Source organism: Cyprinus carpio, chromosome A4 (genome assembly GCF_018340385.1).
Source record: "Cyprinus carpio isolate SPL01 chromosome A4, ASM1834038v1, whole genome shotgun sequence".
NCBI lineage: Eukaryota > Metazoa > Chordata > Actinopteri > Cypriniformes > Cyprinidae > Cyprinus > Cyprinus carpio.
Window position 1 is genome coordinate 1,909,985 of NC_056575.1, and position 72,089 is coordinate 1,982,073.

Consider the following 72,089-nt stretch of genomic DNA (forward strand, 5'->3'; position numbering starts at 1 on the left):
GGGAAGCCCTCAGTCATTTCCGGTAATAGATGTTCTTAACCAGCCTTTCGATTCACCCTCGCAAATATACATTTGTACATTTTTGGTATGTATATCTTCTGAAAAGGAATATATTTAAATATCCAGAATATTTACAGACTGATGAAACTATCTTACGCCTGTCTACAGACAGTAATATCCTCATCTAACACTCGCAGAAAGAGTCTTGATGCTAGAATGTGTCTCTGCTGTACAAACAGAAAAATTAACAAACATAAATGGGTGACACGCATGTCATATTTCAAAGAAATGTGGAAAAAAAAATGTCATTTTATATTTTAATATTTTCTAAATTGAATTATTAATCAATAATATAAATTCAATAAAAAAAAGTTATATGTATTATTTTTATATATATATATATATATATATATATATATATATATATATATATATATATATATATATCATTTATTTAAAATAAATTACAATAATTATATATAATAATATTTAATATTAATTTTTAAATAAAAATTATTTAATATTTAAACTGTAATAATATAACAGTATTTATTTTTACAGTTATACTGTAAAGCACTGTATTACAGTAATGAGAATTGACATTTAGAATAATTCTAGATGCATTAAAAATGGATTAAATTTGGTGGTTAAAGTGCTTAATTGTCACGAAAATGTTACAGTAAACACTTTTAGGAACTATTTTAGTTCCTTAAAAATAGGCTGCATTTTCTTCATGAATAGACTTATTTATGATTTATGATTAAACTGGTGGATATACAGTTGAGCAAGCGACGACTTGGCAAAAAATTGTGTGTGATGTTATAAAAGCATCAGATCTGTTGCCGTTCACAGGCCTTTCCCTCCGAATGCCGCAAACTAAACAAGATTAAAAAAAAACACAAAACACCAACCGAAAGAGTTTTCCGGCTTGATTACATGGTATTAGAACAGACAGGACACAAACGGACCATTAAAAGACAAACACACACTCATAAATAGAGAGAAATAGCTGAGCAACAGCAAAGCTTTGAGTCTGAAGTCGAGAAGGCTAAAATCCTCAGAAGACACAAAGGCAGCGTCTCTGGATTTTGGATGGCGACGAGAATGTAAAAGAGAAACATTGTAAAATGCATTGCATATATAATCGGTATTAATGACAGTTGTTATAAAAGTGGACACCTTTAATAACATGATATCGAGGAATGGAGTGGGATGAGCGGCCGGTGAGGAAAGCTGAAGAAACACCTGTGTGTGTGTGTGTGTGTGTGAGAATGGCTGAAGACACCTCTGGAAGAGGAAGTGCTTGGAGGATGAGGACACACTCTTCCTGTTGCTCCGGTCATTGGGTCAGAGTGCTGGAAGCCCTGAAGTAGGACAGGAACTTGAAGCACAAACTCACGACGAAGTACCAGATGTTCCTGGCCATCTGAGAGCGAGCGATGAAGACGCGCCAGATGAAGACCAGCAGCACCGTGTTGAACGTGTATCGGATGTTTCTCAGCCTGTGAACAGGAGGAAGAGAGGATCAATAATTCAGTCAAACACCAAACACGGCTGCAGTGTTTATATTTTATTTAATATAATATATAACAGTAACTATAAAAATAGTTTTAATCAGCAAGAATGCATTTCATCTTTTTAAAATTGACAGTAACTACAGTCATAATACATTTATATTATATTATATTATATTATTATAACATTATAATTAATACTGATTTTCGGTTACACTTTATTTTAAGGTGTCCTTGTTACAGTGTAATTATACATTTAAGTACTGAGTAATATTAATTAACCACATGCACTTACTATATGATTAGGGTTAGGTGGCTAAGGGTTACTTGCATGTAATTATGCATAATTAATTGTTATTATAATAGTAAGTACATGTAACAAGTATAACAAGGACACCTTAAAATAAAATGTATTTCTGCATTTCCAAAACATGCATTCTCATATTCTATTTTTCTATTATATAATATATGACAGTAAGAATGATTTTAATCCGCAAAGATGTATTAAATATTTTAAAAAAATGTTTTTAATAATATACTTATATAGTGTATTATAATGAATAATAATTAAAAAAAAATGTTTTTTTCTAATTTCCATTTATTTCGATAGATATTTCATTTTGATATAATATACACTACCCTTCAAAAGTTTGGGGTGAAGAATGAATACATTTAAGTTAAACTTCAGCTGTAAAGCAGCTCTACAGAGTGTCATCAGGTGGACGTACTTCCTCAAGTGCTGTCTGGCGGCGGGAATGTCGGACATGTCCTCGTTCAGAACGTACTTCTTGGTGCCGATACAGTAGTTCTCGATGTACTCGGGCCAGTTCAGCTGGCGAACGTCGAAGTTGAAGGTCTGAAAGATCAGAAGGAAGAGTTCAGCTGAGTTTCATCCACACAGTGTGTGTGTGTGTGTGTGTGTGTGTGTGTGTGTGTGTGTGTGTGTGTGTGTGTGTGTGTGTGTGTGTGTGTGTGTGTGTCCGCACCCTCCTGTCGTCGGCGCTCAGCTGATTCATCAGCATGTTCATGTTGTCTGAGTTCCACTCCCAGTCCTGACTGCTGAAGTATGCCAGCAGACCGATGGCTTTGTGCAGACGGTTGAAAATACGCATCATTCTGAATGAACACAGATCACACTCAGTGACAATTACACTATCATAGATATTTGTTTTTATAGATTTCATTTCAGTTATATAATACATAATAAATTATATTTATGTGTATTATGATTAAATTATATGAATTATTCATTAATAATAAAATTACTGATATTTCTATTTCTATACATGCTTTTTTCCTAATTTCTATAGATATTTTAATTCTACAATATAACAACAAATATAATGTATTCAACAACATAAATACTAATTTTAATAATCATAAATGTATAAGTGTATATATATTTATATATTAACAATATTTTTTTTCTAATTTCCACAGATATTTGATTTCTATAATATGTTAATAATTATCAATATTAATAATATAACATGAAAGTATATATAAATTAATAATTTAATAAATACTAATAATTCTATTTATATATTAACAATACATTTTTTCCCAATTTCTATAGATATTTCTCTTATTTATATAATATAATATAATATAATATAATATTAAAATGTACCAAAGCATGCTATTTTTCTAATGATTTGTTTTCTATAGATATTTTATTTTTACTTCAATAATACAAAATATGTTATAATTCAAAAGTTTGGGGTCAGTAAGATATTAAATTTACTAACACTTTTATTCTGCAAGGATGCATTATCAAAAGTGACAGTAAAGGCATTCATAATAAAAGTTTTCCAATTCTATTTCAAATAAATGCTGTTTTTTCCCTGCTGTCTATTTATCAAAGCATCCTGAACAAAATCAAATGCATCACGGTTTCCACAAAAATATTATGCAGCACAATTGTTTTCAACATTGATGATAATCAGAAATGTTTCTTGAGCAGCAAATCAGCATATTAGAATGATTTCTGAAGATCATGTGACACTGAAGACTGGAGTAATGATGCTGAAAATACAGCTGCGCATCACAGAAATAAATGTCATTTTACAATATATTCTAATAAAACAACAGCTATTTTATAATGCAGCCTTGGTGAGCAGAAGAGACTTCTTTGAAAAACACTGATAAATCTTACAACCCCCAAACATTTGAGTGATTACATTATATTATATTACAGATCCGTGCTATTTTATCAGCACAGAGTATAATGTCACTCTTTAGTGGTTGTTTTGCTCTCACTGTGGTTTCTGTCCGGACAGTCGGAGGAACAGGTCGTAGATGAGCGCGGGGAACTTGTGGCTGACGAGGATCCAGTACTGGTTGATCAGGTAATTGGAGGTGATGTTGGCGTTTGGCCGACGGAAAGCCTGTTCCAGAGGATTCCTCTTGAAGGTGGACATCACGTGATGCTCTGAAAAGCAAACGATATTGTATATAATATGACAACTAAACCACTATTTACTGAAGCATGAATCTGAACGTAACACTACACGGCTGGGAAACGCTAACAGGAAGAGGAAGATCTGCTTCTGGCCGTTGGCATGGTAATGCTGCTCTGACCAGTGGTCTGCCCTCGGACACACACCGCACACATACAGTACAGTATGATCCCAGTGATGTACTGTGAGCTATTTTTGAAACAAAGCGGTACGCATCTGCTAAAATGTGCAGTATGCAAACCAGTGCATGCACTGTGAGGAATACTGCAACCCAAACTCTGTGCACTGCATTGTGTCCAGTGTGACGAATAAGTTATGCAATTATAATTTATTTTTGGGATCAGTCTGGAAACCTGAATTAATCGTAATATATAATATTAACCATACAACATACAGTAGTAACAATAATACTCTTACTCAAACATTTAGCATTGCATACCATACTGCATATTATTTCATTTGCTTTTTCAATTAAAAAAATATTACGTACTTTTTTTTTTTAATTTAGGTATTTTCAATGAACCTGAAGTTATGCAATCATGATTTATTATTAATTTTGAGAGGAGTCTTGACACCTGGAATCAAACATGCAACAGCGACAATAATACTGTATCAAACATTTATTGTATACTATTTTATATGCTTTTTTAATTGGATTGTACAAGTTGTAAATAAATAAAAATTACTGGAATTCATTTAGTTTTTCTACTTCAAAATTTCATGTTTAATTCAATGTGTAACTTGCCGTTTCTTTGAAATTAGTTGTGAAATTTACTAGCAATTTTTTCCAACACGCATACTGCACACTATTTCAAATGCTTTAAAAAATAAATACAAATAAATAGTATGAACACTGTAAAAAAAAAAACAAAGAAAATACTGTAAAATATTAGTGTACGTTTTACCAGACAATACCATTTCAGTCTTTCTACTTTTAAAATGTCAGCTTCTGTATTTATTTATGTATTTTCCTGTATTTATTCTCTCTCTCTACTATATTCTGTCTTCCAATTATTCTATTCTATCTGTATTCAATTTTTATTATGCACATGCATGTCCTAAACTTGTTGTTTATGTGTGTTGTTGCACTGTGAGATGAGGAACTAAGGAAAAACATTTCACTACATTACATCACATGTATGTAATATGTATGCAACAAAGAACCTTGAACCCATTTTTTTCAGTGTAGTATACAGTATATAGTATACAGCAGCCATATACTCGCTCACACAGATTAGAGAAGCATGTTACGCACCGATCTCGCCCCAGTGGAAAGGGTTAATGCCTCCGGTTGTGCAGTTGTACACGAGCGCAGTTTTCGGTCTGAAATAAAAATGCACATGTGAACAGCTGCACATTTCCCCCTTATGCAAATACATCAACAGAGGGATTTTTCATGCTAATATTCTCCGTTTAATCTCCCGCGGGTCTAACATAAGCAAATCAGACAGGTGAAGCTCACCTGTGCACCGCGGTGTACCAGCCGGCGGCCAGCGTCAGGTTTATAACCACATCTACAGGAATCAGATCGGCCACCGCGTCATTACTGGCTCTCATGGTGCGCAGGATGCCCTTCCCAGCCTGCATCGGGACACACAGAACACACGCTTCTTCAGAGAGGACGTCAGCAGAGCCGAACGCAACATATGCCTCTGTTTGGCTGTGAGCTTCATGGAGGCGTTTAGGAGGCTGAAACGGCTTAATGACTTCAGGAAATACAGACTAATTAAAAACGGGGGCAGACTGTTTTCATCGCTTTGAATCTTGCCAGGTCAGCGAGTGATGCGAGGAGGTGAAAAATCATTTTTTTGGGATGTTAAAACACCTTGTTGTATATTAATTTCAGTGCAACTTAAAAGCCATTATGATTCTGATTTCAGTTTCACATTAAAAATGCTATTTTAATGTTTAGGTCGGTTTAGTTCGTCCATCATAATTTAGCCTGACATACAAAATAACGGTCAGAAAAAAACTTTTTTTTTAGCGGAACAATTTACTGAAACCTTAATATAAAAATATAAAAGGGCAAATATAAAAGAAAATCTTAAAATAAAATAATATCAAATTCAAAAGAATAAAAAAAGAGAGAAAATATAAAAGAAAATATATATTTTTTTAAGTATCAATTCATCCATCAGGCTTTTATGGCTCATATATAGTCTGATATAGCGAGGATATGGAAGGAAAAATAGCTCAGATTTATTCAGAGTCAAACTGAGCAATAACATGCTGATGTTGATATTCATATGATGAAATTCTGATTCTTGTAAATTGATCTTTATAAAAGTGTAGCAGATAATTACATAAAATGATATTAAAATATCAGTCATACACAATTATACTAAAAGACCTTTTTACCTAATAAAAACACTAAACTATCAATCAGAGGACAGAATGCATGGAGTAGATAGTGTGCGACAGGTTTAACAGCAGAGTTTTGATCATTTAGAGGCCTTAGAAAGTTACTTCAAGTCAGTTTTACAGGTTTAGATCGCTCCGCTGTAGAACATCATGAAGCAATACTTACAGCAATGAAAATACCACTTGGTCCATTGAAGTTGTCTATCCAACCCTGTAAAACACAGAAAAAGACTCAATTGCTATGCGGTTGCTAGGGTGCTCTGAGTGGTTGCTAGGTGGTTGCTCGCAAGTCAAGAGTCAAAACCAAGCCAGTGTTATTTTAGTATCAATGATATTCTATTATAGTTTTTGTTAATAATTTGAATTAAATACAATTTTTATATTTTCTGTTTTTATTATAATTGTAATTTTTTTGTAATTGTTTTTTTTTATATATATGTCTATATAATTTTCATTTAGTATTAGTTATTTTAGTACTTCAAATTGAACTACACAAAAATGAGAAATGTTGCTTTGGCATCTAGCTCAAATAAAACAAGTTTAAGTTTTTTTATTGTTTGTCATTTTTTTTGTACATTTTTATTTCAGTTAATAATTATTTTATTTCAGTTTTTGTAACCCAAATATTTGTATTATAGTTTTTTATAATTATTTGGTTTTTCCATTTTATTTTATGTAGTTTTAGTTATTTTAGTATTTCAAATTAAACTAAATGAAAATATAGAAAAGAAAGCTGAAAGAAAATAAGATTTGGTTTTGTAATTTTTTATTTTACTCCAATTTAGTTTATTTCAAATTAAGAAAATGATTTTTTAAATATTGTCTAGTTTTTATTCTTTTATTTCAGTTTAAATTTTTAGTACACTGAGTTAACCTAAATTTATTTAATTTCTTTTAAATACATGTCTATATAGTTTTTATTTAGTTTTACAGTTTTAGTTATTCAAAATAAAAATGAGAAATGTTACCGTGGCAGCTAGCTGAAATAAAGTTTATATATACATAAATATCTATATATTATTTCAGTTATTGTTTATTTCAAGTAAAGATTTTTTTTAATGGTTTTAGTTAATGATAATAAACAACACCAAACGACTCTATGATATTCTGCAATGTAGAAATGTCTAAGTTTCTGCAAGTCCAGGTTTGAACCTAAATCCTCTGGGTTACCAGCCCAGATCTGTAACCATTAAGCTGCATCATTCAGCTATCACAGCTGTAAAAGCGAGGACTGTTGGAGCGCATGCGTCACTCACGGGGAAGGGCTCCTGCCAGCTGGCTCCCACGATGGACGGCCGTATGATGGCGATGTTGAGTTTGCCGCTCTCCTGCTGCACCACACACTCGGCCAGCGCTTTGGTGTAGGTGTAAGTGTTCGGCCGGTCACCGATCAGACGGGGTGTGATGTCACAGACGATACTGTCATCCATCCACCTACACACACACACACACACAGAGATAAATCCCAGCTCTGCTTCAGGGTCAGCACAGTGTGTCAGACAAAACATCCTGATGCTGTCTGGCTTGACAGAGTCAAATAATGTGGGAAATCAGACATGCAATGACCAGTGGCATAAATCAAGTGTTCATAAACTGGGGTTCATGGGAAAGGTTAAAGAAAAAAAACGTAAATTAAAATAAATAAATAAATAAAAATGTAATTAAAATTAACAAATGAATATATAATAACAGATATTCTAATTAATACATCTAAAAGTATAGTACTAGAAAATGTAAATAAATTAAGTGTTTGGTCTTTATACATGAAAATATAAACCTGCCTATATATTTTATGAATTAATATTTTATAAATATATAAATAAATAAAAAAATAAATAAAAATATATATATACACACACACACACACACACATACATTTTAATTTCAGCTAGTTGCTAAGAACATATTTCTTTTTTCTTTTTAATATTTCTAACATATTTCTTTTTTTTATTTAACTTGATATACTAAAATAACTAAGAATTACATAGACATATAATAAAAAATATATAAATATAAACTAATTCAAAATATTAACCGAAAATATCTTAAGTATCAGAGTGACACTAAAATAACACTGGTGTTTACATATTTATTTATTTTTTCCAATTCTCTACTTGTTTTATTTTTGTTTGATGTTTTTCAGCATACCATAATTCTGTTGAAAGACATGACCTTACGTCTGATATTGAACACACTCTTCCCTTACAGCTCTGGATTGTTTCAACTCCATAAGGTAACATAAGCTCATAGCTGTGGCTGCCGGCTAGATTCTGTAAGTGAGTTTGAGATGATGATGATATATTGCACTCACTCCAGAGAGTCGATGAGTTTCTTGGGCTCGACCGGAGGAGGGTAGATGACCTCGTCGATGTGTCTGCGGTTGCAGTTGGCGTAGGCGGTGGAGATGTGGATGAAGGCCTGCAGGTGCTGCATCTGCTGCGCCAGAGAGAGGAGCTGCTGCGTGGCGATGACGTTCAGCTGCAGCGCATGCCTGCGCAGACACATGAAACACTTCAGGATACTCACATCACACAGCACACTTCACATCATAATCGGCAACATACCGCCTGTGACAGAAACTAAAACCATAAATAAAAACATTTATGTGACTTGAAATCAAATAAAAGTCAAAAACAGAGAGATAAATCACTGCTCTGCTTCAGGGTCAGGACAGCGTGTCAGACAAAACATCAGCGCACTGATGCAATATGGCTCGTCAGAAAACCAAAAAACCAAAATAAAAAAATGCAAATAAACAAACAAACAATAAAATAAATAAATAACTGAAATAAGTAAATAAAATGAAATAAATTTATTAATATATAAAATTGATTTAAATAAAAAAAAATATATTAAAATAATTTAATAAAAAAAAGATAAAAAAAATACATTAATAATAGATCTCATACAGGTCTAATAGAGTGCTATAGTGAGTAGAAAAAAGTAATAAGGTAACGTAATAGAAACAAATGATTTATTATAATAATTTGGTGTAGACCCAAAATATATAAATAATAATATGAAATAAAAATGTGATTAAAATAAAGAAATTAATGAAAAAATGATTTAAAAAGATTAAAAGTACATTCTACATTTAACAGTACAGTACTGTTAAAGTATGCAAGATAATGTTATAGAAATTTGGCATAGAACCAAAATATATAAATTGCATTTAAAAATAAATAAACATTTGATTAAAATAGAGAACTAAAAAACATTATAAAAATACATAAATAATACACCTACTAGTACAGTATTATGGTGAGCAGGAAAAAAGCTATAACAATGTAATACACAGTCTATCACAGGGTTATTAAAATTAACTAAAACAACAACAAAAAAAGTGTTATGTAAAATAAATGTTAAATGAAATAAAATATAATATTTCTCATTTTTGTTTAGTTCATTTTAAAATACTGAAACAACTAAAAGCAAAACTAAAATAAAAATTCAACTTTACAGACATTTAAAAAAAATGACAAAAACACAAAACTACTTTAACTTTAAATTATTAAAAACATATATTAATTAAAAAACTATTTGTATTTACAAAATATTTATAACAACTATAATAGTATATTAATGAAACATATCCGTGATGCTGCTGGAGTGAGAGGACTGGTTCAAACGACTGCATTCTAATGCTCTTATTATCTTCCTTAGGAAAATGAAGCAAAAGGTCCCTGTCAACAGATGTGTGTGTGGAGGAGAGGAAAGCTTTCCCTTACTCGATCCTGCTCTGAAATCAGCAGTTCACTAATGAATCCCTCGTTCCTCCAGCAGTGTGAACATCTGCTCCTCAGCCGGAGACTCATCACAGCAGAAATACTGTGTGTGTGTGTGTGTGTGTGTGTGTGTGTGTTGTGTGTGTGCTTTCTCTCTCTTATTCTTGTTATTCTAACAGTTCCTCCCTTCTTTTACAAGTGTAGCTATGGTTTTCAAGTTCCATCATACACTTATGTTCAAAAACTTGGGTTTGGTAAGATTTATTATTGTATTTGAAGTCTCTTCTGCTCACTAAGGTTGTGTTTATTTGACCAAAAATACAATAAAAATTGTGAAATATTATTATAACTTAAAACAGCTGTTTTTTATTTAAATATTTTGTAAATTGTAATTTATTCCTGTGATCAAAGCTGAATTTTCAGCATCATTACTCCAGTCTTCAGTGTCACACGATTCTTCAGAAATCATTCTGATATGCTGATTTGCTTCTTAAGAAACATTTCTGATTATTTGTTTTGCAAACGTCGTTGTATGTTGAGTGTGACTCACTTCAGGGGCTCGTCGAAGCGGATGGTGGCGGCGCAGTGGAAGACGATGTTTATACAGGAAGTGAGCGTTTGCACGTCCTCTGCACTGATGGCCAGGCCGGGCTGCGTGAGCTCGCTGCTGATGGGGATGATCTTCTGATGAAAGTCAGGATTATCCTCACGCACACGGTCGAACAGCTGCAAAACACACACAGACACACACGTCACTGATGCAGAATAACTACATCTACACAAAACTTGACAATTATCATTCTTCATGTTTTCTAAAGTATTCATAAATGAAGGCAGTATGTTACTGTTACACTAATTTAAATGAAATAAACACTGTGTTATTCAGAAACCTAATGAGAATAAATAAACAAACAAAAAAACATTGCAAAAACAGAATTTGGGTAATATATAAATAAAGCTAATTTAAATAGAAAAGTGCATTAAATCTAATGAAAATCACCAATGAAAATAACAAACAAATAAACAAAACAAATAAACATTCCAAAAATGGTAATTTTAGTAAAGTAGTAAATGCAACTAAGCTAATAAAACAATGGTGCATTAAATCTAATGAAAATCACAACTGGAAATAACTACAATAAAAACAAACAAAAATCAATCAATCAGTCAATACAGAAGTGGGGATAAAATCTTGTATAACCAGGCCAGGAACAGACCAACAAAGGAGATCAGAGTGGATAAAAAAAAGCTACTCTGAAAAGCTGGAAAAATAGCGACAGTATGGACAGGTTTAAGGAGCATCACCAAGTTCAAGACACCACCCCACTGCAGTCTGTGGAGAATTAACAACTGGCTGACGATCTGAATGTGTTTTACTGCCGGTTTGAAAAACCCAGACTCACACCCCACACCAGCTCTGATCTGCACTTCACACATCCACCTACCCCTGCTGCAACCCCCATCCCTCTCTCAGCATTCAACCTGCGCTTAAGGTCTGTGTAGAGGATGTGAACCGGGGCTTCAGGAACCAGAAGACTAAAAAAGCTTCACGCCCAGATGGTGTTTCACCTGCCTGTCTACAAGTCTGTACTGAGCAACTGGATCCCATCAGATCCCTGGAGCTGTGTGAAGTTCCCCATGCTTCAAACGCTCCACTATCATCCCATTCCCACAAAAAAAAAATACAAAATAAAAAAATCACTGGACTGGCCTACCTGTATAACATCAACGGACCTCTTTGGATCCTCTTCAGTTTGCCTACAAAGCAAACAGGTCTGTGGATGATGCAGTCAACATCCTGCAACACCTCGACAGACCTGGGACTTATGCAAGGATCCTATTTGTGGAGTTCAGTTTCGGCCTTCAATACCATCGTGCCTGATCTTCTCTCAGACAAACTGACCCAGCTCTCCGAGCCCACCTCCATCTGTCAGTGGACCACCAGCTTCCTGACAGACAGGTAAACTCACATCCAGGTCCCTTACGATCAATACTGGTGCCCCCCAAGGATGTGTTCTCTCCCCACTGCTCTTCTCCCTCTACTCAAATGACAGCACCTTTAGAGAGCCCTCTGTCAAGCTCCTGAAGTTTGCGGACGACACTACAGTCATCGGCCTCATCAAGGACGGTGACAAGTTTGCTTATAGAAGCGAGGTTGAGAAGCTGGCTTTCTGGTGTCTTAACAAATACGAGCTTAACATGCTCAAAACAATGGAGATGATCGTGGACTTCAGGAGAAAACCCCCTGCGCTCCCCCGACTCACCATCATAGACAGCACTATGACTGCAGTGGAGTCATTCAGATTCCTGGAAACAACCATCTCTCAGGACCTGAAGTGAGACGTTCATATAGACTCCAATGCTAAAAAAAACCTAGCAGAGGTTGTACTTCCTTCGCCAGCTGAGAAAGTTCAACCTGCCACAGGAGCTGCTGAAACAGTTCTACTCAGCCGTCATTGAGTCTGTCTTGTGTCCCTCTGTAACTGTCTGGTTGGGTTCAGCTACACAATCAGACATTGAGAGACTACAGCGGACAGTCAGGACTGCTGAGGATTATTGGTTCCCCCTGCCTAACCTCAATGATCTTCACACCTCCAGAGTGAGGAGAAGGGCTGGTAAAATCACTCTGGACCCCTCACATCCAGCACACTCCCTCTTTGAACTGTTGCCCTCTGGTCGACGCTACAAAGCACTGAACACCAAAACTGCCAGAGAGAAGAACAGCTTTTTCCCCAAGGCCATATCCCACCTGAACACCACATAACACATCTCAGGTCTCTACATCTGTAAATAACACATTCACAATTCTGTCGATTGATATATTCTTTTTTCTCTGTATTTTATTACCATATTATATATTTCATTTATTGTCTATTCTTTTTATTATTAGTGTTTTATTTCACTTTATGACCTTAAATAATATGTATGTCTGCACTATGTCTGTACTTTCTGGAAGCTCCTGAGACCACGACAAATTCCTTGCATGTTTAAACACACTTGGTAATCTCCATTGAGAATAAATAAATGAATAAAAGCAAAAAAAAAAAAAAAAACTGTCATGATTATATTTTTACAATACGTGCAATACTGCCAGAACAAAAACATGAAAAAAAAACATGAATTTACCATTCATTACATTCTCTAAAGTATTCATACTTCATGTTAATTTAAATAAAATAAATACTGCATTATTAGAAAACCTAATGAGAGTCACCAATGAGAATAAAATAAATTAATGACAAATTACAATTACGGGAATTTGGGTAGTAAATGTACTTAATTTTTAATTGTCCATATAAATAACATTACAACGCACGGTCCTAAAAACAGGCATCATTTTCATACTTTTCTTGAGAAATGCAATTTCTCATCTCTTTTTTTGGATTTTGTGGAAAATGTGAAATATACGTTTACACGACAATCCACCCGAGACATTATGCATTTTCTGCAAATTCAAATGACAAATCTCATCATATTATGTCACAGACTTCAGTGTTTATGTAATGGAGAAAACTACAGACTGAAAAAATAAGATATATTCCCTGACCGTATCCAAACGCACAGGCTTCCAGCACGGCGTGTTCAACGCGGTACATAGATGATGCACTGTGATTTCTGTAATCTGACATCAAAAGAGGATTTGCAGAGACTGGTGTGCTCTCTGACACACGTGTGCTGACTTATGTTACCCACAATTCCAAGGGTCTGGCAGTGGCACGTTCCTGCAGCCACAGCCAATCAGAATCATTTCTGGATGTAACATCTGACCCCCTGTAACCCCAGCAGCAGAGGGACGCTGCGGACAGCTGTTGAGCCTCTCGGGCGAGTCACGCTTCTGAATGCATAGTTATCCAAAAGCAGATTAGCATTTCCAAAAGGAAACAGTGGTTGAAAGGCATCCAAATAATAAGTTAAAGTTTGAGAGCAGATGAAACGCTAGAGATGCTTCATAGTCACAGCGAAAATATTAATCAAAACAATTTCATTTACAAATTTAAAAACAAACAAATCAAAACTAAACAAAACAATGAAATATAATGAAACTGTAATTTATTACACTCTCATACATTATGGTAGTTATACATAAATAAACACTGTATTACTTGAAAACCTTTGAGAGTCACTACTGAGAAGAAAAATGACCAAAATAATATGTTTGAAGTGTAAATGAAATGCCAGAGCTGCTTTAAAGTTGACCCAAAAATATTAATTAAATCAATTTCCTTTACAAATTAAAATAAATTAATAAAAACATTAATAAAAAATGATTAAATATGTTTAAATGACAAAGAAAGAAAAAATCTGATAAATTTAATTTTACAAATTAAAAACAAATAAAACAAAAACTAACCAGTTAAATTTCATTTACAAATAAAAAACAAATAAAACAAAACAATAATTCAATTTAAATTATGAATAATATAAACTTCATTTAGAAATTAAAAACACAAATAAAACAAAAAATAATAATAAAAACAAATCTATCAAATAAACCTCAGTTTCAAATAAAAAAACAGAAAATAATAATAAAATACAAATTATAAATCAAATGTATATATATTTTTCATTTAGAAAAAAAAGAAAAAATATACAAATGAGTAAACAAAACTCATTTAGAAATAATAAACAAATAAAACATAGAAACAATAATAAAAATAATAAAAATAATTTAATTTACAAATGAAAAACAAAACAATATTTTAAAAAAAAATTGTTAATCATTTAGAGAGCACATAACCCCTATTTAGACATCATATGTCAGAACCAGGCTAATAGTTTGAGGTGTAAATAAAACAGAGCTGCTTTACAGTCGTCAGTGTAAACGAAGAGCACCAATCCACATTCAGTATGCAAATAATCCAAACCGTTTAAGACATAAAACAGTTTTAAAACCTTCATGTTGGACTTGATGTTGTAAGTGAGGTTGTAAATCCAGTTCTTTCTGACTTCTTTTCCCAGGAATTGATGTGAATTGTCTGGGAGATCTAGGCGTGTTGTAAAGTCTGTTTGCGTGTCGAGACACGGATGATTTTATTTGCTTTCTCAATGTGTTTGTTGAGACAAGATGTGGTCAAGGTGTGAGATGTACACATTCGCTCCTGTTTCAACAGAAACACACTTTCTTGCACAATTACCGAGAAATTTCTAAATGTCAGTTAGAACCGTTGCTAGAACGAGTTTTTTGTATATACTATAAATAAAAAAAAAAAAAGTAAATGTATAGTTTAATAAAAAAATAAAAAATAAAAGAAAAATCATTACATATAAACCATATCCTGATGGGTCACATCCCTCTTCAAATGAAAAAGTAACTAATATATATATATATATATATATATATATATATATAGATGGAACTTTAACATTACAAAACAAATCTGGATTTAGTAAAAAACTATTTTATATATATACTAATATATATATATATAATATTATATATATAATCATATATATATATATATATATATATAATATATATATTTATATATATAATAACAAATTATTTACAAATTAAAACAACAAATAAAAAACAATAATAATAATATTTTTGTTTGGAAAACTAAAACTGAACAAAGTAAAACTGAAAAAAAAAATCTTAATGCTAATACTAGAAAAGAATTTTTATGAAAATTTTAAAAACAAAATTACTAAAACTAAACTAAAATTAAAATAAAAACTGAAACTATACAATAAAAGCTAATTCATAATTGTAATAACTATAAAAGTATATAAATACTACAATACAATAATAATACAATTATTAATAATATAAGATTTCATTTGCAATTAAAGCACAAAATAAAAAACATAAATAAAAAAATAATAATAATTTACAAAGTACATAAACCCCATTCAGACACCATAACAAGACATAACTTATTTGGCTAATGTCAAGCACAGCAATAAGCAACTTGTCTTTTACAACCAGAGGATTTTCAAATGCAAATTCATTTGCATGATCTGAACACACTTCAACATGCAAATACTACAGGAATAAAGCTCTAATGATATCATCTGAACGCATGGTTCAGATGAGTCTGGTCATAACAGCCATTAACTCCGATTACTAGACAGAGCAGACAACATATGGGGCATGATCTAGCCAACACACACACACACACACAGATTTAGAGAGAGTTCAGATGATGCTGGATGGACAGAAAAGCATTTAAAAGGTCAAGAGACACAAAACTAGACAGGAGAAATGTTCTCCGGTCAGGAGGGCTGCGAGGCACAGGATCGCTCGCGAGGCCTGTGGACTTGTTTCAGAAATACAGTAAATGAAGGAAACAAGCGCAACCTCTTCAGCCAAACTTCCTGCTGTGGTCTGTGTCTCCAGGCAACAAAAACACAACACACACTCCGCATGCTGGCAAAAGATGAAGCTCCACATGCTGCCAGAGCAAACGCCCTCAAACACACACTAGACTAAATATAAAATAAAATAAAAAAAAACGTTAAGCAATAAAGCTGGAAAACTAAAACTGAATTAAAACTTTAAAAAAAAATGGCAAAAGCACACACCGAAATGACTAAAAATCTAACTAAAATTTACATAAAAACTGAAACTATAAAATAAAAACATTTCAAAAAATTTATAAAACTACATTAGTACATAAATAATACTAAAAAAAGTAATATTTAAAATATTATCCAAAACAAAAATCCAAAAAATAAAAAGAAATGTTGTTTATCATTGAAATAAAACATCATTAAGTGAAAAACATAAATGGTAATTTTAAAGTATTTTTTAAGGCACTAAAAATAGGAAAAACTAAGACTAAAATTTAAAAAAAATAAATTAAACCTAAATAGTAATATTAAAATAAATAAATACATCTATTAATTAGCTTAAAAAATGTAAATGTAAAAATTTAACTAAAATAAAAAAATGAAATATCATTAAAAAATATAATAATAATAATAATAATACTATTTAACAGTATCTAGTTTAAACAGTATCTGGGTTATTGTAAAACTAAAACAATAATAAAAAATTGTTAATAGAAATAAAGCTGAATTAAATTAAATAAAACATAAATATAAGGTGAAAAACAGCTAATTAGAAACTGAAATTTGAAAGTTTAAGTCGACGCAATAAAAGTTCTAACCAGAAAAATTAAACCTAAATAATAATAAAAATAATGATTTGAAATTTATTTTAATTATCAAAAATAATTAAGTAATTAATTATAATAAAGTAATTAATAATGAAGTTAATATAAGTTTGTATGAAAGAAGAACTGAAAATATAAAAATTATTTTAATTATTAAAAATAATTAAGTACTTAATTATAATAAAGTAATTAACAATAAAGTTAATATAAGTTTGTATGAAATAAGAACTGAAAATATAAAAATAAAAAGTTTAAATTATTCATTTAAACTATAGTAGTATTTCTAATAGTAAGTAAAATAACACTGAAAAGAAGTTAACACCAGGACATTGGGAAACATCGTCAGACAGTTCAAACTCGTATTGTTTATTGATTGAAGTTTAAGTGTAAGGGAGTGGAGGTGATGAGGGTTGGGGATGGTTCAGGTTTATTTGTGTTGGGGTTTGGGTTTGGATGAGGTCTAGAAATATTTGCTTTTTCTGTGTCTGTGGTGGAAAGAGCAAACAGTGCATTGTGGGTCGGCGGTCTGTCTGTGCCAGTCTCCACCAGGCCTTCTGGCACAAATCATCTGATTGTGTGTAAGCAGGAGCGAGAGAGACAATACTCCTTCAGTTCCTTCAGTGCTGTGGCCTTGGGTGAATGAGAAACACACAAACACGGCCTCAAACTACACACAGGCTCTTACTCACGCGTTTGAAGAAACGGAAAGCAGAAGTTGTGGCCTTGGGTGAATGAGAAACACACAAACAAGGAGGGAAAATGAGGAACAGGACTGTCTGTATGCTTCATGTTATCCCTGGTCTGAAACCGTGGTCTCTGAAGTTAGATCACCCGTCGGGACGCATCCTACACTCACCAAACACGGCCTGCCAACATCAGAGCTGTGCACAAACCAGACTGAATTCAGAAACTCAGCAAATCTCAGTCAGGATGACAGCTGGAGTTGTACCACAAATTTACACCAAACGCAAAAAAATTATAGTATACTTATAACATCTGTACTTTTAGATCACTAAAGAAAGTAGTAAAAAGTGCAATATAATAATAATTATAATATATATACACACACACACATAGTTAATAATAATTCATAATATAAACTGATAAAAATAATAATAAAATTAATAATGTTTAGTAACTACTATAATATTGATATGATTAATGAGGATTATTTACATTTACATTTAGTCATTTAGCAGACGCTTTTATCCAAATCGACTTACAAATGATGACAATGGAAGCAATCAAAACAACAAAAGAGCAATGATATATAAGTGCTATAACAAGTTTCAGTTAGCTTAAACGCAGTACACGTAGAAGGGCTTTTAAATAATACAATAAATAAAAAGAAAACAGACTGTGGAGAGAGAATAGAAAAAGAGCTAGAGCAAGCTAGTGTTAGAGGTCTTTTTTATAATTGTATAATAAATGAAAAGAAAATAGATAGTTTTATAATTGTATAATAAATGAAAAGAAAATAGATAGACATATATATTATTATATTTATTATAATAATATTATTATTAATTTATTTTAATTATATTTTAATACCTTAAATTTTATATAATATATATATAAAAAAAAAATATATATAATATATACTTTATAAATATCATTAATAATAATAAGATTTAATAATAAGATTTCTATATATATATATATATATATATATTATATATATAATATATTCTATATATATATATATCTATATATATATATATATACACACACACGTGTGTGTTTGTGTGTATATATATCTTTAATTATCTCTTATGACAAAACAATAGACACATTTGTTTAAGATTGAATGGCTTCCCACATTTGATTTTCTTTCCACAAACACAATCTGCATGTTTGAGTGTCTGAGCATTCCTCACATCTGCAACCTACACTCTCTCACACACACACACACACACACATCAGCACACCACATGCTCTCTCTCATCTTCTCACCCCACGTGAATTTAATGAGATGTTCTCAATCAGAGAGTTTTGCGCAGCGCTGCACTAAGCATCTGTCCAGTCTGACCCATGGAACCCATAATGCTGTTCTCAGCTGTGTCTCATGGAAGAGTTGAGATCTGCCCCGGATCTCTGGCTCGAGTCCAGATCTCCACATTCTACCACATCAAAAGAGCTGCCAAAACACCCCAACCAATACAACTTTCACTCTGGATTACATGCATTTTTACTTGAATGAGTTTACAAACTAAACCCAAACCATTAAAGCCTCATTAACTTAACATCCTCTAAATAAAAGTGAACTGAAATAAAACAAACTATAAATACGTTCCCAAAGCAACATTTTTCATTTTTATTTAGGTCGACTAAATGTACTAAATTGACTAAAACTGGAGAGAAAGAAAAATTTAATATTAAAAAATCTTTTTACTAAATAGACAAAACAAACAAACAAACAAATACATATTAGAAAAACACAACAAAATTACTATTAAAAACTAAAAAAATAAAAAATAAACTAATGTTTTAAAAAACTAAAACACTCAAAATATAACAGGAAAAAAGCAAATACGCATTTGCTTAAGTTTTGCTATGATACTGCTGTTGAATACCAACTTGCATAACATATGATATTTGATAATGATGCCGATGATAATAATAATATGATGCCGATGATAATAATAATAATACTTTTTATTATAATGATCATATATTTAATTTAGTTTTTAAACACACAAATAATATTTAACTGCTAAAAAATAATAATAATTATAATACATTTATTTATGATAATTATTATATCTAATATATGTTATTTAAAATTTATTCAATTATCTATCCATCCATCCATCCATCCATCTATATATATATAATTGATGATTATTATTATTAATGATCATAATCCTTATGATAAATACACTAACCGGCCCAAAGTAAAAAATAAATAAATAAATAATAAACTTCTGCAATAAATCACCTTAAATAAATAAGTACGTATGTATGCATGTACAGTATGTACACACACACGTTTCTTTGCTGGAAAGTTCTGCTCATACTAAACTGATGTGAGAGCAACTGCAGCAAACTACAGTAAACTGGCAGAAACACACTCCCGTCCTCTCGCTCTCCGTGGTTTCAGATGTGACTCATCATCACACAAAGAAAACAGAAGTGGCAAAGTCTTCCTCCATCCCTGCTTCATCAGCCTGGAGGAATGAACCACACCTACAACACAGCACATGGAAATACAGCTCGACTTCTGAACCATAACTCACACGGATGGCGCTTGTGGTGCGGTTGCCATTGCAACAATCAAAGAGCGTTTTTACCAATGATCCGGCCGAGGGAAACGCTATGCACACATGAACTCAGCTCCCAGCGTTCACAAAGGATGCCAGATGCGTGGGAAGGGTGAAAGTTGAATTTTAACTTCTTTTAGAGTTTATAAAGTGCTGGGGTGCAGGGATAGCTATAAACCCTGCTGACCACATATGAACACCTTCACACTTAAGGGCCGCAGCTTAACTGAAAGTCAGCTAGGACGCTTCGGTGAGGTTTAATGAGATTTAGGAGAGTGATCATATTTCATGAGATCACAAAGACTGAGATATCCAATGACAAATATGAAATGAGAATACATGGAATGGGGATTTTGTCTGTGTTTTAGGAAGCTCACAGAGCTGCACGATTAATAGAAATGAAACCTGAAATCACGATATGACTTATCAAATCATAAAGGCAGAAATTTAATTAAATGAATGTTATTTATTAACTATCTTTTCAAAGTCCTTATGAACTGGCTGTCCTCAACAAGACAGAAGCTTTAAGGCTCCCTGAGGTTTTCTGCCAAATTAAAAGTTTGATGGTCTAATATTTGAGAATGAAGAAAATAAAGACATTATAAAGAAAAATATTAGTACAGTAATTTCACAGTTGGACTGCAAAATACTACTTCTATTATTATTATTATTATTTATAATACAATAGTATTATTTCTCATTTTGTTTAACATTTTACTAAATAATAAAAATCATAATGAAAACAACAACATTATTATTACTATTATTATAGCTATATTATTTAATATACATCAATGGCTAAAATAATAATTATTATTATTATTACTACCACTATTACTATTATTTTAGCCACTAAGATGTATAGTTTCTTATTTTGTTTGATATTTGTATTTAGTAATAATAATCATAATGAAAACAACAACAACATTATTATTACTGTTATTATTGTTGTATTATTTAATATTTTTTCATTTTATTATAATTTAACATTATTTAACAATGTTTCATTTTATAATATAATTGTTTTTATTATCATCATTACTACTATTATTATAGTCACTGATATAAATTCTTAATACAACAGTAACTTCTTATTTTGTTAGAATTTTTAATAATATAATAATATTAGTAAAATAATCTAACAAAACAATTATCATTACTATTATTAATAATAATAAATTATTTAACAAAAATAGTAATTAGTCATTTTATTTTTTATTCTTATTGTGTTTAATATTTCTATTAGGTATTTTTAAAATGCAACTGAAATAACAATAACAACAATAATATATTATGTAACAATAATAATCAAAATAATGAAATTTTTATATATATAATATAGTTTATAATACAAAATCATAGATCTTATTTTGTTTAACCTTATCATTTAGTCATAATAATCATCATCATTTTAAAATGATAATAATAATTGTGATAATAGCATGTAATTTTATTGAGAACTACTACTTATATCAAAGTCATATTGATAGTATTTTTTGATTTATTTTTTTATTTTGTATTTTTTTTCTTTGAAATTTTTTTATTTTGTTTGTTTTTTTTTTTGTTTTTTTATTTGTTATAATTTTAGCAAAACAATTATCATTACTATTATTAATACTAATAAATTATATATCAAAAATAGTAATTAGTCATTTTATTATTTATTATTATTGTTTAATATTTTTATTCAGTATTTTTTAATAATGCTACTGAAATAATTACATCAACAATATATTATGCAACAATAATAAACATAATAATTGTGTTTATATATTAATATATTAGAATACAAAATCATAGATCTTATTTTGTTGAACATTATTATTTAGTCATAATCATCATCATTTTAAAATGATGATAATAATAATCGTGATAATAGCATGTAATTTTTTTAGAGAACTACTACTTTTTAAAGTCATTTTGATATGTAAATACCTTAGTTAATGAATTAATTAAAATGTTTTTTTTTTTTTTTTTTTTTTTTTAGCAGAAAAAAGGCTTTTTGACACCCCCCCAACCACACACACACACACACACACACAAAGTTATAATGAGAAGGATGGTGAATAAATGTCAAACGGATTCTCACCTTACACATCATCATGTCCTGGACGCGCTCGGACATGGACTGACCCGCCTTGGGCCGGACGAGGATGTAGAGGGCTTTGACGTCCGGACAGGAGCGCAGCAGTTTCTCCATCAGCACCTTCCCCATGAAGCCCGTGGCTCCCGTGATCAGCACGTTCTTCCCTGCGTACCACTCCGAGATCGAGGCCATGATGACAGCGAGAGATGAGCGCCGCTCCTCCTGAACACTGACACACACACAGAGAGACGAGCAGCTGATTCACCTGATTTACTAGTCAAAACACGCTCAGCTTCCTCTCGGATATATATAAGTATGGCTCGGCTAGTCAAAACACGCTCAGCTTCCTCTCAAAGGACGCTTTGTCAGCTGGGAAAATACAGTCGACCGGCTCTAGTGTTTCCTCATGACACACTTACACACTAATAAAGACTTACTAGAAAGAGATCTGATCCTTTTCTAAGCTCCGCCCTTCATAGTTACTGTTTTGCGTTTGCAAAGGTGCTCAGACTGAATTGTAATGTGTTGCTAAGTGATTCTGTACAAGCCCTCGTGTCTCTATGAGTTTTTCTAATCATCCAGCTGGAGAAATTCCTGCTTCTGATCACTTAGTGAAGTAACTGCACACACACGGAGCGTTAACACTTAGTGCTGGTGTTTGTTTAACACTTGCATGAGAGATAGCAAGAGTGATCAGTGATGCTTGACTTGGCAAACACAGCTATTAAAGCACGAGTAGGTGCGTCTGAACTCATGTAGACTCATTTATCACTTCATTAATGACATGAGCTTGAAAAGACATAAAAAATACAGCTTACATTCTCTCAGAGTATCTTCTGCCGCTATTACAACAACCAACAAGACAAGACAACATTACACAAGAATAATTAAGTAATTAACTAAAAAACATTTATTTTATTTATTTGAAACAATAAATAATATAGTAATACTACCATCTGCATATTAAAATAATAATTTGATATATATTACATTTTTATTCCTCCATAACTAACAAAAATAAATATTTTATTATTCTTTTAGCTTCAGTTATGGATATATATTAAAATTATATAGGCTATGTGTATATATATATATATATATATATATATATATATATATAATATATATATAATATATATATATATATAATAGATATATATATATATATATATATATATATTATAATATATATAATATATTTGTTTTAATAATTACATTGTAAATAATAAACCACATAATAACAATTATATGATTATTATTGATTATATAAATAATCATAAATTGTTTCCTCCGTAAACTAATGAATTTAATTATTTTTAGCTAGTTATGGATATATGCAGATAAATACATAAATACTTAAGCCACCATCATCAGCAAATGTGTTAAATAAAAAAAAAAAAAAAAAAAAATATATATATATATATATATATATATATATATATATATATATATATATATTATATATATATATATATATATATATATAACTGAAATGTTTCTATATGATGTTATCTGTGATGTCAAAACTGGAATGACAAATTGAAAAAGTAAACTATACTGAAGCAACAGTATCTACTCTCTTGAACGCAGTCTGTTGTACTTTATTCCTCCTGTGACTGTCTCTCTGTTTTCAGAGGGTGAAGTAAATCAGCGATATATGACTCATTACATTCTCTGCCAGCGGTTACATCACTGATACAAGTCCCACATATTATCATCTGTCCTCTGTGACCTCCTCCTTCCCAAACGCAATCACACGGATAACACGAGGAGAGGACGAACGGCTGCAGGTCAGAGAGGATTAACACCTGAAAACGACGCTGCTCACACACACACACACACACACACACACACACACACATCTCCAGTCAGAGGTGATCTACATACTCACAGACTGACGTCTGATTGATAGAAAAAAAAACTTATTTTTTTTGGTTTATTGAAACTGGATGATATTATATATAAATTCTTTCCATTGGATGATATTATGTAAATATGTAAAGTATACAAAATAAAATATATAAACAAATATATATAAATAAATAAACTATTTAAATAAATAAACATACAAATATATAAATATATGTAAATAAATATAAATATATATAAAAATAAGCATGCATATATATATAGTTGATATTGTGTCTTAAATGCCAGTTACTCAATTTTCACTTTAATATGACAAGAATTTAGTATAGAGTTACTGATATTTTAAACAGGTAACTGCCATGGAAAGACACTTTTTATTTCGTTTTCAAATATTTTTTGTGAACTGAGTAAACATGAACAAAAAATACTGTGTGCATCAAATTTGAAATTGTAATCCTTCAATGTTAATATATATATATAATATATATATATATATAATATATATATATATATATATATATATATATATATACACACTACAGTTCAAAAGTCTGGGAATAAGGGAGTCTCTTCAGCTTAACAAGGATGCATTTATTTGATCCCAAAATACAATAAAAAATGCAAAATATTATTACAATTTAAAATAACTGTTTTCTGTGTGATTATTTTGTAAAATGTAATTTATTCTTGTGATCAAAGCTGAATTTTCAGCATCATTGCTCCAGTCTTCAGTGTCACATGATCTTCAGAAATCATTCTAATATACTGATTTGCTGCTCAAGAAACAGTTCTGATTATCATCAATGTTGAAAACAGTTGTGCTGCTTAATATTTTTGTGGAAACCATGATACAATTTGTTTTTCAGGACTCTTTGATGAATAGGAAAAACAGAAATCTTTCATGTTTTGAATAACAACTAAATCACATTTGATTTTTGGATCATAGTTTTGGAAGTGCATCAGTTCCTCCTAACCGTTTCTAAAGGTTTTCAGGAATAAACCATGCGAGACTCGCTTCCTCCACTGACCATAAGAGCCTGAAGCCGCTTTGAACAGCAGCAAAAACAACATCCTCATTCCTGCACGGATACAGAAGCTGCTGTCTGAGGAGGAGCGGCTCCAGATGCCTCCAGGTCACCCTGGTTTTGCATAAGGCTCTATTTTGAAGAGCTTTAGGCAAATGCGCATTGGCTGAAAAGGAAAGTATTTACCACACAAACTGAAGTGTGTGATGCTCGCAGCGTTTTTACATCAACTTCATCTCCAGAGCTGCTCTGAGAGTCACATGACCAGCATTTCATTTGAGAAAAAAAAACTATAGTCATATCATATACACACAGAAACAAATGTTTTCACAGCAACCCATCAAAATAAAAATCTGGCTTAACTTGAAGAAATTGTGACAAATATATTTCAGTATAATGTACTGCAGTGTCTTAATGTACTACTACTATTACAACTTCATTTTAAAGGGATAATCACTCAAATTTTGGTCCATTTTGTTTTTATTTAAACAGTAAACCTCTGCTGTGCAAACAAAAAACTAAAAAAATTTAATTATGATATTAAATAATGTTGTGTGCATTCATTTGAGTACCAGGTAAAATAAAATACACACAGAATTTCTGAAAAATAAATAAATAATAATACAAATAAATAGATAGATAAAAATCATAGGGCCCTTTTATTGTTTAAAAAATTATAAATTAAGTTGTTTTTATGAAATCAATTAATTTCTTGAATTAAATTCAATTAAGCTTTGAAATTTGAAATAAAATCTGATCAATTAATTGAACCATTAAAATGGAATAAAAATAACTGAAAACATAGAATTCGGAAAATAAATAAATAAATTAAAAAAAAAAATCAAACAATTTATTTTAAGCAGAAAATACATTTCATAAGTCCCTAACAATGTTATATATTGTTGTTAAATTTAATTAATCTCATGATTTTAATTAATTAGACAGGCTTTTGATTAATACAACTGAATTTAACCATTAAAACAGAGTCCATTTAAATGGAAATAAACGGGATCTAGAAAAATAAAAATTCAGAAAATAAATGAAATAATTGCATAGGGCACAAAAAGTGGCTTCTGATTCACACACATTCACACAATTACAAAGAAATTTATTTATTAACATTCTGCAAAGAAATGATCCCATCTGAATTAATAATTCATTTTTGTTTTGCTACTAAACTTTGTGCAATTTTGCTCAAATACCTTGAATTGCAATGCACTAAATTCATCTTACTGTCATTCCAATTCAACTTCCTGTAGATTCCATTCAAATTCCAGCTTGTGCATTTAAAGGAAGTCAATTCTCCAAACCTGACACACTCCGACACACAGTTCTCTGTAGTGTACCACCACGCAGAAAACAAACAGGTGACTCCTGGACCCTCAACACGAACACGCGTCAGCTACACCAGTGATTTATTATGCAGTGTCAGATACAAGCTATATTCCAGCTGCGATCTGATCCAGTCCTGATACAATACACCACAACACAACAAAGTCAGGTTTCAGATGGCCTTGAATTACAGGAAGTTCCAACGAGAGCAACATTATCTGCTGAGAAGCAGAATGAACCCACAGGATACAATCTACCCAAACAGGAAGGGGTTTCAGATCTATTGAGATACTTTACCACATAGAAATATGCTTTTTCTGAAAGAAACCAATGCTTTTATTCAGAAAGGATGCATTAAATTGATTAAAAGTGAGAATAAAGACATTTATAATATTATAAAAGATAATAAATGTTGTTCTTTCAAACTTTTATTCATCAAAGAATCCTGAAAATATTCAGCAGCACAACTGTTTTAACATTGATAATAATCAGAAATGTTTCTTGAGCGGTAAATCAGCATATTAGAATGATTTCTGAAGATCATGTGACACTGAAGACTGGAGTAATGATGCTGAAAATACAGCGATGCATCACAGGAATAAATTACAGTTTAACAGATATTCACATAGAAAACAGTTATTTTAAATTGTAATAATATTTCATAATTTTACTGTATTTTTGATCAAATAAATGCAGCTTTGGTACTCTTTCAAAAATATTTTAACATCTTACTGACCCCGAACTGAAAATGGAGAGGAAGATAATGCAAAATGCAAAAAAAGGAGAAAACAAAGACTAGAAAAATGTGAAAAATTCTGCACATCTTGCACGACAGGTCTGAACTTGTGAAGGGGAAACATGTAAATGTCCCTGTGACTGACCTGAGATCACTTTCATGGCATTATCATATGTATCTAAATATACTTTATGAAACGTCACTTGCCATTTTTAAACATGGAAATCATATTCATTTGTTTTATAACAATGTGACAACTCCGTGAATGATGAGAAATCATTTTCTGTTTGGGCAGATGCCATTTTTGTCATGCAATTAAATGTTTCATTGTAAATCAATATTTAGGGAGTCTCCAAATTCACTTTCCATCCTGTTAGAGTTTTTTTGTATTTCATTTCAATTAAGTACAACAGACAGAAAGTCAAAGTATGTTCAGAACTACAGTGATATAAAAAAAATATATAAATATTTGTAAAGTATAAAAATATTTCAGGGGCTAAAAATTGTAGGCTAAAATAACAGAAATACATTAAGAGATGCATATAGAATTGCATACAGTTTTACTGGTTTTCTTCATGTCTGAATCATAGTTATTATATTTAACTAAAACTGAAACTAAAATTAGAATAAAATTGTTACGTAAAATTAAAATAAATGTTAAAACATAAAAACATTAAAACATAAAAAACCTATTTCAGCTAGTTGCCAAGGCAACATTTCTCATTTTAATTTAGTTTTACTGTATAAAAAGAACACTTAAAGTAACTATATAGACATATAAATAAGAAACAAACACCCAAAACACAAAAGAAACTACAAAATAACAACAGATTAAAAATATTAATAAAACTTCAATATAGTGAAAATATATAGTCTTATATATATAGTCTTTAACAATCAAAAACTAGGGTTCACACATATATTCACATTTATGTATGTGATATTTTGTGAGAATTAGTATTTACTGAATAAAATAATATTCTTTTGTTTTTCTAAATACAGGAAAAAAGTGGGCTAAATATTCTAAAAATCTAGTCAAATCCTTTCAAAGTTTTACATGAGATCAAAGTCAAAATAAATGAAAACGTTTCAGCAAATGTATCACAAAAGGAACAAATCAATACCCTTTTTAAACTTAAGAACAAAATGATTGACCGTTAGAACTTTTACACGCACCAGGATGTGACATCATTTTGGAGGGAAAATGCAAGTAGGCAAAAAGCAGCAATGGATTTGATTTACTATACACTTTATACGGCAATAAATTTAAACAAACATATTCATTTTTCATAAGTTCAAGAGTTCAGAGGTTCTGAGCAAATACTACTCATAGTAGGCATGTTGATTCACTGCCAATAGACACATTACAGCACTGTGTGTGTGTGTGTGTGTGTGTGTGTGTTCATTGATTTGCCCTACATCAGCTGAACATCCTCTGGGAGCCCTGAGAGCAGATTGCTATCAACATCATTAGCTAATGCATCACTCCAACACTCACTGTCAATGTACATGAAGAGACGGCCAATAATGGCATCTCATTAGAAACTCAAGCACAATAAAGCCACCTTTATCGGTGGGATTTGCTATTAAAATGTTTGTGCACTAATCTTAAAATGTTCAAATGTTTTTGTGCATTATTCTTAATGTATGCACTAATCAGTGTTAAAATGTTGTTTTCGTGAACTGATCTTAATGCATGTAAAATGATGTTTTCTTGCACTAATTATATTATATAACATGATGTTTCTGTGCATTCATCTTAAAGTATGTAAAATGCTGTTTTGTCCATTAATTAGTATATTAAATATTGTTTACGTGCACTAATAAGCATGTAAAATGTTATTTTCGTGCACTAATCTTAAAAGTATGTAAACTGTTTTCATGCACTATTCTTAAAATACGTAAACATGTTTTAGTGCACCAAGTAAAAATGGTGTTTTCCTGCACTAATCTTACAGTATGTAAAAAATTTTGTTTTTGTTCACTAATCAGTAAGTACAAACTTAGTTTTCATGGACTAATCATAAAGTACAGCTAGGGATAGTCCTTAATCCTTTCTAAAAAGAAACCAACTACACGTCATGCCAAAGGAAATTGCACAACATCCTGGATTCACACCGCAGCCTCACCCATCCACCGTAAACAGATTGACATCAGAGACTGCAGCGCTTCAAGATGCCTCCAGACATGAGTGTCAAACAAACAAAGAAACACAGTCACCTGAGGCTACAGACAAACGTTTCACTTAAAACGACTGCCATGTCCTGAGGTTACTGTAAATCATACACATTCTTATAAATCAGCCGAGTCAAAACAATTCAGTCCTGAAGCATTTTAGCACTATCAGACACTAGAGATGAAACTGGGCCACATCCAGAAGAGTGAGCACGACTGTTTGAGTTTATGGATTTATTGTGTTACATAAAAACATGCACATTCATCACTTTCAAGTAACATTTTTCTACAAGAAACTGAGGCATATGTGGTATATGGGACACTCACAAAAAAAAAAACAACCTTGCTTTGCTAAGCATAATCAGTAAAAATATTATAAAAAGTAATAACAAAAAAATTAATTAATAAAAATTATACATATATGTGCGTGTATACACACACACACACACACACACACACACACATATATATTATAAAGACATCAAAAAATGGGGAGGAAGTGACAATTAGTTGTGGTGTCACAATATTGCTCATAATTATGGTTAAACTTTTTAACCATATATAACCATTTAACCATTTTCTATAAATAAAAAAATCATTAATTCACCTGTTTAACAATGCAGGAGTGGATTGTTAGTGTAGGGTTTCCGTCAGACGTGGTTCTGGCTAATTAGGCCTGTAGTATAAATAGCAGTTTCACGTCACATTAATTATAGCCCAGTCCAGAGGGAAATACACAGTTAAATCACTACAGACTCTATTATGAGTAAAAAGAGAACAGGAGAACTGTGGAGTGTAAATATAGAAGCTCCTGCATGAGTGCAATGATGAAACTAGGGCTGGATTCACATCCTCAGCTCATAACTACAGGCCAGCCAGATTTACACTTACTGAAGGAACAAAACTCTTTAATATCATGTAAATATTATTGTAGTTTTTATTAATATTTTTAATAATTTTTCTTTCATTTTTATATATCTTCATTATAGTTTTAAATTTAGATTTTTAGTTATTTTAGTATGATATATATAAAATTAGTTTATCTTATATTTTAGTTTTTATTTTAGTTCAACTTTCAGTAATATTTTGTTTTTTTTTTGTTTTTTTTACAGTTTTCATCTAGCAAATTTCTAATTATTTATTTTAGTTATGGTTTTAGTTTTAATTAACTATATATAACCCTGGTTTAAATATCATTTAAATATTTTGTATTTATATTTGGAATGTTTTTTTTTTTAAGTTTGGTTTTATTTAATTTCTTTATATTTTCTTTCAGTTGCTATTTTTATTTATTTATTTTTTTCTGGTTTTAGTTTTAATTGGTTAACTATAATAACTCTGGTTCAAGTGTAGGTTTTAGTTTTTGATTCTGTGTAAATTAATGCTGAATCTGTCCTGCTTTGTTCCTGTCAGCTATGCATACACAACAACACACACTGCAACACCTTCACAGTGTAGATGCGAGATTTATGTCTGCTTTGTTTATTACTGTGTGTGTTTTAACAGTGAATAGCGCTGATTCATGTGTGTAAATACACCACTCCTCTGTTCGCCCCCTCATTCGCTCTCAGTGTGACCCAAGAAGGCCTGCTGATCATCAAACCAGCGCTAATCTCAACATCCTGGCCTTCAGCTCTCGTACTGATCTCACGCTGCTGGAGTGTGATCGGATGGAGCGCACGGATCAAACTAAAGGTTACACATAGATCTATTCACCAACAAATAAGTGCATTAGTACCTGGCCTGTTCAGAAACTCCCTCCATGCAACACTATTGTAAGAAACTGGCTCCAAATGACACGAGCAACAGGCGGGTAGCATAAACACGGCTCACTATCTGTTTGCAGATGGCCCTGTCTGTCTGTCTGTCCTTCTGTCTCTGGCAGTATCAGTATCAAGGTTGGGTCCAGGCGTCATATTTAGCTCTGTAAGGTTGCAAAGTGTTATGCACATGCTGTGACTGTATGAACCCGCTGGCACGTCTCTACTCTCTACTGTACTTCAGCTCTCTATATAGTGGTATGTGAGAGAGTATGTTGTTGAATATTGAACAGTCTCCATCTGATGTTGTTACTGCTGCAAATCTACCTTCAGGCATCAACTAATGAATGATAATTTAGTAGTTTAATTTACTGTACATTAACCCTCCTACAAAACCTTTCAAAAACATGTCCACCCCGAAGCCCTAGATAACAGGGAACATTCTCTGAACATGTTGATAGTACACATAGTGTTAATAGAAGATTTGTTTAAGTTAATATCATTTTCTAAATATTAGCACAAAAAAAATCATTTATACATTTATTCAAGAAACTTTTTTTTTTTTCTGAAACGTATGCTGGATGTTCGTCTAACTTTAGAACTTTACGTTCAGAGAAGTAACGTTCCCGTAACATTCTTAGAAAATTCTGGAAATTTGATGAACAAATGTTTTTCTAGTAAAATTAATAGAAGATTTGTTCAAAGTTAACAATCTTTTCAGAATGTTAACACAAAAACATTAAGTATACAACGCTCGAGGAACATTTTTCCCTGAAATTTTGGCTGGACGTTCGTCTAACATTTTTACAGTGTTATTATATTCGGAGAACATTCAAAAGTAACATTCTTAGAACATATTTTGTTAGCTGGAACTATTCAGCAAAACATTTATTAAACTAATTGTTTGGCACTGAAACCGTTAATGAATCTTAAGCACATTAGAGATCAACGGGTTTTCATTTGATTCTAAAATGAAATACAACCCGGAAAAGATTCACGCTCAAGTGCAACAATGTAGCAAGAACGATTCGATCGCGCCAAACCTCAACAGTTCAAGAATCATTTGTGCTACACTGTAACTTTTGAACTGAAGCTTCGGGGTCGCGCACTCACGCGATCTTTCGGCTTCACGCGCCACGGCAGCTCACATTTAAACGCTGCTGTGACCAGAAAAGACAGTTAGAAATAACGCCACTGGGATTATTTAGTGACAGCAGCGTGGCCGCTGATGACGCGTCTGTTTCGTCAGCGTTCCGCCGACAGTCCCGCGTCTCAAGCCGCTCACACAGAACGCGTTCGGCTGTTCAAAATCAGCCAGAACGAAACGCTTTGATGTTCAAAGTTGTACTTCATCATCTTAAAACGCAGCGGTAAAAGACGCCAGTATGACGCACCGCAAATGGAACGCAACAAAAACGCGTCCTCCAGTGTAATTACAAGAGGTTTGAGAGCTTCACCGGGACGATAGGTAGATTTTCCATCCTTCACTCTTCCCAGAATCCAGATCCGAAACACCCTTAATCGGTTTTCAAAGCACACGTGAACGCATCCAGAGCGTCTTGATTAAACACATTCTCTTCATCAAGGATGCGTTAATAAACCGCCACGCGTTTTCTCTCATAACGGTACATCCGGGATTGAAAAGTAAAGCTACATTTGGCTCATAACCAGAAGAAAGCAGAATATCTCGCCTTACCTTGATCATGAATCACGCCGGGTTAAGATGTTCGAGCCGCAGAAGCGGGTCCCTCTCTCTCTCTCTCTCGCGTGCGCGCGCTCCACAGAACTGAGTGAACGGGAACGCGCCTCCGGAGACACAAGCATGTGTGTGAACTGGGTGTGACTCCGCAGAAAACTTCTCGATACACTTTTTACACGAAAACTAAACGCCTTTGGCTTTGCACTTCCTCATTCAGGACTAGTCAGTTTTAATGTTTTTTTCCTTATTAGCACTTCTTGAGAAAAATCTATACATTTTTGAGAAAACCAAAGTGGCTTTCATTACTGACAGAAAATATATATAGTGAAGTGTTAAACAGACCCTAAATGTGTTGCTGGATGGCTAGATTAAATAATTCATATGCATCAAGTACTCAACAGCGCACTTATTATTATTCCTCACATCACTCAGCTTGTCCATTAATAACTTGTTCAAACTGTTTGAGGATTTGCGTTTTACCTCTCTAGGAAATATCGTGTCTGCCTTTAAGATGATGAATTTGCACTTGAAAACCCAGCTAACAAAAATAAGTTCTAAGAATGTTTATGAAAATGTTGTTTTTAAATGTTCTCTGAATATCCAGTGTTTAAAACTCTTCTAATACGAACGATAAGGGAACATTCTATTTTATATTTTGCAGATGTTATGTGAACATTACTTTTGAATGTTCTCTGAATGTTCTAAATCAAACAGTGACATGTAAAAACCGTCAAGTGAAGATCCAACTAAAACGTTTCAGGAAAAATATTTCTGACATATAAATATATATATATATATATATATATATATATATATATATATATATATATATATATATAAATAAATGGTGCTAACATTATTCAAGACCAGTTAACATTCTATTAATGTTCCTTTAAAATTTCTTCATGACTTTGAGAGAAACTTGCCATAAAGTTCTGAGAACACTCCCTGTTAGCAGTGAAGCTACTGAATATGTTAATGTATCATAAAAGTCATTCATAAAGCACAATGATTAACAGATTTAATGGTGGAATGTATTTTGCGTTGTTTAAAAACGTGTTCTCATCTTATCTGAAAACTGTCTGCTCCCTGAATGTTTTTGTTCTTTTCTTTCCATTGCGTTGTCTGCATGCCAAACAATCTGAGATAAAGTGAGAACTGGAATACCACATAACGCAAAAGACCTGTATGATAATCATAATGGCATTCCAAACAGTATGACGAAAATCAAGTTGGGTGGGTGAGAACAGATACTTTGAAGGGGTCATATGACGTGGCTAAAAAGAATATTGTTTTGTGTATTTGGTGTAATGCAATGTGTTTATGTTGACTTAAGGTTTAAAAAACACATTATTTTCTACATAGGCCTATTGTACATTATTGTTTCTCCACTATGCCCCACCTTTCAGAAACGTATCGATTTTTACAAAGCTTATTGGTCTGAAAAGTGAGGTGTGCTCTGATTGGCCAGCTATCCAGTGCGTTGTGATTGGCTGAATGCCTCAAGTGTGTGACGGAAATGTTACGCCCCTTAAAATAATTACTGATTATAATGACTTATACTGTCTTTTTATATGCTGCGTTGTGTAAACATAAAACCATGTCTGCATTTGTGATCGCAGAAACGACAAACAAGCGCTACTCTACATTGCTTAAACTCACGTTTGAATCATCATTGCCAATTTCATTAAATATGAAAACGTACTTACAGGCTGTGAGCCAGAAGCGCCAGACTGTCCTTGCAAAGTTGGAATTGCTCCACTTTATAGAAACGGACACCGACATTGTAGGCTACTGGTTCAGGAAACAGTCCTCGTCTTCTATAAAAAGCACTGCACACATCTGAATATTTGGGTTGAACTGTTCCGGAACAATGTTGAAATACAACTTAACCACTGATTTCTAGTTTTGGGTCCTCTTTTGGAAGGGCAAACAAAATAGTTTCACTTTCACAATGAAACACAGCATCTCCACGACACGGTGCCGGCGGCAACAGAGAGAAAAGTTACACCTTCTTTCTTTGCATGAACATTTGGGTGGCGTTATACAAATCTTCCCACATCATGATGTAGACATGTGGGGGCGTGTTAAAACGAGTCTCAACTTTTATAAAGAATATCTTTTGTTTTTATTTTTGACTTTAGTCTTTGCAACTTTACAGATCTTCTTTATGCACCAAGAGCTTGTAACACTCCAAAGAGAAAGAAAAAAATTTTAATCACATCATATGACCCCTTTAAAAAAAAAAAAAAAAAAAAAAAAAAAAAACGTTATTGAGCTACTGACAATAAAAACAGTGTACAAATTTGACTGAATTGTTTCTGTGGGGGCACAAGACAATAGACACTGACCATTCAGTTAAAATAACATACTCTGAATAATAAGGGCACTACCTTGCCACTATATCATGTTGTCATCTTAGTTATTAGTATACTTCTCATTATCAAGTTTAGAAAATGAAGCTGACCAAATGGCCTCCTCGAGTCGGTTCCTCTTGAGGACTTTATTTACATGGCCAGGAAACATTATGTAATAACATTTTCAAAATGTTAACACAAAAGCATAATTAAACTTTTTTTTCAATGTTCCAGTAATAATAATAAAACTTTATTCAAAGTTGTCTGGTCTTTATGTTCTCAAAACTTTAACACAAAAACATTCTTTCTACATCATTTATGGAAGATTTTTCTGAAACGTTTTAGTTGGAATGTTAGTTTTTCGAACACTCTAAAGTAACATTTCCAAGTTTGCAAAATTAAATAGAATGTTCCTTTAACATTGATACATTGATACACGTATAACAACAACATGTAGTTTCTATATATTTAAAAATCTAACATTCAGAAGTAATGCTTTCAATAACAATCGGATCATTAGCAAAACGTTCTTAGCACTTATTTTTGTCAGCTGGGAAGGTTCTTCAGTGCACAAGTGAGGTCAACTGTGTGCTTCATAATGAGGGCGATTAATTCAAGATGATCTCCTAGAGAGGAACACACCTGCACTCTTACTTTAAGGAAGCACACTTTCTGTGATCACAATACACAAAATTACCAGAATACATGAAGATATCTGACCTCCATACTAATACAGACCGGTTACTGCAGGCCCAGCTTCATGTTGGTCAAGTGACTTTAGGCCTTCACATCAGCGCATAATGAACCAAAAGTGCATTAACCACAAGGATGGACACCTATTTATGTGCATTTACTCAATGTAATTATAGAAGAGAAACATTATCTCAGCAACAATGTATTTTCATCACACCCTCAAGACTACTTCCCTAAACCATCCCACTCACGATTTGAAAGAATTCAACGTTAAAACCTGTTTGAACAGAGCAGCAAAAAAAAAAAAAAAAAAAATTGTAGTGGCTTTAGTATGAAAAATTGCTCACGTCTAAAGTGTTTTGAAAAGAAATGATGAAAAAATGCAATGTTTGTGTAGTCGTGAACCTGTCCCATATCCAAATATCAGGTTTCATCAAATACAAGGCGCTCAGTTCACAAGAAAACACGACCTCTGCTGGTCAAATCATGTCACTGAAAGTGTTGAAGCCTTTTTATAAGGGTTTCAGTGGCGAGTTATACATGACAAGCACAGTTCTTTATTCACTTCACTCATCTATATACTGATATTACATAGCCTAGTAAATTAAAATCTTCCTGACTGCAAACTACTTTCAGAATTACTGGAAGCAATCATTACAAACATTTAAAATTCAAAACAATTTACGATTGTAAGCATTAGAATACTAATTTCTGCATCTATGGGACTTCATATTTAGAAAACGTGTATGGGGACAACAAAACAAAAGACAAATCTAGTGTGAAATAATTTATTGATTGGCAAAAATATTCTGTAATAGTAAATATGAATATATTTACATCAGGTAGCCCACATCAGTCATGAATCTAGTGCAAATAATTATATATGTGGACCGAACCGCTTCAAATGTCAATAAACAATGGAGGAAAATGCAACTAACAGCAAGACCTGAATAAACTTTAGCTGTAAACAAGCTGCAATGCTCTGGTATACAAAAACTAAACAAGACTACAAGATGCACAAGCGTACCAATATTTTTTTTAAGGCAAAATGGACTTACCTCTCAGTCCAGATGGTTATGATGAAAGAAACGCACAACGTAGATGCTTGTCCACCTCACTACCAGAGGATGCAGTTGCAAGAACCACTAGAATTACTCCAACATTGAACCTACTCTAGTTGACAGTGATTAACCATCAAAAACACACCAATAAAAGCCCACAGGCCTCAAGTGAGCAACTGAGTTTACATTAACCTTAATCTTTCATCCAATCAGATGCAGAGACCAATGCACAGGTCATGTCACGTGTCAAATACCCAAAAGTACATTTCTCAAATGTCTTTATGCATTCAAAGTTTCAAAATAAAAGTACCTGAATATTTACATTAAGCAGTGATACCCTTGCATATTGAAATGCTGCTTATTACATCACTAACAAACAGCTGCTGAAAGCAGTCTACATATAGAAAACTGACCTTTTTACAATTTGTGAACAGAAATTGGAAACTCTTTACAATGAACCAAATTTGCATAAAGCTATAAAAGCTCACTGAAACAGTCAACCCAAAAAAACGAATATTTGCTGAAAATGTACCCACCCTCAGGACTTCCAAGATATAGAAGATATTGTTTCTTCATGGGAACAGATTTGGAGAAATCTAGCATTTCATTACAGTGAATGGGTGCCGTCAGAGTGAGAGTCTAAGCAGCGGAAGAAAACACTCCAGTCCATCAACTAACATCTTGTGAAGTGAAACACTACAGTTTTGTAAGAAACAAATCCATCGAGACATTTTTAACTTCAAATGATTCCTCAATCAATAATATTCTGAAAGTGTTGTGATGTTAAATTTCTCCAAGTCTGTTTTGATGAAGAAAACTCATCTACATCTTGGATGGACTAAGGGCGAGTAAAAACCGCATTATTTCCATTTCTGGGTGAACTTTTCCTTCGATATCTAGCAGAATCAAACATAAGAGGAGACTTATTGAGGAACAAATTATAATATGTCCTATATACACACACACACACGAAGATTAGTTATATACACAAAGCAATGCACACATGGGAGTCAGGGATGTCAGATAGACATTACAAATGCAGAAAATTTTGAACTGGATCATATTTACGAAACATACCTGATTTAAACACAAAAATAGGACTATAGAAATTTAGCATATTTTAGATTTGAATTGTAGAGCTCCAATTACAATCAAGAAAACCACTGAAAATTTAAACCCTGTATGAACTGACAAATAATTTAAAATGTGAACAGGAATTACAACAGATACTTCACAAATTAACCCATAATCTCATAAAATTGGGTAAAATTGGAAAAGGCACAATGGCACAGTGTTTATAGAAAGTTAAGATGTCAAACAACCTGAAATGTGGTTCTTTAATCAAACCAATTAATCTGATATTCAAGTAGGACAAGTTTTGGAAATGTGCAATTCTGAACAATAAATAAAGAGTTGGCTGGCTTAAAGTTCCCAGACTAGCAGATCAAATATAAACAAGCAACAACCTCAGTACACACTTTATTACAACACAGATTCTATTTAATAATCAAGGCAAAAGACACTTACAAACATTATATGGAAGAAGGGAAAAGGGATGAAACATGAAACCAAAAAGAGGATGCTATAAAAACAAATCTAGCTAACTGACAATTTACAACATTATAGCAGTTGGAAAGTTGTTTTGTGTTTCGAACAAGCAGGCAAAAAATTATCTTTTGCTGAACTGACTTTAGCACACAGCTACTTCCAAATAAAAGTAAAAAATAAAAAAAGAGCTGTCAGGAATTAAGAATGAGTGTATCATATTTTACAGAACTCTAGCGCTGCAGAGTGTGTCCGGAGTCCGGCGCTCTCCGTGACGCTGTCGGATGAATCCACGTTGCTCCTGACGTCTCTCCTCCTCCTCTTGCGTTCAGCTGAAAGGTGTCAAAACGAAGGTGGCAGTTTGTTTTGGGGCACAGAACCCAGAAACACACACAAGCTGCTTTTCCCCTCTACATCTACACACGCTCAGACCGTCCCAGACATACACAGGCATGCAAACAACTTTCAGTTTTCAACAGCATCAAATTAAGGGGCATAATGTTGCATTACGATTACTGTAATAGTCAAAAGTATTGTTAAAATGTAACTGTTTCACAAAAGCACAGAATTTGGTAAAAGTACAACATTAAATGCATTCATTAAAAATCACTGTATTTGAGACAAGCCCCTGGAATAAGCGTATAAATACAGTGTGAAGAGACAACACAATCAAAGACATTGGCATGCACAACTATTAAACACTGTACTCAACAGCACAACTCAGCAAATACTTCATTTTCACTCTGATGGACTTTACTTGCAGGACTAAACCAAAAATGAAAATTTACTGAATTTGACCTCCAAGGTGAAGAGGAGTTTGTTTCTTCATCAGATTTGGAGAAATGTAGCATTGCATCACTTGCTCAGTAATGGATGCTCTGCAGTGAATGGGTGCCGTCAGAATGAGAGTCCAAACAGCTGATAAAAACATCACAACTAATCCACACCACAAATATGCACAGATCAAGAACTGCTTACCATTGAAAACAGTCCAAAACAGATCTAAAACGTGGGTTGATTTTGATGTGAGAGACAACAGGAGACTGACTTTTTCACTGGAGGAAGCGTTTTTATGGATCATGGACTCATATTTTAGCCAGAAGCGATGGTCTGAAGTTAAAAATTGATTAATAACAGATTTATTTCTTATGAACACGCAGCTTGTGTCTTCTCCAGATGTTAACTGATGGACTGGAGTGCTGTGGATTACTTATTGTGGTGTTTTATCAGCTGTTTGGACTCTCATTCTGACGGCACCCATTCACTCCAGTGCATCCATTGCTGAGACACTGATGCAATGCTACATTCCTCCAAACCTGATGAAGAAATAAACTCCTCTACATCTTAGATGGCTTGAGAAGGAGTTATTCATCAAATTTTCATTTTTGGGTGAACTATTCTTATAAAAATTGTCATTGGCAATTAATCATGTCTAATGTCTTTTATTCTTCCATGACAATGATAAACTGTATAGTAACCAAACGCACAATATCTCACATCAAAACTGTAATTCATACGAGTTAACCAACTGGAAAAATATCCATCAGTAGAGTCATAGGAAAATGTATGGCTTTTAGTCCCATTGAGAAATCAATCAACCAAAACAAATCCATACAAATCAGCATCTGTACTGTCAACACAAACTTTGAATGAGTGAGATCTGAAATACATTTGGTAGTGTTACAGTACATTTTAGCAAAACAGCTCCTCCGGTGTGTTTGGAACAAGATGATTTTTTTTTATATATTTAACATGAAAAACTGCAATGACACTGCACTAAAATAAAATCCCTGTATTATGATACTGATTTGACATTATTTTGGTTGATTGGTTTGTCTCAGTAAGTTTAAAAAACACGTATGATCTCTTATGAGTTCAAACAAGGTTAACTCATAGTAATTGAGTTTTCTGCTTGTTGCACAAAATCAATTTCACAGGTAAATCAATTATATGAACTACTTCAAATCCCTCATTAGTGCTCATTTTGCAGACTTCATATCTATATCTAAAGAAACACCACATCTAAAAGGTGTAAAAACAACATATAAATTTGACATCGTCAAAATCTGTCAATCATGGTCAATAACTCATGACTTGATCATCTACACATGGTAATCTGCCAAGATACATACATATTTAAAAACACTATTTTTTATCTCCTTTTACTGAATTTTACTCTCAATTAAGCAATCAACCATTCAAGATTCTTTAGAGCATTTAACTCATTTAATTACAATTAAACTAAACTCACACTATTAGCCTGTATTTTCTGTATTGTTTCTACAATAGGAAAAATACTGAATTTTAATATTCCACTCAGACATAAATTTTGTAAAGCACATAAAAGAATGTACACCGTCCACTGTACCTCTGAGAACAAGCAATAAATTCATATTTCAAATCCAATTCCCGTCCCAAAGAAAACCTTTTTTTTTTTTTTTTTAAGATGCAATTGTCTACAATTGCTCACCATCAGTTAATACACAATTTCTACTGAACTAAAAATTACGTTTGTAGGAGTTGATCAAACAATAATAATACTAATAAAAGGATTTAATAAATTAAATCAAATAAGCTTGATTCTAGTGGTTCAGTGGACACTGGAGTTACAGTACACAGGGTTGGACAAATAATTAAGCAACTAATTGTTCTGCTTTTGCCCTTCTGTTAGTCACAAGAGAAATGGACATGAAATATAAAATGCACTGATTAAAATATTAGCTGGTGTCTTACTATAGCCATATTCACCGGTATCTCAGCCCATTTTGGTACAAGAAATATTAGCAATTTTACTTTAAATAGACATTAACATATGGAAATTCTTGCACTGAATTCATCAAAGATATTACAGTTTGTGTTGGGAATTATTAGTGTCTGTAACTATTACAAAAACACAAGTTTGTCCAATCCTGTGACAGCATCTTATAAAGCACAATACTGAACAGAGGAAAAGGGGTGTGATTAATACCACGTCAGGACCATTACTTCAGAAAAACCTACACAAATAACCTGGGAAAACAGTCAGAGAACTCCTGACAGATGGGCACTACATCCAAAAATCCCAATAAATCCCATGGAACAGGGCTCTACGCATGGAGCAAATGCTTTCAAATCTTTAAGTGTGCATAAAAATCTCGATTCAAAATCTCTAGCCTGATCTAAAAAAACAAAAGCATACTTTAGGAGAAAAATCATGTATTAAACGTGCAACATAACAGTGGAACAAATCAATAAAATGCAAATAATGCATTGCTGTCTTTCCCTGATTGGTGTTGCTACAATTATAGGTTGTACAGTTGGGAATACAGAGAAAAATTAAAATAAAAAACAAACAACCAACCACCTGAATAATTGGCAATTTTTGTGCTATGAGGCCGCAGCCAGAGTTACATTAAACAAAATTGATAATGCAGTTGTGCATTTACAATCCATTTGCTAAACCCGAGTTGCAGTTGCAGTTTAATTGGTTTGTATTTGGCACAATGCCTATAAATCTAGTGTATGTGAGGTCACATCACAATGCATCACACATGATATTACAGTGTCCTCAGCATTTACATTTACGTACAAATTTAGCCTGTACTGAAGAAACCGTCACACAGCAGAGCCATGAAGCAACAGGTTAGACAATCTTTAAAATCAGACCAACAGGGTTTGAACTGAGGACATGTGCTGCATTCATTCAAATACTGATTTTGAAAATGTTTATTAAATATTTATTGCATACTAAATCAAACTTAAATCATTACAAACACGAGTGTTTAGAGAGAATTAAAAAAACAAAACAGTATAGAAATGCTAAAAACGTTCAATATAGCAATATAGCAGTTCTTCTCCATTCATAAAGCACTGAAGGAGATATAATAATAATAATAATACGAAAGGCATACTTTGTTTTTTTTTTGCCCAGTAGATCTACATTCTGACATTGCAGAGCTGTGTATATTTTAAATTTAAAATGGTGAAGAACTGCTACATCTGAAGCATCTAAAAGGGCGTAACATTAACAAACAGAAAATAAATGAATAACAAATTGATGTGAACCGATAAAAAAAGAACTTTAAAGATGGAAATGTTTGACTAGCTACTAAAAACCTGGAAATGTGACTCTGAAATACTAGCAGGATGCACAAAATGACCCTTCACAGTAAAAATACATTTAACTTGCTCTGACAGAGGACATTCAGAATGTGTTTTCTTAAATTATACTGTACAGATGTGCTCAAGACTTAACCATAACACACAAAACAATCTGAATTTGCCTACACCATGACAACTCAACCGGGACATAAGACTACAACTTCATGTTTTTAAATGCCAAAGCAGATCAATTTGACTCCATTCATTTGCTTTTCATAAATCAATGAGGAACTAAACACTAGAACAACCATTATTATGTCAACAACAAATCTGTCTACAGGAATGTCAATACACAATCTGAGAAACATGATTTTGCTCATTTCAGTGTGGGATAAAAACATTCATTTTCTCTCATCCAACTACAACCAATTTTCAAGACATTTATGGTCCCAGGTTGAATTTATATTTCAAAACCACAACTCGAAAGACATGATATGCATCCCAGTTTCAATTTTTTGGCACACATTTAGTCAAATAGGCAAAATATGATAAGGGAACTTTGTTTGACCTCACATGAAGACAAAATTGGCATGGTCTAAAAACTAGCAGCAAATCTCAGTTAAACGGACAAATAAGTGCAGTAACTTGCATTTTAAAATGCAAATCGATTTTTTAAATAAAACGTTGCAATTCACATATAATCCTATTAAAGACAACCTGGAAATCATCGACAATTACGGAACAGTTTGTGTTTGCTGGAGCTGATATTGCACATTGAACGGCTTCAAGACCAGGTACACACGTTTTAAATATCAGAGTACTCAGATCACGCTACATTCGTAAAATAAAAAGAAAAAAAAAATAGATTAGCTGTAAGGAAAATAAAAATGACAGTACTTGTATAAGTTCCGGGACTCACCTTTTCTGATCACATACCTGTGATCCCGACCTCTGCAATAGAATGTACATCTGAATCCTGAATGAAAAGGGGAGAAAGACAGACAAACAGGATACACACCTTCCTCTCCAACTAACGGCGATATTCCCGCTCACGTTCTCTGTCTCTCTCGCGGTCACGGTCACGATGGCGGTCTCTCTCGCGGCTGCGCTCCCTGTAATAGTCCTCGCGTCGATCTCGGCTGCGAGACTTGCGGTGACGCTTCTCATTAGAGCGACTGTGGTCCCTCTCCCTGGACCGCTCCCGCCTGCTTAAGGTTGAAAAGCATTGAAGAGAATATGAAACCACAATGCACCAAATATGAATTCATGAAAATGTCTGCAATACATCAAATATTTTAAATGAATGAAGTTTTGCAATACATTAAATCATTTCACATGCATGAAACAATGTTTTAATTTAATTTTTTTTTTTTTGCTAAATTATTTCATACACAGCCAAACTGATGCATTGCAAAATTATTTGGTGCAATGGAAAATTGATGCAAAAAAAAAAATGCATTCAAAATGAACATTTAAAGCATTGCAAAATGTCATGAACTACAAAATTATTTCATGCATTCACAACGTCAATATCAGATTTTGCAATGCATGAAAGAATTTAAATACATTAATATTTTTGTAATGCATCAGACTTTGCAATGCATGAAACAATTTTGCATGCATTGTTTCAAATTGAAAGATTCAACAGAAAACACAAGGTGGAAGTGTATATCTTATCAATCTGGAATTAATAGGATCATGAAAAGGAACATGTTAGGCTCTGATACTAGTGGTTAATATTTTACCAGGGTGCTGCAATGCCTATAAAATTCTTATTTGGATCCTATGCCTGATTTTTACCTGCCAGCATGCCTTTGGTCACATCAGCAGAAGAGTGATCTCTAAAGACATTTAACTTTGATGAAAGCTCATGCAAACATTATGATGCATCCTCTAAAGCAGGGGTCAGCAACCTATGGCACGTGTGCCAACATTGGCACCCGGGGGATAATCACTGACACGCGAACAACAGGAAAAACTGCATACCGACGTACATTTTGAGGTAATCATTCCTCATAGTCACACAGCCTGTTAGGAGCTATAAATATCATATAAAAGTCTGAGAATTAACCTGCGCTAGTGGCTCCACCATTTGTGTGACCACTGCTCATGCAAGGGTGCTTCAGAGCAACGCTGAGCTGTGCTTTCGAAGAGTTTAAGTCGGTTTAGCTTTAGGTAGACCACAGTTTATTCTGCCTTTGTTGCTCTTGGCAATAAATGAATTAGCGCAATAAACGCTGGTTATATTTGAGTTGGTTTACAAAGTTCTTAACGTTCCACACACGAATCACAATGACGGCGTTGTGTGATCAATATGTGTTCAGCAGGAACACACTGTAAATCTGTTATTCAAAGTCTAATTTGACCTTTAAAATAAACAAACTTTTTGGATTTTGAAAAGTTTAAAAACAGGGTTTCTGCAGGATTTTTAATTTCAGATTGGCACAGTCAGTGGTTATCAAGGAAAAAAAAAAGAAACAAAAAAAAGGCACTTCATGCCCAAAGACCCCCGCTAAAACAAAAATAGTGTAGACCCATAAGATCTTTACCTTGATGCAGAGCCATAGGATTTGGACTCGATTCCATGCAAGCAGTCCTGCAGTGAGCTGATGAGAACTTTACAGCGGTCATCAGCAGAAACCTTCGACTGCTTGATCAGAGAGATGGCCGTCACCAGAGTCTCTATAGCACTGCCGTAATCAGCTACAAAAACAGAGCATTTAATTACCACCTGACAAACCAAACTAAACATTCATGCTGTGTGTATGTGTGTATGTGTATATATATATATATATGTGTTTTCGCACCTGCACTTGCATCTGACACAGCCCTCGAGATAGCACTGCTGGAGATTGCTCGGTTACGATTCATGATCTCCTCAAACTCAGCTTCGCTCAGAGGAGCGCGAGACGAATCCAAGTCCCTACAAGAGAAAAAGCAGACGCATTGAAATTAAAAGCATAAATCAGAACACACCAACACATCAGGGTCCAATTTCACACAGAGAGCAGCAGTGCCGTTAGTGCTGAATCACAAAGCATGTTAAAACTAGTGATAAACTGAAATTTCGGTAACCAAAAACATTTGTAGTATGAAACCACGGTTATTATAGTTAACTAAGATTGATCCTAAACCCTCTAAAAACATTGTTTCTTTACATAAGATAAATTTTAACTGATTTTAGTTTACCTTGGAAGTACTAAACCTCAAAATAAATGATAGACAATTAAAAAAAGTAACTGAAAAATATAAAAGTTTCTCAATGATACGAAAAACTAAACTAATTTATAAAAAAAAGACAAAAACTACAACTAGATTTAAAAAAATTAAAATGAACAGAAAATAAAAATATTTAAAATTATAATAGTATCCTAATTTTACTAAAAAAAAAAATATATATATATATATATATATATTGTCTAAAATATATATATAAAATAAAATGATATAGAAACTGAAATTAAAACTACAGTATATCTACTGAAGAACTTTACAAGACACCCTGAACAGCAAAAATAATTAAATTACACAAACTTAATTATACTTTATTTTGGCTTAATTGTTCAGCTAAATGAAAACCTCAATTTCTATTTCAATAAAAAATTTATTTCAGAGAATCACTAGAAAAAAAAAAGGTCAAATCACTGCAGAGACGGCACACATTCGATGCATTCAGAACACACTCAAGCCTGAGAGAAGGTCCGTTTCAGGATCCTGGTGTCAGCAGACGGTTACTTCACTAACCCTTGATCACTTGTACTGTGCAAGTGCTGGCCAGAGTTTTTCACATCAACCAACCCCTCGTTTATCCAGGGCTCAAAGCCACATACTACAGGGGGTCTGAAGTTACTGAAGAAAGGCCAGAGAGGAGATTCAGGGTCAGTTTGAGGCCACACACGTCACCAATAACCTCCAATCCTGGAGTTAATAATAAATACCAAATCGTAAAGGCTGAGATTTAATTAAATATGTGCTTTGTGTTTCACAAAAAAAAAGTATAGTTAATATGTGCTGAATGCTTCAGAGTAAGAATAGCAAAAAATAAAAAAATTGTACCTATATGAAATGTTTCCAAAAACATAATAAATCTCTCAAAAGAAAACCGTATTTCTAAGTTTCTGCTTGTTCTAATGAGTGATATTGTTTCAAATCATGAAACAGGTTTGTGTTGCCTGACTGTGATGACACGTATCTTCAGCACAGTTCGCAGTGCAGGCTTAATATTATTACATTATTTTGTCTGGCAGTGTTGCATTTAACCGTCCACCAACGCTGTCTCTCATCGTATCGCTGATTGGCTTCTGGTCTGCCTGTGCGTGTTCATGTGTTTTGGAGGCGGCGTGGCTTTGCAGAGTGATTAAGCAGGGAAGGTGGGATCTTTCAAAAGATCGCTATTGCTAGCCTTTCCGAAATCTCCTACCTAACCTTTAAGCGCAGGAAGGGAAAGAACCTCCACACTGTTTTGTGCCGCACACACATCTAAAGCGTGAGCTCAGAGAAACACGGTCCCAGTGCATTTCCTGGCTATTCTCGAACCGTTCCGTGCATTTCCGCTGCAGACAAGCTAGTTCCAGGCTGGAACAGATTCGTTTATGTAAAGAAAACTATGCAGTGTGTTTAAACTTTTGATTTCAATTTCTGTACCTGAAATTTGTTCAGTTGTATTTTAACAATTTAACAATTTAATGTTTGAAATTTATATTAGTCTAGTTGTTTTCACTTCGGTATTTTTGTTAAAACCACAGGCAGAAGTTCCTCTTGTAGGCCAAAGTCTAAATGTTTAACTTTTTTTTTTTTATTGGAATCAAAAATAGGAATCGATAAGAATCGAAATCGATAAAACTCAAACAATACCCAACCCTACTTATTTACTTAAAATAAAAAAAATATATATATATATTTTTTTAAATAATTTACTTTTGTAATAATTACTACAATAGTATGACTTTTATTTTTACAGTTATAATGAAACCTGAAGCTTGTACTTGATAAAAATAAAAAATAAAATCATTTTAAATGCGCTACTGCAATTTTTAATAGGAAAAGAAAAAAAAACGCAATTAGTTTTGAAATCGTGCAGCCGTAAATAATCCAAACATTTCGTTTTCACTGGTGCGGCCTGAGAACTCGTTACGGGTGAGATTTACTGTACAGTGAAGGTGAGGTGTTTCTTACCTGCCGCCAGGGCCATAGTCTCTGTCATATGGAGGCGGGCGGCCGTACATGTCACCCGGGGGTGGGCCCCTGCTGTCCGACGATGGCATGTTGTTGTTTCCAGGCGGTGGGAAGAAGGCCGGGTTGACATGAGGGGCCGGCGGTGGACCTCCAGGCGGGGGTCCTTGCATGTGTGGTGGAGGCACGAGGCCAAGCGGGGGTCCTAATGGCCCAGGTGGACGGGGAGGGAAGGGTCCCGGAGGGGGCAGACCCTGCTGCAGTGGAGGGGGGCCTGGGGGAGGCCCATATCCAGGTGGGGGCGGGCCAGGAGGCATCGGTCCCATAGGAGGCTGACCAAACTGACCAGGAAACATGACGGGTGGAAGAGGACGGTCTCCTCTGTTAGGAGGACCTCCGAGGGGCAGCGGCAGTCCTTGTCCAGGTGGAGGGGGGCCAGGGGGTCCTGGAGGCCCAGGTGGGCCTGTGGGAGGACGCGGCGGGCCTTGCATACCTGCAAAGGGAGGGTTTGAAAAATTAACTATATTTACATTGATCAAAGACAGCAGTAGAAAAGTAGTAAGTATTCCAAACTTCCCCATGAGAAGTTAATATTTCAATGGTTTAAAAACAATCATTTGCATGCTCACAATTATCTGATATTGAATGTTTACATAATAAGGTAACATAGCCGCTCTTTGGTGTAGATTTTGATTCAGGACTTAAGGAGTATAGTGAGAGTGACTCCTGGTTAACATGTAGTTTTAATTATATTTATTTTATGTATGGTAACAAACAGAAAATATGTAAAGGGGAACAGCTTTATTAGGCATTTAGTTGTATTACAGTATGTGACAGTTCAGAGTGTAGAACAGATCAACAAAACATGTCTGAACGCAAACACGACAAGAACGTCATAAATATGATAAAATATTATTATAATAATAATAATTTTTATTTTTAATTTAACTTTTTTTTTTTAGGATGTGCTTTATTTTAATTTATTATTTTATCATTTAGAATTTTAGCACATGCTTTATTTTGATTTCTTTAATATACATTTACTGTATTTTTACTTAATTATTAGCTTTATCATTGTAAAAACCCACCGCAATTCATTCATAACTCTCAGTTTAAGACCTCAGAAAATGGGGGAAAACGCCACCAGCTGTTGTGTAAATGTGCCACCTTGGCCAAGCTTTTGTGGATGTTGATCGAATTCTTATTGGTAACAGTCTATAGTATTCTCAAATAACCTCGGATTGATTGAAATGAAATTTAAATATGAATTATGACATATAAACCAAACAAACGACAGACACATTTAATAAGGTAGTTATAAAAAATGTACCATACAAAAGGCAAAACATTACCCCTGGTGAATCACTTTCAAGAGGCAAATAATGCACCTTTACAGAAAAGTTTATTTCTGCCCTTGCTCTGATATAAAGACTTGTACCTGAGAAGTGTGGTGGAGGTCCACCAGGTCCACCAGGTCCAGGAAAGCGGTCTCCTCCCGGGCCAGGCGGGGTGGGGAAGCGCCCTCGATTCTTGCCAAGAGGGAAGCCACTGCGAGATCCTATGCCTGGAGGCCCGGCCTTCCCCTCTCCCGACATCTGCCCGGACTGTGTGCCTGGGTGGACAGAAACTGACGGTAACAGGAATTTCAATAACCTGTTCAGTCAATAGATTTGATTTCTGTGAATTGCGGTCTCACTTTTTCGTGACTGCATCTCAAACTGGCTGAGCGACTGTTTGTTGCAAGGGGTGACGATCGGGTTTTGTCCGTGCAGCTCCCGTTTGGACAGCAGATCCATCAACTTCCTGGACGAGGAGTCTGAACCCACGCAGACCAGAGCAAACCTGTTGAGCACAGAGAGCATGAGAAGCCATCTCTATAAAACCATGAAGCTGAGGGCCAAAGGAGAGCTGGTCCATACATTAACAAAGACCTAGGAACGGCTTCAGTGTTCACTTACCCTTTTGACTGGCCATTTGCTCGATTCTCAAAAAACTTGATCTCCAGCACATCATTGATTCCTACTGAGCGAATAGCATCGGTCAAATCTTCATCAGTGGTCCACTGTAAAGAGGAAATCCCAACATTAACAATATAAACACTGAACCGATTTCTGTTGTGAAACGAAGCAGACAGAGCTCAACGCTAAGGATTTTTTCTACTGCACGATCGGCCCTGTGGTTCAAATTAAAAAAAAAAAAAAAAAAAAAAAGTTGCTGTTATCACTGTTTTTGACCCATGTTATCTTTATTCTAATAGATAAGCTTATGTGACACCAAAGAAAAAACTTAAACAGGACACATTCTAATGTAGAATCTTTTTTAAGCTGTATTAAACATGTTTTGATGCTTTACACGCCCTTTAACCTCTTAACTGTCACCCCAGCTTTTTGAACATAGATGTGAAAGTACACTATTCAAACTTAAATTGTTATAATTCATAAACACTTCTGAATACAGACCAAAGGTTGGTCTCTTTTTAAAGAAGACAATCTGCAGATTATTACAGAAGTGAAATCATTTAAAAAAATAAAAGCATAAAAAGTTATAGAAGTTTAAATTTACTGTAAAGAAAATGTACTGTACTATTTTTATTATATTTTATATAAAATAAATATCTTATAAAATATGTTTTAATCCAAAATTGCTATACAATGAAAGCCATATGTCTACATAAGTTGTGTTCCAAATTTGAAGTTGATATAAAAAAAAATGTAGGTTGCTATGCAATTTTGTTTAGGCGTTATACCACAAACAGCCACCGGGTGCCATTCAAACTCCATTGAATTTTTTTTATGCATTTTTCGGTCACAAATGTATCAGTTTGTCTCTCAGTATTAGGTCTGACGAAATAACCACCAAATATGGAATCTTGAGACTCTTTCCAACGATATGTATTTTGTCAAGATTATGAAAAGTTTTGATTCTAAAAGACCATATCATATATATATATATATATATATATATATATATATATATATATATATATATATATATATATATATATATATATATATATATATATAAAACAATTTTTTTTTTTTTATGTGTAGAGGTACAAGACTGACCCATGTGAGGTTGCCGATGTACAGAGCGATTCTTTTGCCAGTGTAGGTGTAGACGACGTTCGGCGGAGCTCCTTTGTTCCCCTCGGATCCTCCCGGCGCAGGCAGGTTGTCCAGGTAATCTCGGTCCTCAGGTGCGTCCCCGTTGTTGGCAGATGGTGAGATGACATCATCATACAGGTCAATCTGCTCATGAACAGGATAATCTGACTCCTGTGGAAGCAGAAAGACAAACACACGTTTTTTAAGTATTATTAGGAGGAGGGGTATCTAAAATGTGAGAATGTTTTTTTTTTGTATCTGTGATATTATTTTGATATGAGTAATCACTGAGATTTTGTAGTGCTTGTCATTTTTATTAGATTTTTGAATAAATACTTTGTAGAAATTAAACACATTAAATAAAATAGCTTTATTTAAATTATAAATAACTAGAAAAATCTTTTTTTTTCAGTTTTGATTTAAATTTTAGCAAAAGTTTTAGTAAATTTGTGGTGTGATTTTATTAGTTTTACTTTTAATTTTTTTAATATATATTTTCAGTTTCCATGTTAATGTTTCAGTAATTTCACTGTTTGTCATTTTATTTTCTTAGTTTTTAAACATTTATTTGTTATTTAATACATAGTTAAATTAAATTAAATTGATTAATGCTGCCATCTAGCTGTAATTTTTTTATATGATTTATTTTATTATTTATTTATTGTCTTTTTCCTCCCCTCTTTTTCTCTTTTAAGTTTTTGATTTTTTTTTTTATTGTACAGCATTTTGGATCAACCACGGTTGTGTTAAAACTTGTGCTCTATAAATAAAATTTACCTTTCTTAAAGAGCAGGTCATATGGTATTTTAAAGTGTCCTTACATTGTGTTGGAGTCACCTACAACAGGTTTAAATGCATCTAAGGTCAGAAAACATTGTAATTTTCTCAGAATATTAGAATCATTTTTCAATGATTTCGAAACGATTCGTTCCAAGCAAGTTCTGAGCTTAAGGTCTATAAACCCCTCCCTTCCATAAACCTACTCTGCTCTGATTGGTCAGCTGGCCAAGTCTGTCGTGATTGGTCTTTCTGAATACGAATATTTTGAGGGCAGGTGGGGATTATGCAAATTTGTTATTTTATGACGTATTAAGGTAACACACAGAAGATTCGAAAATATGATGACTCGTTAAGGCGGTTCAGAGTCGACTCTTTTTTTTTTTTTTTTTTTTGAAAGACAATATCGTTATTTATCATGACCTTGTTTGGAGACTTTTTAGAATAAATGTTTAGAATATGTATTAATAAAGTATAAATGCATTATAAAACTTTAAAATACACAAAATACACGAAGCGACATCGTGCGCGCGCTCGGCCTGCTGTAGCCGCACGAGACCAAACAATGAACGCCCGCGCCGCAACGGACTCAGTTTCGCGCTCAAAATGCAAATACCAACACAATACAGACATTATTTAGATAGCTAACAAAAAATAAGATACGTAACCGACTTAACCTTTATGTTTACTGTTGTACACAGACGCTGCTCGCTAGCTAACGTTAGCTGCTAGTGTTAGCAGACGCGCTAGTAAGCCCCAGAGAAGAAAGCGCTGCGCATTTCTGAGAGGCTCTTTTTAATCTGTACGTACGACACGTAAACTATTTATTATTAGTCAAGTGTAGATGTTGAGAGTAAACCTGACCTGATTAAATTCCTCTTCTACATCGGCGTAAATGTCGATGTGATCAACACCGTCCGCCATTTTCTGTTTTCCTCCTCCTCCTCCTCGGTGCTGCGCGTGAAGAAGAAACGCCCGCCCAAAAAAAAAACCTAGACGTGCTGATGAGCGACACGCAATTTCACAATAAAAGCCTTTTTCCCGTCATGTTCCGTTAAGATTCACTTCACCGTCTTTATATTTCGAGTCCCGATTAATAAAATTAATATTAGGGCTGTCAAATGATTAATCACGATTAATCACATCCAAAATAAAAGTTTTGTTTACATAATATGTGTGTGCATACTGTGTATATTTATTATGTATATATAAATACACACACATGCATGTATATATTTAAGAAGAATGTTATGTTTATATATTAAATATATTTATATATAATATAAAATATAAGAATATTAATATATAAATGTATTTACATGTAAATATTTTCTAAATATATAATTTATGTGTGTGTATTTATATATACATAATAAATATACCCTGTACACATACATATATTATGTAAACAAAACTTTTATTTTGGATGTGATTAATCGTGATTAATCATTTGACAGCCCTAATTAATATTATTTGTTTTTTGTCATTTGACAGCCCTAATTTTTTTTCATTTAAATTTATTTAATAGGTAGTTATATTATTCTATTCCTGCAGTGCATTTTCTATTTAGTATTTTCTATAGATTAAATTATAAAAATTATATTATAATCCAATAATGCTATCCTCCTGAGAAACATAGTTATTATTCTTTTTTATTATTATTATTCTTTTTTTTTTGTCATTTCATTGGTTGGAGCGTAAGAAACAAATGGAGAAAAATATATATATTTAATATATTTTATTCATATTTATGCCATTTGTTGAGGACGCTGAGATGAAGTTATATAGAGATAATATATATATATATATATATATATATATATATATATATATATATATATATATAAATAAATAATAAATAAATAAATTTAAAAAATAGACATGAGAAGTCATGTATAGGCAAAAACATTACTGACATTAAAACATTATTTATTTTTTTCATCCACTAATCAGTTTTTAGGTTTCAGGCTATTTTAGCCAAACTTTGTACAAAGATGATTCTCAACTATGTTATGAAAGATATAACAGAATAATTTGATATACACTGCTGTACTTTATGGAACATGTGCATAAAATGTCCATAAATTGGTATTCCCATTCTATTATGTATATCTATACATTGCATATAATATGCAAATTAATGTGTTCTTGGGGCAAACCATAACGAAATAACAAGTGTTATAATGGGAGTAATAACTTAGCAACATTTTCATAATATCTTGTTGTGTTTCCTTTAACATGATTTTTGTCCTGGTGTCCTCTACAGAAGACATGTATTAAAAAATTATGCCGTTTCATAACAAAAAGTCATATTCCGGTTTGAGACGCCACCACATTTTTCTGAGATGTTTATTTACGACGAACAATTTGAAAACCAGCCATATTTAAATGTTAATTACAAAACATTATCACATTGTCCTAAGAGTGCTACATTTAATCATTCTGTCAGTATCAGTCATATTTAAAGACAAAGGAGGAAGTGTGTTTATGATCAAACCTCCAAACATTTAACATCTCTGGAAAAAAGAGCCCTGAATATGCATGTAGGGTCTCAGAGAAATTCACTAAAATATAATGTCCTCTACAGAGGACAAAAATCTATACCTAGGTCACAGGAGGATATTATAGCCCATTTTTTCAGAAAAAAAAAATAAGAAATAGAAATTCTCAGGACTCTTATTTTGCAATTTGACTCACAAGCGAAAACGCACTCTCAAGAGCGCGACACACACAGAGGCTTTCTTCATAGAGAAACGAATATTTAGTGCTTAATGGCAGTTCCACACAGTAATTCAGTTCAGTTCTCATTTCGTGGAAGCCAAAACGAGTAAAACACTTTATTCTCTGTGTACTATGTTTAAGAGGATGGCTGAATTTGGTCCAGATTCGGGGGGACGGGTGAAGGTAGGTAGCGATCGTGATGCTAATGCAGCTGTTCCTTTACAATAACAGGACTGATTAATGCATTTATTATACTAACTTTATTTTTTGGTAGTGATTACAGGGTTGATTGTGGTTTTTTGAGTTTTTTATAGTTATTTTGGCAAGAAAAGAGAAGACGATGGTCACACTCATCAGTGGACAGTTTATGTGAAGCCTTACAGAAATGAGGTTGACTCTTATCTCCTTTTAAGAACTGTATATTTCACATGTAGTATACTATAAAAAAAAAATCGTATTTTTAACCCACCCACCTCCTGATATTCCCAGGATATGTCTGCTTATGTCAAAAAAATACAGTTCAAACTGCATGAAAGTTACGGGAACCCTTTAAGAGGTGTGCAATTCAGTCAATCTCACATTATTATGTAGTGTCATATCAAACATTTGTGACTTTGACTCACACATAATTGTATTTCAGTGGTTACGAAGCCTCCGTATGAGATTACAGAGACTGGATGGGGAGAGTTTGAGATTATCATAAAGATCTTCTTCATCGATCCAAATGAGAGACCGGTAAATGGCATTAAATGACTTTTATTTTTCTCTGTGTGTAAATTATTCATGCATGGGATCCCTGTCCAAAAATGTAAAAGACAGCTGTGCACTATTTATTGTATAAAGACCTTATTAAAACTATATAATAAATATATGGAGAAAAAAAAAAAAAAAAAAAAAAAAAAAATATATATATATATATATATATATATATATATATATATATATATATATATATATATATATATATATATAAATAAAAAATGCAACGTAAAATATTTAGTTTCTATTATCTTAAATTATGAAATTATTTAGTTTCTGTCATTTTCCAAATAATGGAAAACATTTAGTTTTTATGACATTACACCAGTTGTTTATTTAAAAACAACTTTATATATTTATTTATTTATTCATTCTTTATTTAATTTAATCAGATTGTGTTCGTTTTAATACATTTTTATTAAAATGATTTAAATCATATTTTTATTATTTATTATCATTTATTTATACATTTTTAATTATTTTAATCAAGTTTTATTGACCAATTTAATCAATTGTTTTTTAGAAACAATTGTTTATATTTATTCATCATAATTTATTTATTTGAATAAAATTGAGTTTATTTTAACATGTATTAATTCTTTATTTATTTTAATCAAATTGTGTTCATTTTAATACATTTTTATTAAAATTATTTAAATCTTATTTTTATTATCATTATTTATTTATACATTTTTAATTATTTAAATCATGTTTTATTGACCAATTTAATCAATTGTTTATTAGAAACAATTGTTTATATTTATTCATAATTTATTTATTTGAATAAAATTTAGTTTATTTTAATATTTGTATTAGTTAATTAAAATAAATTTAATCGTTTGTGAATATATATATATATATATATATATATATATATATATATATATATATATATATTTGTAAATTTTTACACTTGTTTTTCTCTGAACTATACAGCTAAGCTTAAATTTAATTGAATAGCACCAGCTTGAAACCCTCTGCATTAGTCTACCTTTGGATTAAATGGACAAAAAAAGCAAAGTTCTGATGTTGTGGTGTTTTTGTCTTCAGGTCACGCTGTATCATCTGCTGAAGCTCTTCCAGTCCGACTCCAGCGCCATGCCGAAGAAGACCGTGGTGTCCGAGTTCTACGACGAGATGGTGCGAAATCAATGAGAACAGCACACATGACATTACAACATTAATACAATCAACCCTAAAGCCTAAAATCTGTGTTCCTGCAGATATTCCAAGACCCTACAGCCATGATGCAGCAGCTCCTGAACACCACCAGACAGCTGACGCTAGGTGCCTATAAACACGAGACCGAGTGTGAGTGCTCCGCTTACCTCCACAGCTCCTGTCAGTGCACAGCATGTGGAAATACTGTGAAATAGACCGCATAAGTACTAATCATGTGGACTGAACATTCAGTTGCAGAGCTGGAGTTACGAACACGAGAAAAACTGGAAGCGGCGAAGAAGAAGACGAGCCTGGAGATCGCAGAGCTGAAGGAGCGACTGAAAGCCTCCAGAGAAAACATCAACTTCCTGAAGGGAGAGATACGCAGACTGGAGGAGGAGGACCAGATGAAGGATCACTGAGGAGCATCATCAGACGGCTGTCCTGTAGCGGGACGCTGAACACGAATATGAATATGGATGTGATTTAGTGGTACTCATCAGTTCAGGTTTCTGGTTGTAATTTTGACAACTATCTGTGTTCAGTTTTTTTGTCCAGATCAAGAATGCAAAATGTGTGGATATACATGATGTCCCTTTGAACCTTTGTAGTGCTCATTGACTTTTTTTGTATCAATAAACATTTTTTTTTTTAAATATTGTTTGATTTATGAATAAATGATTTAGGATTAAATGTTTATATATTTTACTTTTTGTTTCAAGCAGCTTTACAGAATATTATTCCTTAAAGCCCACTATGAACATGTCAGATGTCTGTGTATAATATTAGAAATATTTAAAAATATAATTTAAAAAATAAAATAAAACAGTGTATATATAATGTGCATATATAATGTTTTGAAATAATAATATTAAATATAATATTAGAAATGTTAAAAAATATATTTTTTTTTAATAGAAAAACATATATATATATATATATATATATATATATATATATATATATATATACAATTTTGGTTTGTTAGGAGGACAATATTTGGCCGAGATACAACTATTTGAAAATCTGGAATTTGAGGGTGCAAAAAAATATATATAGAGAGAGAGAGAGAATATCGCCTTTAAAGTTATCCAAATGAAGTCCTTAGCAATGCATATTACTAATGATAATGATATTACTAATTATAATACATTTTTGATATATTTACGGTAGGAAATGTACAAAATATCAACATGGAACATGATCTTTACCTAACATCCTAACGATCTTTGGCATAAAAATCAATAATTTTGACCCATACAATGTATTTTTGGCTATTGCTACAAATATACCCCAGTTACTTATGACTAGTTTGTGGTCTAGGGTCACGTGTTAAAGATTATGGGAGATATTTCTATCCACAGACAGTTTGTAGTATATGAAATGAATTATTATCCTATATTAAAAAAGGAAAGATGCATGTTGTATTTTTCATGCTTTTTTATGCAAAATCAGATATAGAGCATTTCAGGCTACCTTTATGAAGTTAAAACTTTTTGCTTGGCTTTAGTGTTTTGAAAGTGACTTTGTTTTTATATTATTCATCTAGAGTAGGGTGTTCTATGAATCCTCTACATTCCTCATGAGTTTAAAGCGACCCGGATGCAGTAGTAATGGGGCAGATCTCTCTCTCTCTCTCTCTCTCTCGGGCCTGATGAGAGTGAAAGCCAGAGTTGCCAAGTCCTCGGTTTTCCCGCGGATTCGGGCTACTTTAACACTGTTGCCGCGTGTGGTTTTTCATGACCGCGGATTCGAAGGGACTCCAATAACGTGATATTTAGCCCATGGAATGCGACTTTTTTTTTTTTTTTTTCCAAGGTAACCCTCCACCCTCCGGGACGCGATTTTTAACGGGGGTCCTGGCTAGTTTCGGGCTAGTTTTCAGTAGCTCTTGGGCGGGTTTTGTTGTGAAAACCTGGCAACCCTGAGCGGAGCTGCGCGAGCTTACAGTGATTCTGCCACAGACTGTATTCTGCGCGAGCGTCTTCACTTTCTGCCGCCGCTCAACCAAAATATCACATTTATTTCCAGAGAAATCACGGCGAAACCCGATCGGACTTCACAATCAGCTTCGGAATAACATTTCAAAGCGTTTCCCAGCCTTTCTTCCCGATTTCTGGACTCCGAGACATGGATATAAGGAAAAGTTTGGCTGTTTTTGGTTTCTGTGAGGGAGTTCGATAAGGGCGATGAGTCCCGTGAAGAGATTTCACACATCTGACTGGAAAAACACTCATTAACTGCTCTCATTTACCCAATTAACCAAGTATTAAACTAAGCCAGGGGAGATATGACTATAGTAAGTACTAATTTGCCTCATATTTCATAAATCAGATCTCTTCTGCTGTGATTAACGTTAGTTAGCTGGCTAGGTAATTAGCATAGTAGCTTCGCAAAATATTATATAATCCAAATCAGCCAAGAGTTTAGGTTTCAAGCCATTTGTTCTTCGTTTAGTATTTTATTGTGGTGCAAAAACGGAGTTTAAAAGTTGTTTTTCCCCTGACGTAATAGAGTATGACATCGGTGTGTTTGTGTTTTCAGTTAAACTAGAATTTATCAAAACATCCGGTTAAAAGCTTACAAATACTATGTGCTTGGTTAAAATAAGCACAATAAACATTATTTCACTAGGAAAAGTTAAACTGGTTTGCGTGTTTATCCTGATAAATGCCGAGGATCTAATATTGTGTGAATGTGAAATACATAAAACAATTAATCGTAACTTAAAAGTATTTTAAATGCATTTAAAATAGGTGATTTTATGGCGAATAGTACATGTCTGATGGATTGGTTTACCATTATACCGTACATTATATTTTGTGTCATTTCAGACTTTTAAGTTTTTAATAAATATACACACACGATTCACTAGATTGACTTTCAGAGGGTCCTCAAGAGTGATTATTAATCAATAAACCTGATTATGATCACTGACTGATTATATGAGTCCCTTTAATGACATTTGCATTCTTTAATCATGTTTTATTAATATTTTGGATACGTAAACAAGGCCGTGCATGCTTAGTATGACTGTAAATACAGCAGGTATCGTAACTAACATGGCATGATTCATAACGCTCATCAGCAGCATTGATCCTCCGAGCTCCTGGAGGCTCGTGTGTTTCCGAGAATCTCGCCTGAAGCCTGACAATGTGTCATTTCTGGGAAAGCAGCGGTCAGCAGTGATGCAGCGCTTGCGTGCTTCACTTTTTCTGTCTGATTGAACATGGAACAGATTCAGCAGCAGGCTCCCGTTGTCTGGTGGGTTATTTGCTGATAGATTCGACCCATGCATATGTAGAAAAAGGCATTAGTTTGCTTTAAAGTTCATGAGTGGAGATATTCCACTCAGCTAAGGACGAATGGGTGTGGTGTACTGTAGGTCACCACCACACCTGAATCAAGGCAGTAGACACAGTCATGATTGCACAAAGTGAAGGAGCTGTGGGTGTGACGACCGAGAGCATCACCACCCATAGGATAAAGCTTTGGCAGAAGGCACTAATGCCTCCTCGTGCTGACGGATGTCAGGATTCAGGTGGAAAAAGCAGAGTAAAGACAGGTCCGTTTACACACACGCTCCCTCAAATCTGTGTGTGTGCTGACAGGGTGACTGTGTTTCTCCTGTTTGCCCAGTGACTCAGCAGAGCTGCCTTTATGGTTTCCCGTTATTGCATTTGACGGTTTCTCTGACGCACTTTGCATTATGTACTCTTATCAGCGAAAAGATGCTTTGAATGCATTAAGTTGCCTGCATTAATACAAGTTTATTCCATACGTTTATGCCAAATCCTCAATGTCTAAACCAATCAGCCTTTCCGTTTGGCTTGTATTGTGTGAGATTCTTTGCTTTCATTTGTGCATTTAAAACTTTAGGGCTCTTTCCAGTTGTTGGGTGTCTGTTCTTTTAAGCACACTGAAAATCAATGGTGTAGAATCATTTTTTGTCTCAGAAATTGCCAGTACGTTTTAAAATGAGAAACAGCAAGAAAAACGTTTTAGGGAATAGTTCACCTAAAAATGAAAATGTGCTTAAAATGTATTTAGGCCATCCAAGGTGTCGATGACTTTGTAATTTTAGCATCACATCACTTGCTCACCAGTGGATCCTCTGCAGGGAATGGGTGCCGTCAAAATGAGACTCCAAACAGCTGATTAAAACGTCACAATAATCCACAATTAAATCAACACAAGTCCAGTCCATCAGTTAATGTCTTGTGATGTGTGTTTATAAGAAACAAAACAATCAAGATGTTTTTAACTTCAAACAAGTCTTCTCTCCATAATAACACTTCCTCCAGTGAAAAAGTCCTCTGGTCTGAATCAGGAGAGAAATCTGCACAGCACCGTTTACAAGCCAAAACAGCTCTAAACAAATACGTCAGTGGATTTTGATGTGAGAAACAACAGGAGACTGACTTTTTCACAGGAGGAAGTTTTATTATGGTTTATAGACTAGTAGAAGCAATGATTTGAAGTTAAAAACATCTTGATGGATTTGTTTCTTATAAACACAGCTTTTGGCTTCACGAGACATTAACTGATGGACTGGAGTGGTGTGGATTATTGTGATGTTTTTATCAGCTGTTTGGACTCTCATTCTGACGGCACCCATTCACTGCAGAGCATCCATTGCTGAGCAAGTGATGGAATGCTACATTTCTCCAAATCTAATGAAGAAACAAACTCATCTACATCTTGAATGGCCTGAGGGTGAGTAAAGTTTAAGCACATTTTCAATTTTGGGTGAACTGTTCCTTTAATAATCAGAAATATCAGTGAAATTCAGTATGTAATGTTGTGGCTCTCTCTGCTTGTTTTATCGTGTTCATGCTCATTTAATGGCAGAAAGTTGTTGTTATTTTCACTCTGTAATGTGTTGATTTTGAGGCCGTGTTGAACTGCTGATAATAGAGCAAAAGTTCTGAAGGCCGTCCAGTTCTTTTCAGAGGCTCGGTGACATAGCTCTGCTGCTCTTATGAAAACACTCACAGCAGCTCGGCAGTTTTTCTTTCATTCATCCGTTATAATAGCCATGTTGGAAGAACTGAGCTGAATCATCATCAGAATCATTCAGTGAAGTGATGGACAACCAGCACTATTCAGCGTTTAGCCTTCAGTTTGATTTAAGTTTGCAATTTGATCTGAAAAGCACCTTGTGTTTGTTTGAGGAGCACATAAACAGAGCAAGAGTTTTTTTTTTTTACTTGACATCGACAATAACAATTTTATTAATAGTGTATTATGCATTAATGAGAATACTAACTTGTCTGGAAATGTTCCTGCAGACAATAATTGAAATGTTTTATTGATGCAGACTATGCAGAGTTACTATTTATTATATATATATATATATATATATATATATATATATATATATATATATATTTATTTATTTATTTTACTATTTATATATAGATAGATAGATAGATAGGATAGATAGATAATGTTTTTTATATTTTCTGTTTTCACTTCAATTTTACTTTTACTAAAGTAATTTTGAGTGTTTTTGTCTTTTTTGAGTTTTAATTTTTTAAATTTCTGTTTTGTTTTTAATTGTTTTAGTTTATTTAGTACTTCGAGTTAAACTAAATGAAAACGACAAATGTTGCCTTGGCAAATAACTGAAATAAAAGAGTAGTAATACAAGATTAAGGGCTTTTTAAATTTTAATTAGCTAACGTTTAAGTTTATTTCAAGTAAGGAAAATGTTTTTTAAGGGTTTTAATTTAAGTTTAGTTTTTTTTAGTACCTTCAGATTTTTTTTTACTTCAAGTAATGAAAACGTTTTTTTTTGTTGTTGTTGTTAAAATCATGAAAACTAGCTGAAATAAAATATATTTTTTAGATTATTTTATTTCAGCAAATTTGTATTTTTTTCTGATAATGACTTGTTTATGTTTTTATTGTTTATTTTTAACTAACGTTTATTTGTTTTAGTATAATTTATATTTATTTATCTATTGTTTGTTTGTTTTATTTAACTATAATCCTGCCATGAAGTGACTATTTCTTCTTTGGAACACAAAAGAATATATTTTAAAACAAGTTTAATATTTTTTTTTTTTTTGTACAATGAAACTCAAAGTCAAACTGTGTTGTTTGAGGTTCTTCAAAATATCTTCTTCATAAGTCACCCAGGTTTGTAGGGTTAATTATGTCTGAATGCTGATTTTTGGGTGAACTATCCCTTAAAGGAATGACGGAGTGGGAGTTTAAGATGCGCTGCTGGACTCTTGAGGCTTCACTCTCCCAGGTCAGCGGCCGGCCTCTGTGTCCTCACTGACTCAACTGACCTGTGCTTGATTTCTGTATTTCAAATGGACTTTCTCTATCTCCTCCCCCTTCTCTTGTCCTCTCTTGAGAAGGATCATGCAGTGAGGTCAGCAGATCTCTTTCTGATCTTGCGCCTCCCACACAAGCTTAAGCTCGTTTGCTGTGTGAAAAGCTAATAGCCACTATTTCAGAGTTTCATCGGAGGCTCCTCGTTTTTATCATAGCTCTTTATTGGAGGCCTGTATTAGATTTATTTACACTGTTTACAGGATGAATTTTGCAAAAACTTTCAAGAACATGTCCAAGTCGTATTTCACCCCAAAGTCATAAGAAAAAATATATATTTTGCGTAAAGGCTCATGTTTCTTGAGTTTTTTTTTTGTTTGTTTTTTTTGCATTGTGACAATTATCATGATATTTAAGTGCATCTCCCTCAAATTCTCATTACTGCAATGCACACGTTAATAATTTGGGCATAGAATATGTTTAATATTTAATGACAATAATGTAATTTTTTTATATTAGATTTATTTACACTTGTTTACAGGAACCTCGCAAAAGCTTTCAAGAAAACATTCAGGTCATATTCACAAGTCATGAGAAAAAAAAATTGTTTTGCATAAAAGTTTTTTTTGTTGTTTTTTTTAAACCAAAATGTAATGAAAATAATGTCACATGCAACTGAATAAATAAGTAAAATAGAATAAATAAAAATGTTCTAATCTTAATATAAGGTAAAAATTATTAATGCACAAATGTATTTTTTTATTTTATTTTTTATTTTGGGATGAAATATGAGCTGGAATTGCTTTTATGACATTAACATTACAATAAAGGAGATTGAATGCCTTTGCTAGTCATATTTTATTATTTTATTTATTATTATTATTATTTTATTTTTTTTATTATTATTTTTATATTTTTAAAATATGTCCTAATACTGTTTTTTTTCTTCCCCTAAATCTTTATTTCACTTTAAATTTGCTATTTTAGTCATTCCAGTTAAAGTAAAAGAAACTGATTTTTTTTTAAATGTATTATTTAATTTTTTTATTACAAAATTTTGTTACAAAATAATCTCCTATTCCTCCCCCGCTCTGACACGCCGTCTCTTCCTCTGTGTTTCTGGTGGGAGTTAAAGTAAACTCTGGCGCTGGTTAGAAGTGTGCGAGTCGCTCAGCGTTCACCAGCTGGCAATACTGGGAGCGCTGGGTAACTGGGGGGACAGGGCCATGCGAGGAAGAACTCACACACACTCTCTTTCTCTCGTATGCCAGGAGAGCACAGTATTAGTGTACACACTGGTGAAGAGCTCTCTACCTCCCACCCGTCCCACAAACACTCACAACAGCTGTGTGCTGCTCTTACACATCCGGCAGATCATACTAACAACACAACTGCAGCTCCGCAATTAGCCTGTTAGTGATTCAGCATCACTGTTCAGATTGCAAATACACAAAATATCTATCACGCTATTGCTTACTAGGGCATTGTGATGTATCATGTCTGAGGATAGAAATCATTTCCAGTCTCCTTCCAAAAGTCACAGATGATTTTTTTTTTTTAACAGGAAAAGTCTTGTTGGTTTAATATGGTTCAGATGCTTTGCTATCCAGATCCAGACGGGTTGTGTAACCCATATTTAGTGTTGTTAGGGGTTTCTTTTATATTGCATAAATTCGTTAATGCTTTTTGAGGTTGAGCACATGTTCATGTTGTAATCTGTCAAACTGACTGGCTTCTACCAAGTTAGAGTTTAATTTGCACCAACATAGTAGATTTTGATTGGATGCGAACTCTTTGATGTCAAAAACAAAAGACATGGGCAGCTTTTTGTCCTCCTTTAACCTTGTAAAGCCTGACATATGAAATATTAGTAAGAAGAAAAAAAACAGTTTATTGGACCTTTAGACAAAAAAAAAAAAAAAAAAGTTTGCATATGTATTTTTGTTGTGTATCATATTTGATACATCAGGCTTTAATGGTCCATATAGTTTGATATAGCGAGAATGTGAAGTAAAAACAGATCAATTTTATTCAGAGACACAAACTGAGCAAAAATTAGCAATTTGCTGCAGATGCCGATATTTATATGGCCAAAAAGTATGAAATTCGGATGCTTGTAATCTAAATCAATGCAGATACTTACATAAAATGATATAAATATCAGTCGCTTCTAATGCTTTTTAAAACATATTACAAAACATATAATGCAGACGTTTGTACAGTTATACTAAAAGATCTTTAACTTGATAATAAAGGTCTAAACTATCAATCAGAGGAGAGAAGGCATGTAGTCAAATGTGTGTTACAGGTTTTGCAGGTGATAGATCAATAGATCTGATTTATTCTCCTGTGTATTTTGAGCAAGAGCTACAGCTCTTTTCCCCTCAGTCAGCATCGTGTAATGCCTGTCTAATGCCTGGTTTTGCTATCAGAGCCTTTACTGTTGAAATAAATCTCTGTCCTAATGAGTGGCTGCGCCCGTGGCACTTATTCACTGCCAGTTGGAGACGAGCTGTCTGTCATATCTATAGCCCTCCTTTGGGAATAGACGCTTTAAAGCAAGCATGCATTTCTGCATCCTATTTTTCCAAACCAGAAAGCCCAAGAAAGTCAGCGTTAAATGGTGTTTACATTCCAGTGTGAAGGGAAGGAGTGTGTCTGTATTTCAGCGTCGGGACGTTCTCTGCATTGAGCCGTGTGTTTTCCCAGAGCTGGAATGCATGTTCAGAGGTGTGGGGTTAGTTCATGCTAATCCTGCACTCATGACTCTCCGCCATCACTCTCACAGCACATCCCTGTGCCACGCTAATGCATTCCTGCATTGGCACCGCTAGCAACACTACGGTCATGGGTTCGATTCCTAGGTAATGCATGAACTGATAAAATGCATACCCTGAATGCTGTGTAAGTCGGTTTGGATAAACGCAAAAAAAAAGTTTTCTGATAAAAATTGCAATTAAATCACAGCCTTTGCAATTTGCACTGAGCCATATCGCAATTACGATTTTATTCAGATTAATCATCTAGGTTCAGATTTCTTGAAACATGGTAAAAACCCAGCACATGCGGTCTAGACACTAAAAGCCAGTCTTTTCTCTGCAGAATAGTTGTTTAGCCTCATTTGTTTCTTCTGAATGCCCTTGTATTTATTCGGCAGATATAAATAGATGTAGTTGCTTTGGAATTTGTGAAGCTGTAAATAATAAAGAAGCTACAGTTCAGTTACCTGTCAGAGCTGTACGTATCTATTTAAGCAATGGACTGAGAGTAACGAGCAAATTGGCAAGACGTTGAACCGAACTGCATGCGAGCTGTTAATACGAGCTCTGAAGTGCTGTTTAAGAGCGTCCCTTGACTCATTCTTTCCAGTGCACTGTTTATACTATTAGAATTCTTTACAAATGCAGAATAACACTTGTGTGCTCCAGTGACCCCACACCGTTCCCAGAATGCAAATCCAGTGAGTCACAGATTGGCCGGCGTATGACAAGCCTCTGCAGCACCAGAACAGGAGGAGTGGGTGAGTCCCAGATCAAGAGAGACAGATAGAAAGGCATTTTTGTGGACGAAAAAATCTACCTCTGTTTCCACACCCTGTGCCCCGTGGAATGTGAACATTGTGCGGGGGAGAGACACAGTGGCTTCAGTCATCGCACGGTTTCATGAGTATTGGGTGTGTGTGTGTCTGAGGGTGATGAAGTCAGAGGAGTGCAATCTTACCCGCAGTGCTTTCAGTGAAAGTGTTTGATGCATCGTCCATCTTGTCGACTTTGTAGTATGTATGTCTCGTGGCCCCTCACACTACATGTGCCTGCTTTTCTTGCTCTGTCTTAAACATTGACTAATGCACGATTTGGGGAAAAAAATTAATTTGCAACTTAAAATGAAAAACAATCTCCAGGTTTGCTGTGCTTATTTGTAGGGCGGCACAGTTTTGTCTTATGACTATAAAACAATAATAATATTTAGCCAAAGATGAAGAGAGAAAAGTATTGTTATTATTAATATTTTTACTACTTAAAATAAAAATATTAAAATAAGAAATGTTTCTATTGTGATGTTTCACTGTGAAATGGAGTATTAAAGAATAATAATAAAAATAATACAATATTAATAAAAAAACAATACTAATATTTTTAGTCTTAATTTCTTCATTTTCAAACATCGTGAGCTGGTCATGCAGTGAAAATATTTATTTATTTAATAATAATAATATGAAAAAAAATTTATTGTTATTTATAATAAATTAATAATATTCATTATTAGTATTATTGTTGTTACTACTAAAAGTACAAACATGAGCTGCTCACGTTTGTAAAACAACACAACAGTTCACTCTGAAACATATTTATTTAAATCACAGCTTTAGTTAAAACACAATTTCAGTTTTATTTTGATTTAATTATGCAGCCCTACGAATAATTGTTTCAGGATTTTATGATCAAAGTATGGCTTGATATAGATAACCATTCCTACTGAAACCAAATTAATTATGATTTGATTTGTTAACAGATGAACATCTGCATTAATATGTTGACTCAGTGAGTATGTTTCTGGCATAACGGCATAAAAGCTTGTTTTTTAGTTGAGTTGTGCTTGCAGTTTGAATAGAATGCAATGAGAGAGAAATAAATGACTGACTCAACAACCTTCCATTGCGTGATCCTCATTGGCTGCATGCAGCAACAAACATATATTTGCATGCAACCTATTTGTGAAAATCTCCGCATCTCGTCTTCTGTTCCGTGACCTTTGTGAGTTGAGATTGCTGGTGTTATATGACTCACGCTCATGGTTTAGCAGGGTATTGCAGACTCGTCATGACCTCCCTCGTTATGTGGTGTGATAATTGCCAGAACATGCAGTAGGAATGAGCCGCTGACTGATCGCTGCTAATCCGTCCCGTACGGACAGGCAGAGATGATGGCCTGCGCTCTGAATTCATGTCGTGGGCGTTTTGAGTTGAATTGCACACTGCATTAACTGGGTCTGCTTTGTTGTTAACAACAATTAAAGAGTTAACGATGAACAATCTGGCATCAACTCAATCCATGTCATTCTAAAACTTGATTTATTTACAATTGGGGGTGGGGTTTATATGAATGTGTCTCTGAGGAGAACTGACTTGAGAAAAGTTTAAATGGTATTTTTCTACTCTTGCCTCTGTAAAATGCATATTAAATTAGAGTTTATAAGCGCGGCACTGCTTTGTTTACAGCAAAAACCAAGGAAACGCTGTATTGCTGCTGTTCCATGAGCGCCACCTGCTGACAGACCGTGAATCTGCATCTCATTCAGCTCGTCTGCTGTTTTTGTTTTGTGTAGTATAGTTTCACAAAGCTAAAGTCAGACCTTTCAATTCTGGCTTCAAAAGTATACAATTGTATAATATATAAAATAAACACATTTTGTTCTTATATATATTTTAAATATATTTATCAAATATGATTTATTTTAAAATACATTATATATATAATTTCACTATATATATATATATATATATATATATATAAAGTTAATATTTAAATATATAGTTCTAATATTTAATAATTATATAATATATAAAATAACTGTTTTGGGGTGCTTGTTTATATATATATATTAAAAGTAGTCAAACGCGGCTGACTGCTGAATTCTTTGAAAGTTTTGATTTCCGCATGAGTTGTTCTGTCTGATGGATGTTAAACTGATGGAATGCGAGCAGGACGTGGGCTGTGGTCACATGACCTCCACATACCTGCACAGGTGGGACTTCACATTTCCTGTAAAGTTCCCTCCACACTACGCCCTACATCCAGCACTCATTAAATATAGAAAACCAACAGAGTGTTCATTTTACATAAAGGAGTAGTGACGTGTAACATGTTGTCCGGACGCTGAAGACTGACTCTGTATCCTGAGCGGGTGTGTTTTTAGCGTGTGGGGTGTAGTAAATCAATTTTTAGCATGTGTTTAGCATTTTAGCGAGTGCTAATGTCTGATGAGCGAGCGAGCCGCTTGTTTCCTGCAGGAAGACACTGTAAACTAGAGCAGCCTTACTGGAGCTCATGAATTATTCACGTTTCATCCTCATGAGTGGCCGTAATGAACTGAGCTGCAGATTCATATTTAACATCATCTGTTGCTTTTTTAGTTGCCATCTTTAAAATAAAGGTTGAGCCACAATAGGCTAGTTTTTTATGCTAAACATTAACTTTGATATGAATGCTGGTAGTTTTGGTATATCAGGGAAATTTTCATGACTTTTATGGCTTTTTTTTTTTTTTAAAGATGGTGTTGCATTTAGTCCAGCAGTTTTTGAATGCAAGAACACGTCTTAAGTAAAAACCTCTCATGAAAAGCATCCGATGAACTTTGTAAGTTTAATTACACAGGTTAATCATACAGTTAAAGCCAATTAGTTTTGCATAACCCTGTCACTCAGTATGTACCACGAGTGCTTGGCCTCTAAACCACAGACTCATCGACTGAGAGACTGAAATAGATCACAGAAGGGGAAATCAAATGCAAAAAAGCTGCAGGATCAAGTGCACAACACCAAAAACATCCCTTTATTTAAATCGGTGTAAATGTTCAAAAAACAAACAGCCGCTTTGGGACGTTCTGGCCTTTTTTCTGGAGATGTTCATGTAAATGTGTGCATGAATTATGAACGTGCACAGGGCGGTTGTGGGACTCGAGTCAGAGTCCGATCTTTGCTCATGCTTGTTTTAAATCACTGGAGAAAAAAAAAAAAGATTTACTTTGAAACAATTTTCAATTCAGAATTGCTTGTAATTTTCACAAGAAATTGCAAAGAAACTGCAAATAGCACATTGAATTAAACATGAAATTTTAGCAGAAGAACTGGAATAGTAATAATTTGTAAATGTACTTCAGTATGTTTTGATGTTTTATATTTACAACTTCATTTATGTATTTAAAATAAATAAAAATAAATCCTTAAATGAATGTGTTGAATATATAATAATACAAATTTTATTTTAATTTTTTTTATGTGTGTGTGTGTGTGTGTGTATGCAAAATATGCAGGTTTAATAGTCAAAAAAATTATTTGGTAATATATATGTATTGTTATTTTATATATGACTTGCTTATATATATATATATATATATATAGATATATATATATATATATATATATATATATATATATATATATATATATATATATACATACAGTAGTCAACATTTGAAGTGGATCTAAACCTTTCATCAAAGTTGTCTTAGACAGGAACGTGTTTTGGTTTTAGTATTTAGGAAAACTTTGATGAAAGGTTTTGATCCACTTCAAATGTTGACTACTGTATATATATATGTGTATCTCTGACCTACTCACTAGGAACATGTGCTTCAAAATGTGTAACAAAATGAGTCTTCAAGTGTGTTTTTGTCCTCAGGAAGCGGATCTCTGTCCCTCACACACACACAGGTGTGATGTTGAGCTGTGACGCAGTGTGTGCGGCGAGAAGAGCAGAATCATTGATGGCTGGATGTAGGTGAGCACTGCAGCGCTCTCTGCTGGACCATCAGAGCAAACACACATCTACAGAAACGGGACACGTATAGGGATGGGTGGATATTTTGACTTCAGTATGGGACCAGCCTCTAAATAAACAGCCTAGCAAACACAGAACTGTCTGATGTTTCTGAAGTGTTATTTTCTCTCTTTATGTCTCCCTGTTCTTCTCCATCTCAGCTGCTTCTCTTTCCAAATTCTCATCCCTCTTATCTCCTGCGCAGGGGTCCGATGGTGTGTTAAAGGCGCCATGGGGAGCTGCTGTAGCTGTCCCGATAAAGAGATCATCCCTGACAACCATCACAGCAAATTCAAGGTGAGCATCTCTCGGTCTAAAGGTGTCTGTCACACACACACTGAGGTGAAGAGCGGCTTAACAGAGTTCATGTGTTACAGAGACAAACGTTCTCATTTCTCTGGCCTAACACATTATTAAGTGCTCTAATAAGTGCTTACTGTGCACTACAGGCAAAAGTTTGGACAGTTTAGACTAGTCATTATAAAATATGGAACGTAGAAATAATAATGATAATCATAATTGTAAAATGCACACACACAACTGGAATATTATGGGAATTATGTAGTAAAAAAACTAAACTCCAAATCTTTTCTTTTATAAAATAAAACAAAACAAATAAGATATATATATATATATATATATATATATTTTTTTTTTTATATTATTACATTAAATATATATATTATTATAATATATTTTATATTATTATATTTGATTTTAATATTTTTTTAGTGATATAATCAATATAATCAGTATCAATATAATTATCTAAAATACATAAAAATATAAATTCTACAATTAGGTATATATATTTTGTATCTTGTATATTTAAGTAGAATTTAAATAGAATTTAATAGACATTTAGGTAGAAGCTAGATTATATTAGTAGATTATATTATTCCATATTAATTAATGATTTAACATTTATTAATTAAAATTATATGTTTATAATATATATTCACACACATATTATATAAATACTATTAATTAATAATAATATGAATAATAAAATTATTAAAATAAAAAATTCATTCAATGTATTTTAAGTTGTGTTCAGAGGTGTGTAGATGCCGTGTGTGTGTGTGTAGGTGATAAACGTGGATGATGACGGTAATGAGCTGGGCGCGGGTGTGATGGAGTTAACGGAGGAAGAGCTGATTCTGCACACGCGCAGACGAGACGCCGTGAAGTGGCCCTACCTCTGCCTGCGTCGCTATGGCTACGACTCCAACCTCTTCTCCTTCGAGAGCGGCCGGCGCTGCCAAACCGGACAAGGTGAGGCCTTTTCTTAACTCGGTCACTCTCTATCAGATATCTTTGTGTCATTCACATTCATACTTCACTCCTCTCCTCTCAGGGATATTTGCGTTCAAGTGTGCGCGGGCCGAGGAGATCTTTAACATGCTGCAGGACATCATGCACAACAACAGCATCAGTGTGGTGGAGGAGCCGGTGCTGGAGCCCGAGCTTCCAGTGACGCCTCACACTCCCACCAGTAAGAACACACACACACACACACACACACACACACACTCCAGTGCTCACACTCAGACTGGAGTCTCTCACTAACCTCTCACCCTCTCTCTGCAGCTCCCGGTTACTCCGTCCCAACGGTAGCCAATGGGATCGGCCGTTTCCCGTCATTCGGCGACGCCTCCTCGCGGCCGTCCAGCCGCCACCCTTCACTGGGCGCGCCGTCCAGCCGCCACCCTTCACT

General features: G+C 33.5%; 3 protein-coding genes and 1 pseudogene across 7 annotated transcripts in view; 2 read left to right on the plus strand and 2 right to left on the minus strand.

Moving 5' to 3' along the window:
• Window positions 1-566: 566 nt before the first annotated feature.
• Window positions 567-33,275, minus strand: LOC109053055 (fatty acyl-CoA reductase 1-like). Its single transcript, XM_042737888.1, has 12 exons — window positions 33,117-33,275; window positions 22,527-22,752; window positions 10,610-10,785; window positions 8,646-8,825; window positions 7,591-7,768; window positions 6,501-6,545; window positions 5,436-5,554; window positions 5,229-5,296; window positions 3,774-3,945; window positions 2,501-2,630; window positions 2,243-2,370; window positions 567-1,502 (listed from the first exon to the last, which is right to left on the minus strand). Exons 2-12 carry the CDS (start codon window positions 22,713-22,715, stop codon window positions 1,340-1,342), a joined length of 1,548 nt encoding a protein of 515 aa, XP_042593822.1. The 5' UTR covers window positions 22,716-22,752; window positions 33,117-33,275; the 3' UTR covers window positions 567-1,339.
• A 3,668-nt stretch (window positions 33,276-36,943) lies between these two features.
• Window positions 36,944-52,942, minus strand: LOC109053073 (cleavage and polyadenylation specificity factor subunit 6-like). Of its 5 annotated transcripts, XM_042737898.1 has the most exons (12): window positions 52,773-52,942; window positions 51,093-51,302; window positions 49,986-50,089; window positions 49,724-49,869; window positions 49,466-49,654; window positions 48,031-48,520; window positions 46,600-46,704; window positions 45,663-45,778; window positions 45,405-45,558; window positions 43,874-44,063; window positions 43,775-43,806; window positions 42,222-43,686 (listed from the first exon to the last, which is right to left on the minus strand). In XM_042737898.1, exons 1-10 carry the CDS (start codon window positions 52,830-52,832, stop codon window positions 43,886-43,888), a joined length of 1,752 nt encoding a protein of 583 aa, XP_042593832.1. In that variant the 5' UTR covers window positions 52,833-52,942; the 3' UTR covers window positions 42,222-43,686; window positions 43,775-43,806; window positions 43,874-43,885. The 5 variants fall into 5 exon arrangements, with proteins under 5 accessions (XP_042593829.1, XP_042593845.1, XP_042593853.1 ...); XM_042737895.1 differs by lacking the exons at window positions 42,222-43,686; window positions 43,775-43,806 and adding an exon at window positions 36,944-39,107; XM_042737911.1 differs by lacking the exons at window positions 42,222-43,686; window positions 43,775-43,806 and adding an exon at window positions 36,944-39,107 and having other exon boundaries at window positions 49,466-49,639; window positions 52,773-52,941.
• A 1,644-nt stretch (window positions 52,943-54,586) lies between these two features.
• LOC109097255 lies at window positions 54,587-57,202 on the plus strand (annotated as a pseudogene).
• Window positions 57,203-58,440: 1,238 nt separating this feature from the next.
• The window catches only part of LOC109065555 (fibroblast growth factor receptor substrate 2-like), a 15,910-nt gene continuing 2,261 nt past the window's right edge, over window positions 58,441-72,089 (plus strand). Inside the window, 6 exon segments of the mRNA XM_042737937.1 lie at window positions 58,441-58,848; window positions 70,235-70,333; window positions 70,534-70,669; window positions 71,461-71,647; window positions 71,730-71,867; window positions 71,963-72,089. The exon segment at window positions 71,963-72,089 is cut by the window's right edge and continues 67 nt beyond it. Of these exon segments, the coding sequence (XP_042593871.1) occupies window positions 70,272-70,333; window positions 70,534-70,669; window positions 71,461-71,647; window positions 71,730-71,867; window positions 71,963-72,089 (650 nt within the window). The 5' untranslated portion in view covers window positions 58,441-58,848; window positions 70,235-70,271.

What these genes read in the sequence shown, in the direction of transcription:
- LOC109053055 (XM_042737888.1), bottom strand. Translation starts at nt 22,715, where the DNA reads ATGGCCTCGATCTCGGAGTGGTACGCAGGGAAGAACGTGCTGATCACG. An exon ending in AGGACATGATGATGTGTAAG is followed by an intron (nt 10,786 to 22,526) that starts GTGAGAATCCGT and finishes TGTGTTTTGCAG; the next exon opens with CTGTTCGACCGTGTGCGTGA. An exon ending in TTTCCACTGGGGCGAGATCG is followed by an intron (nt 3,946 to 5,228) that starts GTGCGTAACATG and finishes TTTGCTTTTCAG; the next exon opens with AGCATCACGTGATGTCCACC.
- LOC109053073 (XM_042737895.1), bottom strand. Translation starts at nt 52,832, where the DNA reads ATGGCGGACGGTGTTGATCACATCGACATTTACGCCGATGTAGAAGAG. An exon ending in GCAAATGGCCAGTCAAAAGG is followed by an intron (nt 49,870 to 49,985) that starts GTAAGTGAACAC and finishes TGTGCTCAACAG; the next exon opens with GTTTGCTCTGGTCTGCGTGG. An exon ending in TGTGTCAGATGCAAGTGCAG is followed by an intron (nt 45,559 to 45,662) that starts GTGCGAAAACAC and finishes CTGTTTTTGTAG; the next exon opens with CTGATTACGGCAGTGCTATA.